Source organism: Oncorhynchus masou, chromosome 2 (genome assembly GCF_036934945.1).
Source record: "Oncorhynchus masou masou isolate Uvic2021 chromosome 2, UVic_Omas_1.1, whole genome shotgun sequence".
NCBI lineage: Eukaryota > Metazoa > Chordata > Actinopteri > Salmoniformes > Salmonidae > Oncorhynchus > Oncorhynchus masou.
Genome location: NC_088213.1, coordinates 16,499,759 through 16,563,573, shown reverse-complemented (window position 1 = coordinate 16,563,573; position 63,815 = coordinate 16,499,759). Strand labels below are relative to the sequence as shown.

At 48.3% G+C, this 63,815-nt stretch overlaps 1 protein-coding gene across 1 annotated transcript; it reads right to left on the bottom strand.

Moving 5' to 3' along the window:
* Window positions 1-3,167: 3,167 nt before the first annotated feature.
* Window positions 3,168-45,195, bottom strand: LOC135556031 (uveal autoantigen with coiled-coil domains and ankyrin repeats protein-like). The gene is given in 23 exon segments (XM_064988905.1): window positions 3,168-3,330; window positions 5,330-5,395; window positions 7,778-7,933; window positions 8,414-10,356; window positions 10,359-10,730; window positions 10,733-10,891; window positions 10,894-11,161; window positions 11,615-11,664; window positions 11,774-11,804; window positions 11,952-12,044; window positions 12,289-12,321; window positions 12,664-12,771; window positions 14,877-14,918; window positions 16,023-16,060; window positions 20,434-20,451; window positions 20,453-20,619; window positions 22,279-22,385; window positions 22,531-22,601; window positions 28,971-29,028; window positions 31,610-31,674; window positions 33,025-33,113; window positions 44,908-45,038; window positions 45,122-45,195. Coding segments are annotated over 23 exon segments (4,146 nt in total). The 5' UTR covers window positions 45,131-45,195; the 3' UTR covers window positions 3,168-3,258.
* Between the last annotated feature and the right edge of the window lie 18,620 nt (window positions 45,196-63,815).

The following is a 63,815-nucleotide window of genomic DNA, read 5'->3' as shown; positions in this document are numbered from 1 at the left end:
CCCGTACTGTGCTGACTGATTCCCACTATAGGGCCGACCCAAACCCGTACTGTGCTGACTGATTCCCACTATAGGGCCGACCCAAACCCGTACTGTGCTGACTGATTCCCACTATAGAGCCGACCCAAACCCGTACTGTGCTGACTGATTCCCACTATAGGGCCGACCCAAAACCAGTACTGTGCTGGCTGATTCCCACTGAGCCGACCCAAACCGTACTGTGCTGACTGATTCCCACTATAGCCGACCCAAACCCGTACTGTGCTGACTGATTCCCACTATAGGGCCGACCCAAACCCGTACTGTGCTGACTGATTCCCACTATAGGGCCGATCAAACCCGTACTGTGCTGACTAGTTCCCACTATAGGGCCGACCCAAACCCGTACTGTGCTGACTGATTCCCACTATAGGGCCGATTAAACCCGTACTGTGCTGACTGATTCCCACTATAGGGCCGACCCAAACCCGTACTGTGCTGACTGATTCCCACTATAGGGCCGACCCAAACCCGTTCTGTGCTGGCTGCTTCCCACTATAGAGCCGACCCAAACCGTACTGTGCTGGCTGATTCCCACTATAGCTGGCTGCTTCCCACTATAGAGCCGACCCAAACCCGTTCTGTGCTGGCTGATTCCTACTATAGAGCCGACCCAAACCCCGTACTGTGCTGACTGCTTCCCACTATAGAGCCGACCCAAACCCGTCTGTGCTGGCTGCTTCCCACTATAGAGCCGACCCAAACCCGTTCTGTGCTGGCTGATTCCCACTATAGAGCCGACCCAAACCCGTACTGTGCTGACTGATTCCCACCATAGAGCCGACCCAAACCGTACTGTGCTGACTGATTCCCACTATAGAGCGACCCAAACCAGTACTGTGCTGACTGATTCCCACTATAGGGCCGACCCAAACCCGTACTGTGCTGACTGATTCCCACTATAAGGCCGACCCAAACCCGTACTGTGCTGACTGATTCCCACTATAGGGCCGACCCAAACCGTACTGGGCTGACTGGCTACTTCCCACTACAGGGCCGACCCAAACCCGTACTGTGCTGGCTACTTCCCACTACAGGGCCGACCCAAACCCGTACTGTGCACCAGGTATATTGAAGCATCGTATTGTGTCTTCATATTGTGTAAGTAAGGAAATCAACAGGACATCTCTCTAAGTTACTTTTATTTATGTTTTAACACTAATTCACAAACAAAAATACATCCTTGCAAGAAGAAAAAAGAAAAACAACCAATTTCAACATATTGGTCTAGATTTAAAATAACTGTATTCAACTTGTAAATTCTGTTATTGGAGATTAATTTTAAATTAATCTGTTTTAATGTTAATTTCAAAATGACATTTCAGAAATCACATTTTAGATCATTGAGTTACAGCAGTAGTATATAGAGGATTTAGTATGAAACTGATTAATATACATTTCTATATGCTTTGCAAAGCATGTTAGACAAAAGACAAAAGCATCACTGAGCTTCTTCATATTGTTACGCTGAGCAACACGTGTGTTCCAAACGGAACCCTATACCCTACTACACAGTGGACTACTGTAGACCTCCTGGTCAAAAGCAGTGCACTATATAGTGAATAACGTGCCATTTCAGACGCAACCGTAGACTTCTCAATCCATATAAATAGAGGGATTCGTAGTATCCCTACAGAATGACATCCTAACTGTTCCCCTAAAGGGTGTCCTGTCTTTCTACTCCAGACCTGCTGAATTTCATTGTTACACCAACGTTGTTTATTAATCAAAGTAGTACAAAGCCATGAAAAAGATATCAGTTTAAAGGCACAAGAGACTTGCTCCACTCTCAGAGACCACTAAAATGAACCACGACAAGACAACAACAAAAAAACACTAGTCAAATGAATACATCAGTCAACTTGGCCTGCCAAGTCTCCCCACTAGAGGGCGCGCTCGCTCCAGCAACAGGGGACGCTGCACCGCAAACACGAGGACACAGCCAAGGCCCTTTTCTAGAACCCCTGTCCAAAACTCCCAGCCTCTAACTCTCTGGTGTGTTTTTGCCGATCTGAAGGGGGACTGGATAGGTGTAAGCAATATGCAGATTGATCCAAGTCATCAACATGTAGGCTGCTCTGATAGGTTTAAGACTGACTCTATCAGGGCAGCCTACATGTTGATGACTTGAGCAATCTGCATATTGCTAAACCTATCCTGTTCCTTCAGATCTGTGACCACCATAATGGTAGGGGTTAAGGTTCATGGTAGGGGTTCGTCTTAAGATTGGGCTACAGTGTTGTTTGCAAACACTCCTCAGTCAAATCCAGAATGTGCAGAGCCCCACATTCACGTTGTTTGTGTGGGGTCAATGGCTTAAAGAGACTGCTTGAGGAGTTTACGATTCAGTGAAAAGAATCAAGATAAAGTTTGGACCTTTAGGGAAACAGTCACTGTGGCCAATGCCCCAAAATGGAGGAGTCCTGCTCCCAAACTGAATGAGTAGGTAACTTCAGGGGGTTCCTGTTTGAAATGACCAGGGCACGGTTCTAGAATTCACCGTAGAACCTCAAAAGATGAAGACGAAAGACGGGAGGGAGTCGATCGCCACGGGGGAATGTGAGTTATAACAGCGGACTTTGCTGCTTGTGTTTTCAGATCCGTTTCACTGCTGCGACGACAGGAGGATAATCTAAGCAGAGGCCAATCACCCCACCACACCTCCCACACAAGACCCAGCATCATGATAAACCCATACAGTCCTAGAGGAGATACATTCCACCTAAGAGGAGCTTCCTTTCAGAGACTTGCCATTGAATATGCTGTTTCATGGAGCCTTAACAGAGTAGTCAGGAAGAGAAAGGCCTGCATAGGCAGTTCATCATGCTCATGTTTTCAAAGGACATTAGTACATTCTATTGGTCAGCAGCTACAGTATCCCACTGAGTCATCACCTATGCTGAGGTTTATCCACCTAGCTAAGGTACAACCCATCGTCTACCCTTACCCTCTCTATCTACCGTATATCTACTGTACATCTATGTCCACCCACAACACTTGGTCTTAGTTCTGTTGAAACACACAAACCAATCTAGACATATAGGGAGGATTATGTTTGACTACTAACATGGATCCCACACAGACACACACAATCCCAACACACACTCGCACACGCCAGGCGCCCACAGGGGCCACAGCGGGGGGGTGCTCTGTAGCTGGGGCTGTGTGAACGGTGGATTTGAGTCAGCGGGTTGTGTTCTGTTGTTGCTGAATGGACTTTTAGCAGACAAACTCCTGTCTCATGCGGATGATCTGCAGCAGGGCGGCTTGGACGTCCTCATCCATGTGGCCCTGGGAGAAACAACAACGGGTTGAGATCATCCACTGGTCCCCAATTTCAGTTATGTCAGCAGTGTGGGCTATGGGCCAGTCGACTGGTGTCGTCAGCAGTGTGGGCTATGGGCCAGTCTTACTGGGGTCGTCAGCAGTGTTGGCTATGGGACAGTCTTACTGGGGTCGTCAGCAGTGTGTGCTATGGGACAGTCTACTGGTGTCGTCAGCAGTGTGTGTTATGGGCCAGTCTTACTGGGGTCGTCAGCAGTGTTGGCTATGGGCCAGTCTTACTGGTGTCGTCAGCAGTGTGGGCTATGGGACAGTCTTACTGGGGTCGTCAGCAGTGTGGGCTATGGGCCAGTCGACTGGTGTCGTCAGCAGTGTGGGCTATGGGCCAGTCTTACTGGGGTCGTCAGCAGTGTGTGTTATGGGCCAGTCTTACTGGTGTCGTCAGCAGTGTTGGCTATGGGACAGTCTTACTGGGGTCGTCAGCAGTGTGTGCTAATGGGACAGTCTACTGGGGTTCAGCAGTGTGTGTTACGGGCCAGTCTTACTGGGGTCGAAGTGTTGGCTGGGACAGTCTTACTGGTGTCGTCAGCAGTGTGGGCTATGGGCCAGTCTTACTGGGGTCGTCAGCAGTGGGGGCTATGGGCCAGTCTACTGGTGTCGTCAGCAGTGTGGGCTATGGGACAGTCTTACTGGGGTCGTCAGCAGTGTGGGCTATGGGACAGTCTCCTGGTGTCGTCAGCAGTGTGGGCTATGGGACAGTCTTACTGGGGTCGTCAGCAGTGTGGGCTATGGGACAGTCTCCTGGTGTCGTCAGCAGTGTGGGCTATGGGACAGTCTTACTGGTGTCGTCAGCAGTGTGGGCTATGGGACAGTCTTACTGGGGTCGTCAGCAGTGTGGGCTATGGGAGAGTCTTACTGGGGTCGTCAGCAGTGTGGGCTATGGGCCAGTCTTACTGGGGTCGTCAGCAGTATGGGCTATGGGACAGTCTTACTGGTGTCGTCAGCAGTGTGGGCTATGGGAGAGTCTTACTGGGGTCGTCAGCAGTGGGGCTATGGGCCAGTCTTACTGGGGTGTTGGTGTGGGCTATGGGCCAGTCTTACTGGGGTCGTCAGCAGTGGGGGCTATGGGACAGTCTACTGGTGTCGTCAGCAGTGGGGCTAGGGCCAGTCTTACTGGGGTCGTCAGCAGTGGGGTTATGTTGGACCGTCTTACTGGGGTCGTCAGCAGTGTTGGCTATGGGACAGTCTTACTGGGGAAGTCAGCAGTGTGGGTTATGGACCAGTCTTACTGGGGTCGTCAGCAGTGTGGGCTATGGGCCAGTCTTACTGGGGTCGTCAGCAGTGTGGGCTATGGGACAGTCTTACTGGGGTCGTCAGCAGTGTGGGTTATGGACCAGTCTTACTGGGGTCGTCAGCAGTATGGGCTATGGGCCAGTCTTACTGGTGTCGTCAGCAGTGTGGGCTATGGGACAGTCTTACTGAGAGTCGTCAGCAGTGTGGGCTAGGGACAGTCTTACTGGTGTCAGCAGTGGGGCTATGGGACAGTCTTACTGGGGTCGTCAGCAGTGTGGGCTATGTTGGAGAGTCTTACTGGGGTTGTCAGCAGTGTGGGGAATGGGCCAGTCTTACTGGGGTCGTCAGCAGTATGGGCTAGGGACAGTCTTACTGGTGTAGAAGCAGTGTGGGCTATGGGCCAGTCTTAGCAGAGAGAGCCGTCAGCAGTATGGGCTATGGGCCAGTCTTACTGGTGTCGTCAGCAGTGTGGGCTATGGGACAGTCTTACTGGTGTCGTCAGAAGTGGGGGTTATGGGCCAGTCTACTAGTGTCGTCAGCCTCTGACATTTAGGACACTATCGTATCAACAATCACATATATTTTCAGATATATTATTTGTCTTCAGGAATTTGCTGGGCAACAAAAATACAAGAGATGCCAGGGAGGCTTGAGTGTTATATTTTACTTTAACTAGAAACAAAAATCACTAACTAAAAGAAACACACACACTGACCTGTGCTGCACTGAGGAGATGAGTTCTATAAATTGAAACCACCTCTCTGTGTTGACTCTCAGCATCCTGTGAAGAGAGAGGGAGAGAGAGAGGAGAGAGGAGGGAGAGGGGAAGAGAGAGAGGGGGATGTTGGAGGAGAGAGAGGGGAGAGAGAGGGAAGAGGGGAAGAGAAGAGGGGAGTAGAGAGGAGAGAGAGGAGAGAGAGGGGAGAGAGGGAAGAGGGAAAGAGAGGGGTATGAGGAGAGAGAGGGTAGAGGGGAGAGGAGGGGAAAGAGAGAGGATGGGAGAGGAGGAGAGAGAGGGGTAGAAGGGGGAAGAGAGGGGGTAGAAAGAGAGAGGGAGAGTTGGAGAGAGAGAAGAGAGGGGGGATGAAAGAGAGAGAGGAGAGAGGGAGAGAGAGAGGAGGGAGAGGGGAGAGAGAGAGAGGGGTAGAAAGAGAGAGAGGGGGATGTTGAGAGAGGAGAGGGAGGAGAGGGGAAGAGAGAGGAGGAGAGAGGAGAGAGGAGGGAGAGGGGAAGAGAGAGAGAGGGGTAGAGAGAGATGTTGGAGAGAGAGAGAGGGGTAGAGAGAGAGAGAGAGGAGAGGAGGGAGAGAGGGGGAAGAGAGAGAGGGGGTAGAAAGAGAGAGGGGGATGTTGGAGAGAGAGGGGTAGAGAGGGAGAGAGAGGAGGGAGAGGGGAGAGAGAGGGGGTAGAGAGAGAGGGAGGGAGAGGGAGAAGAGAGAGAGAGGGGGTAGAGGAGGAGAGAGAGGGAAGGAGAGAGGGAGAGAGGAGAGAGAGGAGGGAGAGGGGGGGAAGGAGAGAGGGGGAGAGGGGGAGAAAGAGAGGGGGATGTTGGGAGGGAGAAGAGAGAGGGGTAGAGAGGAGATGAGGAGAGGAGGGGGGGAAGGAGAGAGAGGGGGTAGAGAGAGGGGGATGTTGGAGAGAGAGAGAGGGGGATAGAGAGGAAGAGAGAGGAAGAGGGTAGAGAAAGAGAGGGGGGTAAGAGAGGGGATGTTGGAGAGAGAGAGAGGGGGAGAGAGAGAGAGAGGAGAGAGGGGGAGAGAGAGGGGTAGAGAGAGAGAGAGAGAGGAGAGAGAGGGGGTAGAGAGAGAGGAGGAAGAGAGAGGAGGAGGGGAAGAGAGAGGGGGTAGAAAGAGAGGGGGATGTTGGAGAGAGAGAGAGGGGGTAGGGTAGAGAGAGAGTAGAGAGAGAGAGAGAGGGGAGGGAGAGGGGAGAGAGAGAGGGGGATGTTGGAGAGAGGGGGAAGAGAGAGGGGAGATGTTGGAAGAGAGGGGATGTTGGAGAGAGAGGGAGAGAGAGGAGAGAGGAAGAGAGAGACAACAAGAGACGTGATGAGTACAGGCCCACTATGGGCTGACCTGGCAGACATTACAAAGGGACTCCGCCTGCCTGGCTCCACCTTACCATGCACCTCTGAAATACGCCTGTCTTTCACAGCAAAATAGATGGCATCTATATATTCCCTGAAGACTGCCAGCATCGAATGAAAGAGCCAAGAGAGCGAACTCCAAATCAAAACGTGGCCCCAACCGTGGGTTCACATCAGAGCATGAGTAATGACGTTCTCAGGATTCTAATATGGACCTCATTTTCTTTTCATCTGGGTTCTGGCGAGCCGCTAGACCCGACTTCAACAAAAAAAGCACTCCCAGTTCATTCTCTGCCTCCATCATTTCAAAGGCTCCGAGTGAGCTGACAGAGAGGAAGGCAGAGGTCGTCCTTGAAAATCAGGTGCACAGACAAATGTTTTGTTGAGTCTCGCATCGTTTCCAGCTCAGTGGTAAATCGGCTGTAATACCCACACAGCGAGAGTGTTACTGTAATTATACGACAAATAGCCTTTGGTTTGCACTGTAAGAGCACTGACACAGATGTTCTTTCTGATGTACTGATGTATCCACAGGGAAATGGTTCATTACCAGTAACTCACGGTGGGTGGAGGATCAATCACGTCTGGACCAAACCTCTATGTCATCAAGGTAATTAACGAAGATAATAACATCCCATTATCGGTAACTAACGCTGGACTGAAAAAATGCTTTGGTTCCTACTAACGAGGCTCATTATGTTTGGAGCCAGAGAGTACTGAGTGACTGATTATGGTGTTAGTGCAGCGTATTGACATGACACCATGTTATAGGTCATCGTCTTGTCATGAGTATAACATGTCAATACAATCAAGTATGTACACTATGTAGGCAAGTCAATTGTTACAGCTTCACACAATGAAAGGGACCACAACATAAATAAGTCATTTACTTTGTGTCGTCCCTGACAAGTTTTAAAATGTACAGGTATGTTCTGTGTGTATGTATTTTTTTTAAACTGTCAAATAGGGGCAATGTCACAGAAATGCTAGGTTAGCTACAACTAGCTGCCATCCACTACATCTGCAGTGTGTGTGTGTGTGTGTGTGTGTGTGCATGTATATATATATACACACTCACAGCCAGCTGCTGCTGCAGGCTCTTGATCTGGGCCTGGAGTGTGTCTATGTGCTGCATCTGTCTCTTATTGGGTGCAGCGTTGCCAGCGTACGCCAGCTGGGACAGACCATTGAGGGCCTGTTTCAGTCTCTCCACATCCGTCAGCAACTCGCTGATCTGAAACACACAAAGCTGTTAGCACCAGAACATACATAACCATCTACATATTTAGAAAACCTCATATCAACGGACCAAAGTATTGCCAGAAAAACTGCCAAACTTCATAACAGAACTAAAAACTGAGAAATTGAGATCTTGCCAAATGTAAATACTACCATATATAGTACCAGTCAAAAGTTTAGACACCAACTCATTCCAGAGTTTTTATTTTTTTTCATATTTTCTACATTGTAGAATAATAGTGAAAACATCAAAACTATGAAATATCACACATGGAATCATATAGTAACCAAAAAAGTGTTAAACAAATCAAAATGTATTTTGATTCTTCAAAGTAGCCACCCTTGATGACCGCTTTTTTTCAATGTAGAAAATTGAATGAGTAGGTGTGTCACCTTTTGGCTGGAACTGCACATTTATGTTGATTTTATTCATATTAAAAATGGCCGACAATTCAATGCAGAATATTTCTCCTACCTTTTTGTCTTTGACCTCGGTCTGCTCCGCCGACATCTGGATCCTCCTCTGAAACTCCCCGATGGTGCTGAGCGACTCCTCGTACCTCTCTTTCAGCTCCCGGATCTCCTTATCCATGGTGTTGCTCTTCTCCTGCAGGGCCTCAGTTTCCACCCTGGCCCTGGACTTGTCCTCTCTGGCCCTGCCCTCATCCTCCCTGGCCTGGGCCACCTCATGGTGGAGCACCTCGCACTGCTCCGCCAGCCCAGATAGCCTCTCCCCCAACGCCGCTGTCTCTTCCTGCAGACGCTGCTTCTCGGCCTTCAGCTGGCTCAACTGGTCCTCTCTTCCTCCGAGTTCGTCCAGGGCCTGGGTGGCCCGGAGCAGCTCTGACTGCAGGGCTGCCACGTTCTGGGCCCTCTGGGCGCTGGTCTCCTGCTCCTGGCGAAGGGAAGCAAGTAGCTGGGCCACCTGCCCCTCCAGGGCCTCCTTGGCCTGAGCATGCTGCTGCAGGAGGACGGCCTGGTCCCCGGAGCATCCCTGGAGCTCCTTCTCCAAGGCGCAGGCTCTCTGGGCCTCCCCACGCTGGGCCTCCCTGGCTTTCTGGCACTCGTCCTGGGCTTGGTGGATGGTGCCCCTCAGGGCTTGGTGCTCGGCCTCATAGTGTTCCAGCCGGGTTGACTCGGATTCCAGGCGCTGCTGCAGGCTCTGGATGTCAGTGTTACACAGGGCGTTCTGCTCCTCCAGCTCGGCCCTCTGCACAGTCACGTCTTTGTACTGCTGCTCCAGGTCTACCAACCTCAGCGTCAGCTCCTCCATTTTACCCCTGTACTCATCTTCCACCTCCTTGTGCTTTTTACTGGCGACAAAGCCTGTCTCCATTCTCTGCTGCACAGACTCCATCTGCACTTTCAGTTTCTCTTTCTCCTGCTTGTGACGTTCCCCCTCCAACTTCTCCTTGTTGTACTTCTCTTGCATCTCCGAGAGCTTTCCTGTCAAGTCTTTCAGCTTGGTGTTGTAGGAGTTCTCCCTCTCCTCTATGGCAGTCAACGGGACAAACTTGGCCTGGATAGCTTCCTGGATGGTGTCGAGTTCTTTCTTCTGCGCCTCCATTTCTTGGTGAAGCTTTACTGTCCCATCTTGGGCAGACTGGTAGCTTGCCAACGCCTCTTTGGCACGATGCTCCGCCTCAACAACAGCATTGCTCAACTTAACCCTTACAGCTTCATGGTCTATAAGGCACACATAGTCATTTTCTATCATCACCTGAACATTATCCAGCTTCTCTTTCAACTCTGCACTACCCTCTTTCACCTTCTGCAACTCTTCCTCACTTTCTTTGCTCTCCTTCTCCACTTTGGAGAGCTCAGCCTTGGCCTTCTCCAAAGCAGCACTCAGCTCCGAATTCACTTGCTCATGTTTCTCTCTGGACACGTACTCTCCATTTAGGCTCTGTTTCAGAGACTGGTTCTTGGCAGTGACCTGGGCGAGCTCCTTCTCTCTCTCTTCAAACCTCTTCTGGAGCACTTCCAGTTCCTTCACCAGTTCAGCGTTGCGAGCATTCAGGGCACCCACTTCGCTCCGGAACTTCTCAGAGGGCACGGTAGCGCTCTGTAGGCTGGTGACACTCTCACACAGGGTGACCCTCTCCGTTTGTAGCCTCTGGATCTGCACCTCGGCCTGGCCGTTCCTTTCTGCGGCCTCCACCAGCCTCTCCTCCAGCTTCTCCACAGCTCTCTCCAGGGCGCTCTTGGCCTCTTCATGGGCCTTGAGGGGGATGAAGTTGGCCTCCACCCTGCTGTTGAGCTCCTCCAGCTGCTCCTGGAGCATCTCCCGCTCCTCCTCGCTCTCCTCTACCTGGCGGATCAGTGCCTGGCTCTTGGCAGTTATGTCCGCCAGCCTCCTCTTCATGGAGGAACTCTGTTCCTCCAGGGTCGTCCTCATCCTCTCATGCTCCTGCAGGGGACCGCCCCTGTCCCGGCCTGGGTTTGCTGGCTGTCCATTTCCCTGTGTAGCTCAGCCACCTCCTCCAGCACACGGTCATAGTCCTCCCGCAGCTCTGCCAGCTGACGCTCCTTCTCATCCACCGCATTGCTCAGCAGGTTCTTCATGTTGTCGAACTTCTCTGCCGGCACAACCTTCTCTCCCTGCCGTGCCCGGGACTCCTTAATGAGGGCCTCCATGTCCAGCACAGCCTCTGCCAGCTCATCCCGCTCCTCCCGCAAGGCGGTCAGCTCCAGGCCCAGCCGCTCTGCCTCCACCGCCAGTTGGCCCTCGCTGCTCTTGTACTCCTCCAGGGCCTTCTCACTCTGCTTCAGGTGGTTACGCACACGCCCACCTCGGCCGAGGCGCCCTCGTACTTGGCCTTGACATCGTGGAGCTGGGCACGGAGCTCGTCGGCCGCCTGGCCTCCTAGGTGCTCCTTGACCGCCACCACGTGGGCCTGGAGCTGCTTGACCTTGGCTTCAGAGTCCAGCATCCTCTTCTGGACGTCCCCAGTGCCTCCTCCAGCTCCTGGACCTGCCGGTCTGCCTGCCGTTGGATGGTCTCCCGGCTCTGGACCAGCTCTTGGCACTCCTGGCTTTTGCGGGCCAGTGCCGCCTGCAGGCGAAGAGCCTCTTCCTCGGCAGTCTGCTGCCGCCTCCTCACCGTCTCCAGCTCGCGCCGCAGGGCCTCCACCTCCTCGACTGGGTCCCAGCCCACACCAGGACGTCCCGCAAGCTCCAGGGGACGGGACAGTGAGTGTGAAAGACCGGACGACTGCAGCACCTACAGCAGGAACAAAAGTTTCATGTGTGTGGAATGATTGTGCAATTTACATACACTTCGCACACCTATTTCTCACTCACAGCAGTGTCAGTCCAATATTGGTTTTGCAATGAGAGCTGACTTAGTCAGTTCCACTATAGCGACACGAGAATACTGAGAAGATGTGAAGGCTACAATAGGATAAAAAAATATCAATTTAAAAGTTGAGCCCAAAATCTAAAAAATACCTGCAGTGGTTTAAGAGAATAAATCTCTCATTTGCTGGGGGGCAAACAGCTGATAGGACGAAATGAGAATTCAGCCGTTTATTTGGCTGTCAGAGAGCTGATAAGCTCATGGTTGCTGACTGGACTAGAATACACAGCAGATATGGTCTGCGTGTTTCTCATACTCCATGACAGTTTCCTTGTCATTGCGGTCCATAATGCTCTAGAAAAACGAAGTCAGGTTTACCTGCGCTGAATCCAGGCTGTGAGATTGTTTGACGAGGACATTGTCTTTTCCTGCCAGAACAAATACAGAGATGATTCAGAAGAGGTCTTTTTTCATTCAGATCCTCTGATTGGATCTCTTATTCTCTGATATCTCACATTAAAAAGAGAGCTCCCTCACCTTTGATAACAGACTGGCCAGAGTAGTCCCCCTGAAAACACATAGAACATACAGTATGTTCACATTCACGCATAACCTTGGACAACCTCAGCAAGAGCTCTTAGTGTTATTATTATGTAAAACCCCGTGATGATTTCATATGCTGCAGCAGGGTTGGCATTTGGCTGTGGTCCCTCACCATGTGGCTCCTGAGCTGAACCTTGACAGTCTCTGGGGCCCGAGCCCCCTCCTCCCTGTCTTTGGCACTCAGTAGGAGCTTCAGCTGTTCCCTCTAATTCAGCACAAACACAACGTGGAGCTTTAGAGCAGATCAACAGCCTAGCAACTTTAGTTGCATTTGAGGACAGTAACTTTCAGATGAACACAGCTATGGCCTGGTATCCAATCAAATCTTTCAAAATTCTCACAAACAGCCACAAACAAACAGACATGCTAATTCAACGCTCTAATCTATCGGTAAAATGTTCAATTTTTTCTTCCCACCCCAAACAATTGAGTTATGTGGCTGTCCTTACCTCTTTATGGATGCATTCCACTGTATGTTTTTCCTGCACAGGATATAGAGGATTACAAGTTAAGTATCAGAGTGTTTGACAAACAACTCATTACCATATATAGTGCCTGTCACCGTCCAAGTTCTTATGTTTCTCTTGAAGCACAAACTGTGTTTGATTCCCCTCTCAGTGACTTTCCATGTGAGTCAAGAAGTTGTCGACACTACTTTCTGTCTGTGTGCCTGTGTGCGTGTGTCTGTGTGTGTGTGTGTGTGTGTGTGTGTGTGTCTGTGTGTGTGTGTGTGTGTGTGTGTGTGTGTGTGTGTGTGTGTGTGTGTGTGTGTGTGTGTGTGTGTGTGCGTGTGTGCGTGTGTGTGTGTGTGTGTGTGTGTGTACCTGGCTGAGCTGCTGCTGCAGTAGTTTGACCTTGTCCATCAGAGTCCTCTGCTCCAGGTGAAACTTCCTCAGAGTCTCCTGCTGGCTCTCGTTCTGTCTCTCCAGGTCCTGACAAACATTAGAAGTCACAATCCATTTACAAGTCAAATCACCCAAATCTCTAAGTAACCCTTCTCCAAGCCAGACCAACCCATAGGGCAGGATCCTATCAAATGTTTCTGTAGCATGAGTCAGCTTGAAGTACATGTACATCCCCTGGGCAGGATGCTCGTCTGTCACAGGGCCTTAACGCGTCAGCATCCCTCTGTTCGGCTGGCTCCTAGCTGAACTCGGCAACCCGAACCGAACGAAAGTTGCTTGCATACTCCCTTAAAACCTCTTGATACTCCCCATCCCGGATCCGGGATCGTGAATAAAGCCTTAGGCTCATTAGCATAACGCAACGTTAACGATTTCTGAAAATCGCAAATAAAATGAAAATAATGCATCTGCTCTCAAGCTTAGCCTTTCTTAACAACACTGTCATCTCAGATTTTCAAAATATGCTTTTGAACCATAGCAAATCAATAATTTGTGTAAGAGTATTGCAAACTAGCTTAGCATTTTGCGTAGCATTTAGTCGCAACATTTTCACAAAAACCAGATAACCAAATAAATAAAATCATTTACCTTTGAAGAGCTTCGGATGTTTTCAATGAGGAGACTCTCAGTTACATAGCAAATGTTCAGTTTTTCCTGAAAGAATCTTTGTGTAGGAGAAATCGCTCCGTTTTGTACATCACATTTGGCTACCGAAACTAACCGAAAATTCAGTCACCAAAACGTCAAACTTTTTCCGAATTAACTCCATAATATCGACCGAAACATGGCAAACGTTGTTTAGAATCAATCCTCAAGGTGTTTTTTCACATATCTCTTCATTGATATGCAGTTCGTGGAAGCCTGCTTTCCCCTCAGAATCGCATGGAAAAATACCAGCAGCTGAAAATGACGCACCAATTTCGACGGAGGACACCGGGCGGACACCTGGAAAATGTAGTCTCTTATGGTCAATCTTCCAATGATATGCCTACAAATACGTCACAATGCTGCAGACACCTTGGGGAAACGATAGATAGGGCAGGCTCATTCCTCTCGCATTCACAGCCATATAAGGAGACAATGGAAAACGGAGCCTCAAAAATCCTGCTGATTTCCTGGTTGCCGTTTCATCTTGGTTTTGCCTGTAGCTCCCGTTCTAGGGCACCCACAGACAATATCTTTGCAGTTCTGGAAAATTCTGTGTTTTCTTTCCAAAGCTATCAATTATATGCATAGTCGAGCAAAATATCTTGTTTAAAACGGGAACGTTTTTCATCCAAAAATGAAATAGCGCCCCCAGAGTTTCAAGAGGTTAAAAGACATTTGCTTTAAAAAATGAGACAAACGCAGCAATAGTACTGTTTGTTCATTTTGAGATGCCGTAGCCAGTATACACTTACTGAAGATACCTAAAGAAATTCATTTTGACGTTTTTACCGAAGATCATAGTTATGTAACATCTAACTAAGATGTTTGGTGCAATATTTCTCAATGAAATATTGGGCATGAAAACGAATCGTCTCTCATTGAAGTACCCCTACTGTTGACCAATCACCGACGAAGGGGCATAGACCTTGGCTTGCCTCTAGAAAACATTGTGTGCCTGAACAGCTGAAAAAACCCTCACCGAAGTCCAAAACTAACAAAAATGGCACAAAATATAACATATGCACAAACTCTTCCCAAATTGGTTCAGTTGGGAAGCATACAGTCGCCTTCACCCCCAATCCATCTTCTTAATGCTGAGTGCCAAGCACAGCGGCATCAGGTCCCTTTTTAGAGTCTTTGGTATGACTTGACCTGGGATCAAAGCCCCAACATTCCAATCTCAGGGCGGACAGTAACGGCTGAGTTGAAAACATCTGTAGATCTGTTTAATTAGATCCAACAGTAAATATAAATTCACTAGTACCTTCAATTATCCTGGACATTGTAGAATCATGTCACTCTGATGCTCAGGCCAGCCTATATATTCCCCTATATACCGCTGGGTACATCTTGCTTAATGTCCTCATACATTCAGACCGGGTAATTACATCCCTGTCCATCACAAAGGACTGAGATCAAACTCAATGTAGCTGGCCTATCAAATTCAATATTGAACGTATGCAGAGAAAAACAATTGTACTCACCCTCACGTTGGCTTCGGCCTGTTCAGTCATCTCCACTGAGTGCTGTGGACACACAGGTTATCATTTAGCCATGACTGACCGCCGGGAGGGGGGGGGCTGATGGCTAGTGGTAGCAGGGTAAGAGATTTCCTTTATATACAGTTTCTCTGGTGGCAGTGACATTAGGGAATGAACTGCGATTATCCATCTCGTCACTAGGTGGCAGTAATGTCCAACTGAATGTCGGAGTGTGAGTCACTTGGCCTCCACAGGAATCAGTGTAAAACATGACAACTCACTGTTTACCGCATGGTAATACACCATTAAGCAAACCGCTTCAACACAACAGTGATTCTATTCAAGATTAAATCAATGAGTAGTGAATGTGGTCAGATTCAATATTAAATCAATGAGTGGCGAACGTGGTCAGATTCAATATTAAATCAATGAGTGGCGAACGTGATCAGATTCAATATTAAATCAATGAGTGGCGAATGTGGTCAGATTCAATATTAAATCAATGAGTGGCGAATGTGGTCAGATTCAATATTAAATCAATGAGTGGCGAACGTGGTCAGATTCAATATTAAATCAATGAGTGGCGAATGTGGTCAGATTCAATATGATGAGTGGTGAATGTGGTCATTAAATCAATGAGTGGTGAATGTGGTCAGATTCAATATTAAATCAATGAGTGGTGAATGTGGTCAGATTCAATAGAGCAGAAACTGAACTTAAGTGGTATTGTTGGGATCGGCTTGTTCAGACCTCACAGATACCGTCTATTGCTCCATGTATACAGAACACATGACCCAGGAAGTGCCTTGACGAGGAAGCGGTAACAGAATCGATAATAAAAACCCATCCTATTGGCTTGATGGGGCTCACGTCAAACCTTTGGTAAGCCTATGAGCCAGCTCACCTTCTCAACAATGGATTCACCCAGAGGAAATAACAGTAGACATGTCAGGTGATTACCATACAGCTCAACAATAACAACTACAGTCTAATCAACAGCTCAAAGGGCAACATAGCAGGAGAGGCATTGCCCTGGGATCTAGGAGACGTTGTCTGTGGGGATGTGTGTTGTTTTAAATCTGATAGTGCATCTCCGTGCACAGAAATCAGTATGAAGGTTGGCAATTAAAGTGAGCGATGCGATGTTACCTGTCGCTTTTTCTGCTCCATCTTGGCAGCTTCTTTTGCTGTGGATACAATGAGAAACAATTAAAGGGTCCGTTTACACACGTCAGAGCAGCCCGTCACTCATGTCGTTGATGATTTAAATCTATACAATGTGTTTTCTCATCGCCAAGTCTTCAGGAGACTGAAGAGAGAAGTTGAAATGAAGTGATACAAGGACAGTACTTTCACATGGGCACAAAGATTTTATGCAAAAAAAAAAGAAAAGCAATTATGCCACAGTAATGATGATTAAAGGCTTGATGAGAAACCAATCTCAAATGAGCACTGAGCGTGAAAACAAACAACAGGTGTGGGAGAAATCCGATGAAGCCATCTAAAGCCGCCTCCCACAAACCAAGGACATCAATTTGCCACAACAAGATAATTGTTAAGTAGGGTAAATGACTGATGGTGCACCAGATACTAGGAGAAAAGGCAATTCTACTTTCTGACAAATGTAGACTAAAGTGCTAAAGAGTGGAATTTGATGAGATGCAATTTACCTAGGGTTCTAGTGGAGTGGTGCCCTTTACCTAGGGTTCTAGTGGAGTGGTGCCCCTTTACCTAGGGTTCTAGTGGAGTGGTGCCCCTTTACCTAGGGTTCTAGTGGAGTGGGCCCTTTACCTAGGGTTCTAGTGGAGTGGTGCCCCTTTACCTAGGGTTGCTAGTTCTAGTGGAGTGGTGCCCCTTTACCTAGGGTTCTAGCGGAGTGGTGCCCCTTTACCTAGGGTTCTAGTGGAGTGGGCCCTTTACCTAGGGTTCTAGTGGAGTGGTGCCCCTTTACCTAGGGTTCTAGTGGAGTGGTGCCCCTTTACCTAGGGTTCTAGTGGAGTGGTGCCCCTTTACCTAGGGTTCTAGTGGAGTGGTGCCCCTTTACCTAGGGTTCTAGTGGAGTGGTGCCCCTTTACCTAGGGTTCTAGTGGAGTGGGGCCCCTTTACCTAGGGTTCTAGTTGAGTGGTGGTGCCCTTTTACCTAGGGTTCCCCTTTACCTAGGGTTCTAGTTGGAGTGGGCCCCTTTACCTAGGGTTCTAGTTGAGTGGGGCCCCTTTACCTAGGGTTCTAGTTGAGTGGGGCCCCTTTACCTAGGGTTCTAGTTGAGTGGGCCCCTTTACCTAGGGTTCTAGTGGAGTGGGCCCCTTTACCTAGGGTTCTAGTGGAGTGGGCCCCTTTACCTAGGGTTCTAGTGGAGTGGGGCCCCTTTCCCTAGGGTTCTTAGTGAGTGGGGTTCCCCTTTACCTAGGGTTCTAGTGGAGTGGGCCCCTTTACCTAGGGTTCTAGTGGAGTGGGCCCCTTTACCTAGGGTTCTAGTGGAGTGGGCCCCTTTACCTAGGGTTTTAGTGGAGTGGGCCCCTTTACCTAGGGTTCTAGTGGAGTGGGGCCCCTTTACCTAGGGTTCTAGTGGAGTGGGCTCTTTACCTAGGGTTCTAGTGGAGTGGGCCTTTGATAAAGGGTTCTAGTGCATGGCTCTATACACAAAGTTCTCATGACGGGGATATGTTAGGGACATTATATGTACTCTATTTCACATAGCCTTGAGAAAAACCCACATTAAAACACTCTGCAAAGCCACATGCCGCGCTGAATGAACAACCTTAAATTCCCTCTGAAAGAAGAAAGCTGACACACTTGAACTCCGGTTACCTTCCTTAAAAGCACAATCCTTTTTTTCACCTTTACTGCAAATTTCCCCCAGTCCATTTCATTCTGTTAATAACTTTACTTTCTCTGCAGCGTGACTTTTTAACCCAGTGTTTTCAATAGACATGTTATTTTTACTTTTTCCTTGCTCTCATTTTGATCTTCTGGTTGAATGGGTGTTTTCAGCAGTCTCCTGTGGGTTCTGTATTTCTGAGGCACCGGGTGAGTTACAGCTTACACTGCAGATAGAAACATCTCAGAACCTCTTCATTCTGGGCTAGCTGCTCCGCTGAGTTACAGCTTACACTGCAGATAGAAACATCTCAGAACCTCTTCATTCTGGGCTAGCTGCTCCTGCTGAGTTACAGCTTAACACTGCAGATAGAAACATCTCAGAACCTCTTCATTCTGGGCTAGCTGCTCCTGCTGAGTTACAGCTTACACTGCAGATAGAAACATCTCAGAACCTCTTCATTCTGGGCTAGCTGCTCCGGCTGAGTTACAGCTTACACTGCAGATAGAAACATCTCAGAACCTCTTCATTCTGGGCTAGCTGCTCCTGCTGAGTTACAGCTTAACACTGCAGATAGAAACATCTCAGAACCTCTTCATTCTGGGCTAGCTGCTCCGGCTGAGTTACAGCTTACACTGCAGATAGAAACATCTCAGAACCTCTTCATTCTGGGCTAGCTGCTCCGGATGAGTTACAGCTTTTACTGCAGATAGAAACATCTCAGAACCTCTTCATTCTGGGCTAGCTGCTCCGGCTGAGTTACAGCTTACACTGCAGATAGAAACATCTCAGAACCTCTTCATTCTGGGCTAGCTGCTCCGGCTGAGTTACAGCTTACACTGCAGGTTTAAACAGGAAAAAAATGTGGCCTCTTCCACAGGGCAGGGGTAGAAACATCTCAGAACCTCTTCATTCTGGGCTAGCTGCTCCGGCTGAGTTACAGCTTAACACTGCAGATAGAAACATCTCAGAACCTCTTCATTCTGGGCTAGCTGCTCCTGCTGAGTTACAGCTTTTAAAAGATACAGAAAAACACTGCAGATAGAAACATCTCAGAACCTCTTCATTCTGGGCTAGCTGCTCCGGCTGAGTTACAGCTTTACACTGCAGATAGAAACATCTCAGAACCTCTTCATTCTGGGCTAGCTGCTCCGGATGAGTTACAGCTTACACTGCAGATAGAAACATCTCAGAACCTCTTCATTCTGGGCTAGCTGCTCCGGCTGAGTTACAGCTTAACACTGCAGATAGAAACATCTCAGAACCTCTTCATTCTGGGCTAGCTGCTCCGGCTGAGTTACAGCTTACACTGCAGATAGAAACATCTCAGAACCTCTTCATTCTGGGCTAGCTGCTCCGGCTGAGTTACAGCTTAACACTGCAGATAGAAACATCTCAGAACCTCTTCATTCTGGGCTAGCTGCTCCTGCTGAGTTACAGCTTACACTGCAGATAGAAACATCTCAGAACCTCTTCATTCTGGGCTAGCTGCTCCGACTGAGTTACAGCTTACACTGCAGATAGAAACATCTCAGAACCTCTTCATTCTGGGCTAGCTGCTCCGGAGTTACAGCTACACTGAGATAGAAACATCTCAGAACCTCTATTCTGGGTTACTGCAGATAGAAACATCTCAGAACCTCTTCATTCTGGGCTAGCTGCTCCTGCTGAGTTACAGCTTACACTGCAGATAGAAACATCTCAGAACCTCTTCATTCTGGGTTACAGCTTACACTGCAGATAGCATCTCAGAACCTCTTCATTCTGGGTTACAGATAGAAACATCTCAGAACCTCTTCATTCTGGGTTACAGCTTACACTGCAGATAGAAACATCTCAGAACCTCTTCATTCTGGGCTAGCTGCTCCTGCTGAGTTACAGCTTACACTGCAGATAGAAACATCTCAGAACCTCTTCATTCTGGGCTAGCTGCTCCTGCTGAGTTAACAGCTTAACACTGCAGATAGAAACATCTCAGAACCTCTTCATTCTGGGCTGCAGATAGCTCCATTCTGGGTTACAGCTTACACTGCAGATAGAAACATCTCAGAACCTCTTCATTCTGGGCTAGCTGCTCCTGCTGAGTTACAGCTTACACTGCAGATAGAAACATCTCAGAACCTCTTCATTCTGGGCTAGCTGCTCCGGATGAGTTACAGCTTACACTGCAGATAGAAACATCTCAGAACCTCTTCATTCTGGGCTAGCTGCTCCGGCTGAGTTACAGCTTACACTGCAGATAGAAACATCTCAGAACCTCTTCATTCTGGGCTAGCTGCTCCTGTCTCCCCCCGACTGAGGCTAAGAAAACATCAAGTTCTCATTTAAAAGATACAGAAAAACATCAAAACCTCCCTCTCCCTGCCAGGCATGGACGATGATTATAGTATTTGAAGTCGATGAAACACGTTTTGAACATCGCTGAAGGTTTAAACAGGAAAATGAAATGTGGCCTCTTGTCCACAGGGCAGCCCTCACACAGGGTGAAAAACACATCTTTTATTTATTTTATCTTTATTTAACCAGGCTAGTAAGTTTAGAACAAATTCTTATTTACAATGACGGCCTAGGAACAGTGGGTTAACTGACTGTTCAGGGGCAGAACGACAGATTTTGTACCTTGTCAGCTCGGGGATTTGAACTTGCAACCTTCCGGATACTAGTCCAACGCTCTAACCACTAGGCTACCCTACAGGAGTACCTAGGGCATGGGTCAAGCCGGGACACAGCCGTGCTCTGACCTTTGGTGACGTTCAATACACAGGTAGGTCTTGAAAAGGCTGACCAGCTCCTGGTTCTTGCTGAGGCGGGCGTAGTGGAAACAGTCGTGGCCAAAGCTGTCCACGGCAGTCACATCGGCGCCGCTCTTCAGAAGGACCTCCACCGCGTCCTTACAGCCATACTCACAGCCCAGGGTCAGAGCGGTCCTGGACACACACACACAGAGATATGAATCATTTAATTGCCTCCATTATGAAATGTATTGAAGAGTAGGCTACAAAGCAAAGTCCCCATCAATATAGAGGCCAGACAGATGCATCACTGAACCCAATACATCAATACACACCGCAAGTGAACCCCATCAATACACACTAACTGAACCCCATCAATACACACAACTGAACCCCATCAATACACACTAACTGAACCCCATCAATACACTAACTGAACCCCATCAATACACACTAACTGAACCCCATCAATACACACCGTAACTGAACCCCATCAATACACACCGTAACTGAACCCCATCAATACAACTACTGAACCCCATCAATACACACTAACTGAACCCCATCAATACACACTGACTGAACCCCAATCACACTAACAACCCCATCAATACACACTAACTGAACCCCATCAATACACACTAACTGAACCCCATCAATACACACTAACTGAACCCCATCAATACACACCGTCAATACACACCGTAAACCCCATCAATACACACCGTAACCGAACCCCATCAATACACACCGTAACTGAACCCCATCAATACACACCGTCAATACACACCGCTGAACCCCATCAATACACACTACTGAACCCCATAATACACACCGCTGAACCCCATCAATACACACCGTAACTGAACCCCATCAATACACACCGTAACTGAACCCCATCAATACTAACTGAACCCCATCAATACACACTAACTGAACCCCATCAATACACACCTGAACCCCATCAATACACACCGTAACTGAACCCCATCAATACAATAATACACACCGTAACTGAACCCCATCAATACACACCGTAACTGAACCCCATCAATACACACCGTAAGAGAATACCCCATCCCCATAATACACACACGTAACTGAACCCCATAACTGAACCCCATCAATACACACCGTAACTGAACCCCATCAATACACACTGTAAGTGAACCCCATCAATACACACTAACTGAACCCCATGAACCCCATCAATACACACTGTAAGTGAACCCCATCAATACACACCGTAACCCCATCAATACACACCGTAAGTGAACCCCATCAATACACACCGTAACTGAACCCCATCAATACACACCGTAACTGAACCCCATCAATACACACCGTAAGTGAACCCCATCAATACACACCGTAAGTGAACCCCATCAATACACACCGTAACTGAACCCCATCAATACACACTGTAAGTGAACCCCATCAATACACACTAACTGAACCCCATCAATACACACTAACTGAACCCCATCAATACACACCGTAAGTGAACCCCATCAATACACACCGTAAGTGAACCCCATCAATACACACCGTAAGTGAACCCCATCAATACACACCGTAACCCCATCAATACACACCGAAGTGAACCCCATCAATACACACACTAACTGAACCCCATAAGTAAGTGAATAACATTTACATTACATTTACATTTACATTTAAGTCATTTAGCAGACGCTCTTATCCAGAGCGACTTACAAATTGGTGAATTCACCTTCTGACATCAGTGGAACAGCCACTTTACAATAGTGCATCTAAATAACAAGTGAAACGTTGAATACATTTCATTTAGTAGCTAGCTGTGATGCTTTGTGGACCCTGGGTGGACCAGCTTACTTGTTCTGTTTGTCACGGATGGCGATGTCGGCCCCTCGCTCCAACAGCAGCCGGCAGATGTGTGGATGGCACATCTGGGTAGCCAGCACCAGAGGAGTCCGTCCATCCTGCAGCACACACACACACACACACACAGAACAGAGAACAGAGCTAGTGATTCACGGCTGTGATGATTCTCTCATTACTACAGTATTCCATTAAGGATCAATGTAGAGCAGCATAGGTGTGAATGAATTGGACAACAATACTCACAAAATCACTTGCGTTTACAGAGGCCCCGCTGTCACACAGGAGTTTGACGCTAGAGGAGCAGCCTGCCATCACTTGGACACACGAAAATAAACCATTATTTCACGTCATCAAGCAAACGGACAGCAGTGCCTTAATCATTCCAGGTTCTTGCCATCAAAATGATGAACACAGAGCTCAGTACGGGACTGGTATAGTAATGAACACAGAGCTCAGTACGGGACTGGTATAGTAATGAACACAGAGCTCAGTACGGGACTGGCATAGTAATGAACACAGAGCTCAGTCAGGTATAGTAATGAACACAGAGCTCAGACTGACTGTATAGTAATGAACACAGAGCTCAGTACGGGACTGGTATAGTAATGAACACAGAGCTCAGTACGGGACTGGCATAGTAATGAACACAGAGCTCAGTACGGGACTGGTATAGTAATGAACACAGAGCTCAGTACGGGACTGGTATAGTAATGAACACAGAGCTCAGTACGGGACTGGCATAGTAATGAACACAGAGCTCAGTACGGGACTGGCATAGTAATGAACACAGAGCTCAGTACGGGACTGGCATAGTAATGAACACAGAGCTCAGTACGGGACTGGCATAGTAATGAACACAGAGCTCAGTACGGGACTGGCATAGTAATGAACACAGAGCTCAGTACGGGACTGGCATAGTAATGAACACAGAGCTCAGTACGGGACTGGTATAGTAATGAACACAGAGCTCAGTACGGGACTGGCATAGTAATGAGCACAGAGCACAGAGCTCAGTACGGGACTGGCATAGTAATGAGCTCACACAGAGCTCAGTACGGGACTGGCATAGTAATGAACACAGAGCTCAGTACGGGACTGGCATAGTAATGAACACAGAGCTCAGTACGGGACTGGCATAGTAATGAACACAGAGCTCAGTACGGGACTGGCATAGTAATGAACACAGAGCTCAGTACGGACTGGCATAGTAATGAACACAGAGCTCAGTACGGGACTGGCATAGTAATGAACACAGAGCTCAGTACGGGACTGGCATAGTAATGAACACAGAGCTCAGTACGGGACTGGCATAGTAATGAACACAGAGCTCAGTACGGGACTGGCATATAGTAATAGTAATGAACACAGAGCTCAGTACGGGACTGGCATAGTAATGAACACAGAGCTCAGTACGGGACTGGCATAGTAATGAGCACAGAGCTCAGTATGGGACTGGTATAGTAAAATAGCACAGAGCTCAGTAATGGACTGGTATAGTAATGAGCACAGAGGTCAGTACGGGACTGGTATAGTAATGAGCACAGAGCTCAGTACGGGACTGGTATAGTAATGAACACAGAGCTCAGTACGGGACTGGTATAGTAAAATAGCACAGAGCTCAGTACGGGACTGGTATAGTAATGAGCACAGAGCTCAGTACGGGACTGGTATAGTAATGAACACAGAGCTCAGTACGGGACTGGTATAGTAATGAACACAGAGCTCAGTTATGGGACTGGTATAGTAATGAACCGAGAGCTCAGTACGGACTGGTATAGTAATGAGCACAGAGCTCATTACGGGACTGGTATAGTAATGAGCACAGAGCTCAGTACGGGACTGGTATAGTAAAATAGCACAGAGCTCAGTACGGGACTGGCATAGTAATGAGCACAGAGCTCAGTACGGGACTGGTATAGTAATGAGCACAGAGCTCAGTACGGGACTGGTATAGTAATGAGCACAGAGCTCAGTACGGACTGGTATAGTAAAATAGCACAGAGCTCAGTGTGGGACTGGTATAGTAAAATAGCACAGAGCTCATTACGGGACTGGTATAGTAAAATAGCACAGAGCTCATTACGGGACTGGTATAGTAATGAGCACAGAGCTCAGTATGGGACTGGTATAGTAAAATAGCACAGAGCTCAGTACGGGACTGGTATAGTAATGAGCACAGAGCTCAGTACGGGACTGGTATAGTAAAATAGCACAGAGCTCAGTACGGGACTGGTATAGTAATGAACACAGAGCTCAGTACGGGACTGGTATAGTAATGAGCACAGAGCTCATTACGGGACTGGTATAGTAAAATAGCACAGAGCTCAGTACGGGACTGGTATAGTAATGAGCACAGAGCTCAGTACGGGACTGGTATAGTAATGAGCACAGAGCTCAGTACGGGACTGGTATAGTAATGAGCACAGAGCTCAGTACGGGACTGGTATAGTAATGAGCACAGAGCTCAGTACGGGACTGGTATAGTAATGAGCACAGAGCTCATTACGGGACTGGTATAGTAATGAGCACAGAACTCATTACGGGACTGGTATAGTAATGAGCACAGAGCTCAGTACGGGACTGGTATAGTAATGAACACAGAGCTCAGTACGGGACTGGTATAGTAAAATAGCACAGAGCTCAGTACGGGACTGGTATAGTAAAATAGCACAGAGCTCAGTACGGGACTGGTATAGTAAAATAGCACAGAGCTCAGTACGGGACTGGTATAGTAATGAGCACAGAGCTCAGTACGGGACTGGTATAGTAAAATAGCACAGAGCTCAGTACGGGACTGGTATAGTAATGAGCACAGAGCTCAGTACGGGACTGGTATAGTAATGAACACAGAGCTCAGTACGGGACTGGTATAGTAATGAACACAGAGCTCAGTACGGGACTGGTATAGTAATGAGCACAGAGCTCAGTACGGGACTGGTATAGTAATGAGCACAGAGCTCAGTACGGGACTGGTATAGTAATGAGCACAGAGCTCAGTACGGGACTGGTATAGTAATGAGCACAGAGCTCAGTACGGGACTGGTATAGTAATGAGCACAGAGCTCAGTACGGGACTGGTATAGTAATGAGCACAGAGCTCATTACGGGACTGGTATAGTAATGAGCACAGAACTCATTACGGGACTGGTATAGTAATGAGCACAGAGCTCAGTACGGGACTGGTATAGTAATGAGCACAGAGCTCAGTACGGGACTGGTATAGTAATGAGCACAGAGCTCAGTACGGGACTGGTATAGTAATGAACACAGAGCTCAGTACGGGACTGGTATAGTAATGAGCACAGAGCTCAGTACGGGACTGGTATAGTAATGAGCACAGAGCTCAGTACGGGACTGGTATAGTAAAATAGCACAGAGCTCAGTACGGGACTGGTATAGTAAAATAGCACAGAGCTCAGTACGGGACTGGTATAGTAATGAGCACAGAGCTCAGTACGGGACTGGTATAGTAATGAGCACAGAGCTCAGTACGGGACTGGTATAGTAATGAACACAGAGCTCAGTACGGGACTGGTATAGTAATGAGCACAGAGCTCAGTACGGGACTGGTATAGTAATGAACACAGAGCTCAGTACGGGACTGGTATAGTAATGAGCACAGAGCTCAGTACGGGACTGGTATAGTAATGAGCACAGAGCTCAGTACGGGACTGGTATAGTAATGAACACAGAGCTCAGTACGGGACTGGTATAGTAATGAGCACAGAGCTCAGTACGGGACTGGTATAGTAATGAGCACAGAGCTCAGTACGGGACTGGTATAGTAATGAGCACAGAGCTCAGTACGGGACTGGTATAGTAATGAGCACAGAGCTCAGTACGGGACTGGTATAGTAATGAGCACAGAGCTCAGTACGGGACTGGTATAGTAATGAGCACAGAGCTCAGTACGGGACTGGTATAGTAATGAGCACAGAGCTCAGTACGGGACTGGTATAGTAATGAGCACAGAGCTCAGTACGGGACTTTTATAGTAATGAGCACAGAGCTCAGTACGGGACTTTTATAGTAATGAGCACAGAGCTCATTACGGGACTGGTATAGTAATGAGCACAGAGCTCAGTACGGGACTGGTATAGTAATGAGCACAGAGCTCAGTATGGGACTGGTATAGTAATGAGCACAGAGCTCAGTACGGGACTGGTATAGTAATGAGCACAGAGCTCAGTATGGGACTGGTATAGTAATGAGCAATCAGAGCTCAGTACGGGACTGGTATAGTAATGAGCACAGAGCTCATTATGGGACTGGTATAGTAATGAGCACAGAGCTCATTACGGGACTGGTATAGTAATGAGAAATGAATCCTGTGCAGCAGGCATTCACCCTGGCACGTTTACATCTCACATGCAGAGGTACGGTAAGGATAAATGTGTGCAACAGGTGAATCTATATGTGATTCCAATGTACTGGAGGTTGTTGTTGTACAGCACTACAAAGAGACAGAATGGGGTGTTGGTGTTCATATTTGCCTTAAAGGACTTTGTCCAGCTCATATTAAGCTCCTGTAGTATTGACAGGCCACTTCTATATCAGAGTAAATAATCTCTTCAAGCATCGGAAGTGGAGAACATTCAAGAAAATCTGATCATATTACTGAAGAGCAGACGTGTCAATCCACCAGGAACCTGTCAATCCATCAGAAACCTGTCAATCTACCAGGAACCTGTCAATCCACCAGGAACCTGTCAATCTACCAGGAACCTGTCAATCCACCAGGAACCTGTCAATCTACCAGGAACCTGTCAATCCACCAGGAACCTACCAGGAACCTGTCAATCCACCAGGAACCTACCAGGAACCTGTCAATCCACCAGGAACCTACCAGGAACCTGTCAATCTACCAGGAACCTGTCAATCCACCAGGAACCTGTCAATCCATCAGGAACCTGTCAATCCATCAGGAACCTGTCAATCTACCAGGAACCTGTCAATCTACCAGGAACCTGTCAATCTACCAGGAACCTGTCAATCTACCAGGAACCTGTCAATCTACCAGGAACCTGTCAATCCATCAGGAACCTGTCAATCTACCAGGAACCTGTCAATCTACCAGGAACCTGTCAATCTACCAGGAACCTGTCAATCCATCAGGAACCTGTCAATCTACCAGGAACCTGTCAATCCAGGAACCAATCCACCAGGAACCTGTCAATCTACCAGGAACCTGTCAATCTACCAGGAACCTGTCAATCTACCAGGAACCTGTCAATCTACCAGGAACCTGTCAATCTACCAGGAACCTGTCAATCTACCAGGAACCTGTCAATCTACCAGGAACCTGTCAATCTACCAGGAACCTGTCAATCTACCAGGAACCTGTCAATCCACCAGGAACCTGTCAATCTACCAGGAACCTGTCAATCTACCAGGAACCTGTCAATCTACCAGGAACCTGTCAATCCACCAGGAACCTACCAGGAACCTGTCAATCCACCAGGAACCTACCAGGAACCTGTCAATCCACCAGGAACCTACCAGGAACCTGTCAATCTACCAGGAACCTGTCAATCCACCAGGAACCTGTCAATCCATCAGGAACCTGTCAATCCATCAGGAACCTGTCAATCTACCAGGAACCTGTCAATCTACCAGGAACCTGTCAATCCATCAGGAACCTGTCAATCTACCAGGAACTCTACCAGGAACCTGTCAATCCAGGAACCTGTCAATCCACCAGGAACCTGTCAATCTACCAGGAACCTGTCAATCTACCAGGAACCTGTCAATCTACCAGGAACCTGTCAATCCAGGAACCAATCTACCAGGAACCTGTCAATCTACCAGGAACCTGTCAATCTACCAGGAACCTGTCAATCTACCAGGAACCTGTCAATCTACCAGGAACCTGTCAATCTACCAGGAACCTGTCAATCTACCAGGAACCTGTCAATCTACCAGGAACCTGTCAATCTACCAGGAACCTGTCAATCTACCAGGAACCTGTCAATCCACCAGGAACCTGTCAATCCACCAGGAACCTGTCAATCTACCAGGAACCTGTCAATCTACCAGGAACCTGTCAATCTACCAGGAACCTGTCAATCTACCAGGAACCTGTCAATCTACCAGGAACCTGTCAATCTACCAGGAACCTGTCAATCTACCAGGAACCTGTCAATCTACCAGGAATCCCAATCTACCAGGAACCTGTCAATCTACCAGGAACCTGTCAATCTACCAGGAACCTGTCAATCTACCAGGAACCTGTCAATCTACCAGGAACCTGTCAATCTACCAGGAACCTGTCAATCTACCAGGAACCTGTCAATCTACCAGGAACCTGTCAATCTACCAGGAATCTACCAGGAACCTGTCAATCTACCAGGAACCTGTCAATCTACCAGGAACCTGTCAATCCATCAGGAACCTGTCAATCTACCAGGAACCTGTCAATCTACCAGGAACCTGTCAATCTACCAGGAACCTGTCAATCTACCAGGAACCTGTCATGATAGTATGTGAAGTGAATGTCATGCAGTGTAATACTGCATTGGGTCATCAATCGTCAATTCAAAGCACATCTATGTACCGACTCTGGTGTGTACATCTGTCTGCCAGTGATCTCTTGGGCAGCTCATTCCACCAGATTAGAGAAAGTAGAGAAGTAAAAGGCATCTAGTGTAATGACAGAGGAGAGGAGGATCCAAAGTGTTTCTCACCAGCGTCGTGTAGAGCGGTCCTCCCCTGCAAGTCCACATTCCCCACAGGACAGTTGTGCTGCAAAGCCACACAAATAATCCTAAAATGTAATAATGCCTCTTACAAACCTGAGCCACTCACCCTGACAAAACTCTTCTTACATTTCTGCTATGCATCTCTCAAAAGAACACTCTGTGGGAGCAATCCATTAGGTCCAATTTGTAAGTCGCTCTGGATAAGAGCGTCTCTTAAATGGCTTAAATGTCTATTAATATACTACAGGATGGCAACATTCAGGGGAGAAATGTTTTGGTATAGCTTTGCTATACAACGAGTCGTTTCAATCCCGTCCGAGTCGCGACTTTGAGGATGGCATCAAAGTGACAGAATCTTCCTGGCATCTGCATCTCCAATTGGATGAGTCTCTGCAGCAGGGTCACTCACGTAACGCTATCAACGTAGTGTTCACTGTGATATCATCTCACACAGACAGAGACAGTCAGTCAGACAGAGGCTGATAATAATACTGTAGCATTGACAGCCAAGAGAGCTGTTTAAGGCTCAATGCCAACAGCAGGCCTTTAAGGTCTCCTAGCTCGGGCCTTCGCAGGGCCCACTAGAAAAACCCTGCTCTCTCTAGCAACAAGGTCCCAAAAGGAGTAGCCAGGTCAGATAACAGCTACGGGAGGGGTTGGGGGGCATGGAATTCTACACCTCTAGTGGGGGTCGGGGGGCAAGTAGGATTTTCCCCTCGGATCGGGAGTTGGGTTGCTATGTCAAGCGCGATGACGGCATGGTTTGCGAGAGGGCAGCCTTGTCAACACGACCAACACCCCCGCTGGTAAGCTGCCATTCCTTTCAGGGGGGGCGGCAGTTAATGTGGCCGGTGGCTGGCTTGAACACGGGGCCTTATTGTAAACACATAAATTAATAGCAACTCAACAGACTGCTACTGTTGCCCTATCAGGGGCTACTGTTGCCCTATCAGGGGCTACTGTTGCCCTATCAGGGGCTACTGTTGCCCTATCAGGGGCTACTGTTGCCCTATCAGGGGCTATGCCAAACAAAAACAACGTTCTTCAACAACCATTCAGCCTACAATTGCACAATTTAGACATTGTAAACATATCAAATATATTTCAAACATGTTTCAATATCACTGCAGCTGGTTGAGTAAAACCAACAAAATGTTATTCCTCAAAGAACTGAGAGAGAAGTATTGGTAATGCACCTTGAACATTATGGACCTGTTTCCAAGACATGTACAGTAAACATGGCCAAAAGTATGTGGACACCTGCTCATCAAACATCTCATTCCAAATCATGGGCATTAATATGGTGTCCACTCTTAGCCTCCACTCTTCTGGGAAGGCTTTCCACTAGATGTTGGAACATTGCTGTGGGCATTGGTTCCATTCAGCCACAAGAGCATTAGTGAGGTCGAGCACAGATTTTGGGCGACAAGGCCTGGCTCGCAGTCAGCATTCCAATTCATCCCAAAGGTGTTTGATGGGGTTGAGGTCAGGGCTCTGTGCAGGCCAGTAAAGTTATTCCACACCGATCGACTAAACATTTCTGTATGGACCTTACTTGTACACAGGGTCATTATCATGCTGAAACTTCCCAAACTGTTGCCACAAAGTTGGAAGCACAGAATTATCGAGAATGTCATTGTATGCTGTAGCGTTAAGATTTCCCTTCACTGGAACTAAGGGGACAAGCCCAAACCATGAATAACAGTCCCAGACCATTATTTCTCATCCACCAAACTTTACAGTTGTCACTATGCATTCGGGCAGGTAGCGTTCTCTCTTGGCATCCACCAAACCTAGATTTGTCCGCCGGACTGGCAGATGGTGAAGCGTGATTCATCACTCCAGAGAACGTGTTTCCACTCCTCCAGAGTCCAATGGAGGCGAGCTTTACACCACTCCAGCTGACGCTTGGCATTGCGCACGGTGATCTTAGGCTTGTGTGTGTGCGGCTCCTCGGCCATGGAAACCCATTTCATGAAGTTCCCGAAAAACAGTTATTGTGCTGACATTGCTTCCAGAGACAGCTTGGAACTTGGTAGGGAGTGTTGCAATCCGAGGACAGGTGATTTTTAGGCGATGTGTGCTTCAGCACTCGACAGTCCTTCTGTGAGCTTGTGTTGCCTACCACTTCGTAGCTGAGCCGTTGTTGATCTTAGATTTTTCCACTTCACAATGACAGCACTTACAGTTGACCAAGGCAGCTCTAGCAGAGCAGAAATGATAAACTAACTTGTGGAAAGGTGGCATCCTATGATGATACCACGATGAAATTCAAAGAGCTCAAAGAGCTCTTCAAATACGGGAAACTCTTTTGCCAATGTTTGTCTATGGTGATTGCATGACTACGCACTCTATTTTATACACCTGTCAGCAATGGTGTGGCCGAAATAGCTGAATCCACTCATTTGAAAGGGTGTCCACATACTTTTGGTAATGTTGGTGTTTTTGGTAATTTTGGTATTTTAGTCCCGGACTAGATTTAATCTGAAACCACCTTGACACCTGGCAACTAAGCCCCAAAAGTACATGTTGCGGCACATTTCGGGTCAGATATCCGTTTGACGATGCACAGATAACACAGGTAAGTTAATGTGAATGGAGGCCGTTGTTTTAAGTGACTGTACCTGCAATAGCTTCTGCACACAAAGCGACTGGCCATTTCTGGAAGCTAGATGAAGGGCGTTTTTACCTGCAAGAAAACAACTCAGGAGATCAGCGATACACAAAATCAATATCTTCCATAATCTACACTGAACAAAAATATAAACGCAACATGTCATGTGTTGGTCCCATGTTTCATGAGCTGAAATAAAACATCCCAGAAATGTTCCATACGCACAAAAATCTTATTTCTCTCAAATGATTTGTACAAATTTGGTTACATCCCTCTGTGAGCATTTCTCCTTTGCCAAGATAATCCATCCACCTGGCAGATGTGGCATATCAAGAAGCTGATTAAACAGCATTATCATTACACAGGTGTACCTTGTGCTGGGGGCAATAAAGGGCCACTAACATGTGCAGTTTTGTCACACAATGCCACAGATATCTCATGTTTTGAGGGAGTGTACAATTAGCATGCTGACTGCAGGAATGTCCACCAGAACGGTTGCCAGATAATTGACATTGTTTTAGAGGATTATGCAGTATGTCCAACCGGCCTCACAACCGCAGACCACGTGTATGGCATTGTGCGGGCCAGCGACTTGCTGATATCAACATTGTGAACAGAGTGCCCCATGGGGGCAGTGGGGTTATGGTATGGACAGGCATAAACTACAGACAACGAACATAATTGCATTTTATCAATGGCAATTTGAAAGGACAAAAATACCATGATGAGATCCTGAGGCCCATTCTATTGTCAGATATCTGTCACTAACAGATGCATATCTGTATTCCCAGTCAAGTGAAATCCATAGATTAGGGCCTAATTTATTTATTGAAATTGACCGATTTCCTCATATGAGCTGTAACTCAGTAAAATCAATGAAATTGTTGCATGTTGCCTTTATATTTTTGTTCAATATATCTGTGTTCTGGAAGAGGCTGCCTTAAATCGACATCCGCGTCCCTTAGAAAGATTTCACCAACGATGGGCTTGGTGGAAACGCTCTCCTATGGACTGTTCTGTAGAGCACCATGCATAGGTGCTTTCAATGTCAGGGTTATGGGGGACCAGTACAAAAATGTATTCACTCACTACTGTAAGTCTCTCTGGATAAGAGTCTGCTAAATGACTAACATGTAAGTCTCTCTGGATAAGAGCATCTGTTAAATGACTAACATGCAAGTCTCTCTGGATAAGAGTGTCTGCTAAATGACTAACATGTAAGTCTCTCTGGATAAGAGTGTCTGTTAAATGACTAACATGTAAGTCTCTCTGGATAAGAGTGTCTGCTAAATGACTAACATGTAAGTCTCTCTGGATAAGAGTGTCTGCTAAATGACTAACATGTAAGTCTCTCTGGATAAGAGCATCTGCTAAATGACTAACATGTAAATGTATAACCATAAACTTCATCTGTCTTTCTCTCACCGGTGGCATCGGTGGCTGTGAGGTCAACGCTGTGGCCCAGGATGAGATTGAGACAGTCCAGGTGGCCCCTGGTTGCAGAGAGGTGGAACCTGCGTTGAGAGATGGAGAGAGCGTGTAAAGGGAGGGAAAGCGCAGTAGGTCGGGTACGAGCAGGTTTGGAGAGACCCGTTTAATCCCTGGCCCTCTATTCCCCCGTTTAATCCCTGGCCCTCTATTCTTTCGGCCCTTTAATCCCTGGCCCTCTATTCTCCCGTTTAATCCCTGGCCCTCTATTCTCCCGTTTAATCCCTGGCCCTCTATTCTCCCGTTTAATCCCTGGCCCTCTATTCTCCCGTTTAATCCCTGGCCCTCTATTCTCCCGTTTAATCCCTGGCCCTCTATTCTCCCGTTTAATCCCTGGCCCTCTATTCTCCCGTTTAATCCCTGGCCCTCTATTCTCCCATTTAATCCCTGGCCCTCTATTCTCCCGTTTAATCCCTGGCCCTCTATTCTCCCGTTTAATCCCTGGCCCTCTATTCTCCCATTTAATCCCTGGCCCTCTATTCTCCCATTTAATCCCTGGCCCTCTATTCTCCCCGTTTAATCCCTGGCCCTCTATTCTCCCGTTTAATCCCTGATCCTCTTTTCTCAAGTTTCCCCTCCCCTTTCTTTTACGGTCCTCCATCTTTGTCACTTAAATCTTCAACAAATATGCCCCTTAACATCCCTGGGTTTGTTTGAACAACCTAAACCCTGGATGAGTTGGTCACTTGTTAGCCACTCTTCACACATCGACCGTGTCCCTCTTCCTGACCCACATCCGTCAGTTTCCCCAGCCATGCCCCGGCCCCACACATACGGGAAAAACATCTGTTTGTAAACCAACACGCCTCACAGCCCGCAACTTGTTTATGCATTAACCTTGATAGATCCTCCAAGGAGACAGGCGTCCTGACACCTCGTCTCAGGCGCCGTTATTAAAAGCTGCGTTGACGGTGCTTGAGAAACTCAGTCTGCAGCCGGAGACCTTGACCCTGGGGCCTGTAAGCCATATATATGCCTGCAGCGCTGTGGATAACCGTGACACGCCAACTAAGCACAACATTAGTCTTGTTGGACAAATGGATGCCATGTCACAACAATGCTATTGGGATCTAGAAGGGATGCTTTGGGAGGGCGAAGAGGTTTGGTCTTTGAGAATCAGAAGCTTCAGTATGTACTGCATGGCGAGGAGAGGTTTCAGTATGTACTGCATGGCAAGGAGAGGTTTCAGTATGTACTGCATGGCGAGAAGAGGTTTCAGTATGTACTGCATGGCGAGGAGAGGTTTCAGTATGTACTGCATGGCGAGGAGAGGTTTCAGTATGTACTGCATGGCGAGGAGAGGTTTCAGTATGTACAGCATGGCGAGGAGAGGTTTCAGTATGTACTGCATGGCGAGGAGAGGTTTCAGTATGTACTGCATGGCGAGGTTTCAGTATGTACTGCATGGCGAGGATTTCAGTATGTACTGCATGGCGAGGTTTCAGTATGTACTGCATGGCGAGGAGAGGTTTCAGTATGTACTGCATGGCGAGGAGAGGTTTCAGTATGTACTGCATGGCGAGGAGGTTTCAGTATGTACTGCATGGCGAGGAGAGGTTTCAGTATGTACTGCATGGCGAGGAGAGGTTTCAGTATGTACTGCATGGCGAGAAGAGGTTTCAGTATGTACTGCATGGCGAGGAGAGGTTTCAGTATGTACTGCATGGCGAGAAGAGGCTTCAGTATGTACTGCATGGCGATAAGAGGCTTCAGTATGTACTGCATGGTGAGAAGAGTCTTCAGTATGTACTGCATGGCGAGAAGAGGCTTCAGTATGTACTGCATGGCGAGAAGAGGCTTCAGTATGTACTGCATGGCGAGAAGAGTCTTCAGTATGTACTGCATGGCGAGAAGAGGCTTCAGTATGTACTGCATGGCGAGAAGAGGCTTCAGTATGTACTGCATGGCGAGAAGAGGCTTCAGTATGTACTGCATGGCGAGAAGAGGCTTCAGTATGTACTGCATGGTGGTTTTGCATTAGGTGGACGTGTGAGATGTGATAAATGCCAAAAGTAACTTTATATAAACATTATACTTGTTTGAATTGGCAAAAGTAGATGATAGAATAGCTGTAACAGTTCCACATGGTCATAGCCTCTATTGCCTACTGTATACACCGACTTGCACTTTGACTTGCACGACCACTGCTTGTGTAACTGGCCTTCAAGAACTCTCCTCTGAGTGCTGCTCAAGTAAAACAGGGCTTCAATTGTATCGATCCTCCTCACATTAAGCAGTGAGTATAATGACCTATTCAAACCCATCTGGGATCCTGGGATTGTTCAAAGTATAACTGACAGGCTGACATTTTCTGTATGCGGACTGGAGGAGGAGGGTGAAGGGGGTCAAGACGAAGATAACTGCAGACTTAAACATAATGACATGAAAGGTGCCAAGTGCCAAACCAGTCTGACGGGAGAAATGGCACAGGAAATCAAATAATAGAAACTCACAAAAACACAGAAGAAGAAGATGTCGTTTTAAATGGAGGCTCTGAGCTTTAATTTGACCTGCGGTGGAAATGTGACATCACAAGGTGCGGATAGCTTTTTGTTTGGATTGATAGAATGACAGGTCTCTCTTTCTACCGCTCCTTTTAGCTGTCCCTCTCTCGCTCTTTCACGATCCCTTTGTCCAGAGTAATTACGCGGATTTAGACTTGATCTGAGAGAAAACGGCCCGTGTCTCTGTGTGTGTGTGTGTGTGTGTGTCTCTGTGTGTGTGTGTGTGTGTGTGTGTCTCTGTGTGTGTGTGTGTGTGTGTGTGTGTGTGTGTGTGTGTGTGTGTGTGTGTGTGTGTGTGTGTGTGTGTGTGTGTGTGTGTGTGTGTGTGTGTCTCTGTGTGTGTGTGTCCAGACACTGGGTCATTCAGGAGAGCACAGACATGTCATTTCATCTTGGCACCAGATGGCTCCTTAAGTGTCTTTCAGCTCCGTCCGTCCAGTCTACACAGGATATGGAGGCTGTGTTTATCCCGAGACGGACAGAGTAGAGAGGATCATGTGGGCTGGTATAGGACCTGTTTCTATATCCATTCCTGCACATTTTAGTTTTAGCCCAGCTGATTTAATGAGGCCTAATCAAGGTGTAGGTGATTAGGTGACTAGTTGAAATCAGTTGTGTTAGCGCTGGGCTAGAACAAACGCACACACCATGAGACCGTTCAGGAATGGATTGAGAAACACTGCCCAATGGTATATAAAACTACGGAAATCAATATCCCCAGCTCCATACAATCAAGGAACCACCGCCCACTGAACTCCAGCTGGAGCTGATGCCCTTCCCTCTGCGCTAACACTTAATCAGCTATCACAAGTGCAAATGACTGGGAGCAGTAGTTAACTCTAGGCTAGCCCGCCTCATCAGGGGCAGTAGATAAGGCTAGGCTAGCCCGCCTCATCAGGGGCAGTAGTTAACTCTAGGCTAGCCCGCCTCATCAAGGGCAGTAGCTAAGGCTAGGTTAGCCCGCCTCATCAAGGGCAGTAGCTAAGGCTAGGTTAGCCCGCCTCATCAAGGGCAGTAGCTAAGGCTAGGTTAGCCCGCCTCATCAAGGGCAGTAGCTAAGGCTAGGTTAGCCAGCCTCATCAAGGGCAGTAGCTAAGGCTAGGTTAGCCAGCCTCATCAAGGGCAGTAGCTAAGGCTAGGTTAGCCAGCCTCATCAGGGGCAGTAGTTAAGGCTAGGCTAGCCCACTTCATCAAGGGCAGTAGCTAAGGCTAGGTTAGCCAGCCTCATCTCATCAGGGGCAGTAGTTAAGGCTAGGTTAGCCAGCCTCATCAAGGGCAGTAGTTAAGGCTAGGCTAGCCCGCCTCATCAAGGGCAGTAGTTAAGGCTAGGTTAGCCCGCCTCATCAAGGGCAGTAGCTAAGGCTAGGTTAGCCAGCCTCATCTCATCAGGGGCAGTAGTTAAGGCTAGGTTAGCCAGCCTCATCAAGGGCAGTAGTTAAGGCTAGGCTAGCCCGCCTCATCAAGGGCAGTAGTTAAGGCTAGGTTAGCCCGCCTCATCAAGGGCAGTAGTTAAGGCTAGGCTAGCCCGCCTCATCAGGGGCAGTAGTTAAGGCTAGGTTAGACAGCCTCATCAGGGGCAGTAGTTAAGACTAGGTTAGCCAGCCTCATCAAGGGCAGTAGTTAAGACTAGGTTAGCCAGCCTCATCAAGGGCAGTAGTTAAGACTTGCCGAGCCAACATCATGAGCGTGTGCAATGTGGAGATACAGCCACACTATTTGTTCAGCTGTGGATCTCTGCACTCGTTCCAGGTGATATCATTAGATCAACACTGGGGAGCCTAATCCAGGAAACTAAATTACACATCAGGGATTATAAAACACACTAAATTAAAGATGAGGGATTATACCCAGTAATTAAACCTCCCCATGGGGCAGAACAGGCAGACCATGATTACTGTCCATCATCGTCCTCCAGTGGCTTTGAGGTCTGTCTGGAGACAGAAGTGACCACACACGAGGATGGTATGTTGTGTGGCCCAGGTCATATCTTATGACGTTACTAGGGTTAAGAGTGTTAGGCCAGTAACCGAAAGGTTGCTGGTTCGAACCCCCGAGCTGTGTGGTGAAAAAAAAAAACTGTCAATATGCCCTTGAGCAAGGCACTTAACCCTCTGGATAAGAGTGTCTGTTAAATGACTAAAGTGTAAATGTTATGTATGGCCCAGGTTATATATGAGGATGTTATGTATGGCCCAGGTTATATATTAGGATGCTATGCATGGCCCAGGTTATATATTAGGATGCTATGCATGGCCCAGGTTATATATTAGGATGTTATGTATGGCCCAGGTTATATATTAGGATGTTATGTATGGCCCAGGTTATATATTAGGATGCTATGTATGGCCCAGGTTATATATTAGGATGCTATGTATGGCCCAGGTTATATATTAGGATGTTATGTATGGCCCAGGTTATATATTAGGATGTTATGTATGGCCCAGGTTATACATTAGAATGTTATGTATGGCCCAGGTTATATATTAGAATGTTATGTATGGGCCAGGTTATACATTAGAATGCTATGTATGGCCCAGGTTATATATTAGAATGTTATGTATGGCCCAGGTTATATATTAGGATGCTATGTATGGCCCAGGTTATATATTAGGATGCTATGTATGGCCCAGGTTATATATTAGGATGTTATGCATGGCCCAGGTTATATATTAGGATGCTATGTATGGCCCAGGTTATATATTAGGATGTTATGTATGGCCCAGGTTATATATTAGGATGTTATGTATGGCCCAGGTTATATATTAGGATGTTATGTATGGCCCAGGTTATATATTAGGATGTTATGTATGGCCCAGGTTATATATTAGGATGTTATGTATGGCCCAGGTTATATATTAGGATGCTATGTATGGCCCAGGTTATATATTAGGATGTTATGCATGGCCCAGGTTATATATTAGAATGTTATGCATGGCCCAGGTTATATATTAGGATGTTATGCATGGCCCAGGTTATATATTAGGATGTTATGTATGGCCCAGGTTATATATTAGGATGTTATGTATGGCCCAGGTTATATATTAGGATGTTATGTATGGCCCAGGTTATATATTAGGATGTTATGTATGGCCCAGGTTATATATTAGGATGTTATGTATGGCCCAGGTTATATATTAGGATGTTATGCATGGCCCAGGTTATATATTAGGATGCTATGTATGGCCCAGGTTATATATTAGGATGTTATGTATGGCCCAGGTTATATATTAGGATGCTATGTATGGCCCAGGTTATATATTAGGATGTTATGTATGGCCCAGGTTATATATTAGGATGTTATGTATGGCCCAGGTTATATATTAGGATGTTATGTATGGCCCAGGTTATATATTAGGATGCTATGTATGGCCCAGGTTATATATTAGGATGTTATGTATGGCCCAGGTTATATATTAGGATGTTATGCATGGCCCAGGTTATATATTAGGATGCTATGTATGGCCCAGGTTATATATTAGGATGTTATGTATGGCCCAGGTTATATATTAGGATGTTATGCATGGCCCAGGTTATATATTAGGATGTTATGTATGGCCCAGGTTATATATTAGGATGTTATGCATGGCCCAGGTTATATATTAGGATGTTATGTATGGCCCAGGTTATACATTAGGATGTTATGCATGGCCCAGGTTATATATTAGGATGTTATGTATGGCCCAGGTTATATATTAGGATGTTATGCATGGCCCAGGTTATATATGAGGATGTTATGCATGGCCCAAGTTATATATTAGGATGCTATGTATGGCCCAGGTTATATATTAGAATGTTATGTATGGCCCTGGTTATATATTAGGATGCTATGTATGGCCCAGGTTATATATTAGGATGTTATGTATGGCCCAGGTTATATATTAGGATGTTATGCATGGCCCAGGTTATATATTAGGATGCTATGTATGGCCCAGGTTATATATTAGGATGTTATGCATGGCCCAGGTTATATATTAGGATGCTATGTATGGCCCAGGTTATATATTAGGATGTTATGTATGGCCCAGGTTATATATTAGGATGTTATGTATGGCCCAGGTTATATATTAGGATGTTATGTATGGCCCAGGTTATATATTAGGATGCTATGTATGGCCCAGGTTATATATTAGGATGTTATGTATGGCCCAGGTTATATATTAGGATGTTATGTATGGCCCAGGTTATATATTAGGATGCTATGTATGGCCCAGGTTATATATTAGGATGTTATGTATGGCACAGGTTATATATTAGGATGTTATGTATGGCCCAGGTTATATATTAGGATGTTATGTATGGCCCAGGTTATACATTAGAATGTTATGTATGGCCCAGGTTATACATTAGGATGTTATGTATGGCCCAGGTTATATATTAGGATGTTATGTATGGCCCAGGTTATATATTAGGATGTTATGTATGGCCCAGGTTATATATTAGGATGCTATGTATGGCCCAGGTTATATATTAGGATGTTATGTATGGCACAGGTTATATATTAGGATGTTATGTATGGCCCAGGTTATATATTAGGATGCTATGTATGGCCCAGGTTATAACATTAGAACTAAGGCTAAGCTGAATCAACAGATGGTTGTGACCAGTGAGCTGGGGTTCCTTATGCTCCAGTTTATGTGATGGACGCAGTTTGACACAGAACTGGTTCTGTTCTCGCCACGGTGGTCTTTAAGCCAACAACACTGAAGGTGACCAGTGAGCATCGTGTGTCAGGACAGTGCTTAGTACAACAAGCTCCAGTTCCTCGCTGTAATGCAGGGTGGCGTCTTCCACGCCAGCCAGACGCACTTGATTTAGCCCGGAGAAATTCCAGCACCTCATTATGAGACAAGCCCTTCTCTCCTTGGTGTGTGTGTGTGTGTGTGTGTGTGTGTGTGTGTGTGTGTGTGTGTGTGTGTGCGCGTGCGCAAGTGAATGTGTGTACGTGTGCAAGTGTGTGTGCGCGCGAGTGAGTGTGTATGTGTGTGTGCACGAGTGTGTCACGGACACTGGTGTGGGAGAATTTCATACACTACTGAAAATACTCAGCCCCACAGCTTCTGAAATGTCCAGTTCTCTCCATCGAGGTCGCAACAAAGCCGGGGCTCAAAACGAACCTGAAGCATGGATCAGAGACAGGCGACTACTTCACATAGCTGGAATTAAGCCGAGGGGGACTAGCTAAAACACCAGCGTTGGAATCTGGCTACATTTATGTCAGGCAGGAAAACAAGTCTGACTTCACAGCTTTTATATCGACCTTCCAGTGGTGGATGGGTGACATTCTTAGAGGACACATAACCGATCCAATATTGCCGGTGGTGAGCCATCCAAAATGAACTATTCTAAAAAAGGTCCCGGCGTTTTAAATCCTAAAATACTGGCCATCCCGTGTTCATCCACCCACCATTCTAGATAAAATACTAGTTTACTCTTGACAACCTGACCCTTGAATTACAGCATGTTCCCCAACTGTCATGGTGTATCATAAACATCAACTGTGGCTCCAATCTGTTTGCTCTGAGCCACTCCAGGCCAGTAAGATCAAGCAGTGTGTGACATACAGTTTACCACAGAGTTCTCTGAACTCTCTACTGGCACAGTCGACTGGATGTGTGTGTATCCAGCTATACAGAGGGGAGACCTGGTGTTTTAATGTGGCTTCACAAGCCTCCCAAACTGACATGGAGGACAACTGATATCTATTATCTCAGAACAGGGTGGGAGAGGGGTGAAGGGAGACGTGACAGGGGGGGGCGAAGAGAGGAGTGCGGGGAGAGGCGAGCGAAGAGAGAAGAGAGGTGAGCGGCGAGAGAAGAGAGGTGAGCGGAGAGAGGGGAGCGGAGAGAGGGGAGCGGAGAGAGAAGAGAGGGGAGCGGAGAGAGAAGAGAGGGGAGCGGAGAGAGAAGAGAAGTGAGCGGAGAGAGAAGAGAGGGGAGCGGAGAGAGAAGAGAGGGGAGCGGAGAGAGAAGAGAGGGGAGCGGAGAGAGGGGAGCGGAGAGAGAAGAGAGGGGAGCGGAGAGAGAAGAGAGGTGAGCGGAGAGAGGGGAGGGAGAGAGGGGGAACGGAGAGAGGGGAGCGGAGAGAGGGGAGCGGAGAGAGGGGAGCGGAGAGAGAAGAGAGGGGAGCGGAGAGAGAAGAGAGGGGAGCGGAGAGAGGGGAGCGGAGAGAGAAGAGAGGGGAGCGGAGAGAGAAGAGAGGTGAGCGGAGAGAGGGGAGCGGAGAGAGAAGAGAGGGGAGCGGGAGAGAAGAGAGGTGGAGCGGAGAGAGGGGAGCGGAGAGGGTGAGCGGAGAGAGGGGAGCGGAGAGAGAGAGAGAGGGGAGCGGAGAGAGGGGAGCGGAGAGAGGGGAGCGGAGAGAGGGGAAGCGGAGAGAGGGAGCGGAGAGGGGAGCGGAGAGAGGGGAGCGGAGAGAGGGGAGCGGAGAGAGAAGAGAGGGGAGGGGGAGAGAGAAGAGAGTAGGAGCGGAGAGAGAAGAGAGGGGAGCGGAGAAAGGGGAGAGCGGAGAGAGGGGAGCGGAGAGAGGGGAGCGGAGAGTGTGTAGAGGGGAGCGGAGAGAGGGGAGCGGAGAGAGAAGAGAGGGGAGCGGAGAGAGAAGAGAGGGGAGCGGAGAGAGGGGAGCGGAGAGAGAAGAGAGGGGAGCGGAGAGAGGGGAGCGGAGAGAGGGAGCGGAGAGAGGGGAGCGGAGAGAGGGGAGCGGAGAGAGGGGAGCGGAGAGAGGGGAGCGGAGAGAGGGGAGCGGAGGAGAGGGGGAGCGGAGAGGGGGGAGCGGAGAGAGGGGAGCGGAGAGTGGGGAGCGGAGAGAGGGGAGCGGAGAGAGGGGAGCGGAGAGAGGGGAGCGGAGAGAGGGGAGCGGAGAGAGAAGAGAGGGGAGCGGAGAGAGAGAGCGGAGAGAGGTGAGCGGAGAGAGGGGAGCGGAGAGGGGAGCGGAGAGAGGGGCGGAGAGAGGGGAGCGGAGAGAGGGGAGCGGAGAGAGGGAGCGGAGAGAGAAGAGAGGGGAGCGGAGAGAGAAGAGAGGTGGCGGAGAGAGGGGGAGCGGAGAGAGGGGGAGCGGAGAGAGGGGAGCGGAGAGAGGGGAGGGAGAGAGGAGGGGAGCGGAGAGAAAATAGCGGAGAGAGGAGAGAGAGGGAGCGGAGAGAGGGGAGCGGAGAGAGGGGAGCGGAGAGAGGAGCGGAGGAGGGAGCGGAGAGAGGGGGAGCGGAGAGAGGGAGCGGAGAGAGGGAGCGGAGAGGAGAGGAGCGGAGAGAGGTGGCGGAGAGAGGTGAGCGGAGAGGTGAGCGGGAGAGAGGGAGCGGAGAGAGGGGAGCGGAGAGAGAAGAGAGGGGAGCGGAGAGAGGGGGGAGCGGAGAGAGAAGAGAGGGGAGCGGAGAGAGAAGAGAGGGGAGCGGAGAGAGGGGAGCGGAGAGAGAAGAGAGGGGAGCGGAGAGAGGGGAGCGGAGAGAGAAGAGAGGGGAGCGGAGAGAGAAGAGAGGGGAGCGGAGAGAGGGGAGCGGAGAGAGGGGAGCGGAGAGAGGGGAGCGGAGAGAGGGGAGCGGAGAGAGGGGAGCGGAGAGAGGGGAGCGGAGAGAGGGGAGCGGAGAGAGGGAGAGGGGAGAGGAGAGAGGGGAGCGGAGAGAGGGAGCGGAGAGAGGGGAGCGGAGAGAGGGAGGAGAGAGAGGGGAGCGGAGAGAGAAGAGAGGGGAGCGGAGAGAGGGGAGCGGAGAGAGGGGAGCGGAGAGAGGGAGCGGAGAGAGGAGCGGGAGAGAGGGGAGGGGAGAGAGAAGAGAGGTGAGCGGAGAGAGGAGAGAGGGGAGCGGAGAGAGGGGAGCGGAGAGAGGGGAGCGGAGAGAGGAGCGGAGAGAGGGGCGGAGAGAGGGGAGCGGAGAGAGGGGAGCGGAGAGAGAAGAGAGGTGAGCGGAGAGAGGGGAGGGAGAGAGAAGAGAGGTGAGCGGAGAGAGAAGAGAGGGAGAGAAGAGAGGGGAGCGGAGAGAGAAGAGAGGTGAGCGGAGAGAGAAGAGAGGTGAGCGGAGAGAGAAGAGAGGGGAGCGGAGAGAGGGGAGCGGAGAGAGGGGAGCGGAGAGAGGGGAGCGGAGAGAGAAGAGAGGGGAGCGGAGAGAGAAGAGAGGGGAGCGGAGAGAGAAGAGAGGGGAGCGGAGAGAGGGGAGCGGAGAGAGGGGAGCGGAGAGAGAAGAGAGGTGAGCGGAGAGAGGGGAGCTGAGAGAGAAGAGAGGTGAGCGGAGAGAGAAGAGAGGGGAGAGAAGAGAGGGGAGCGGAGAGAGAAGAGAGGTGAGCGGAGAGAGAAGAGAGGGTGAGCGGAGAGAGAAGAGAGGGGAGCGGAGAGAGGGGAGCGGAGAGAGGGGAGCGGAGAGAGGGGAGCGGAGAGAGGGGAGCGGAGAGAGGGGAGCGGAGAGAGGGGAGCGGAGAGAGAAGAGAGGGGAGCGGAGAGAGAAGAGAGGGGAGCGGAGAGAGGGGAGCGGAGAGAGGGGAGCGGAGAGAGGGGAGCGGAGAGAGAAGAGAGGTGAGCGGAGAGAGGGGAGCTGAGAGAGAAGAGAGGTGAGCGGAGAGAGAAGAGAGGGGAGAGAAGAGAGGGGAGCGGAGAGAGAAGAGAGGGGAGCGGAGAGAGAAGAGAGGTGAGCGGAGAGAGAAGAGAGGGGAGCGGAGAGAGGGGAGCGGAGAGAGGGGAGCGGAGAGAGGGGAGCGGAGAGAGAAGAGAGGTGAGCGGAGAGAGAAGAGAGGTGAGCGGAGAGAGAAGAGAGGTGAGCGGAGAGAGAAGAGAGGTGAGCGGAGAGAGGGGAGGGGAGAGAGAAGAGAGGGGAGGGGAGAGAGAAGAGAGGGGAGCGGAGAGAGAAGAGAGGTGAGCGGAGAGAGAAGAGAGGTGAGCGGAGAGAGAAGAGAGGTGAGCGGAGAGAGGGGAGGGGAGAGAGAAGAGAGGGGAGGGGAGAGAGAAGAGAGGGGAGCGGAGAGAGAAGAGAGGGGAGCGGAGAGAGAAGAGAGGGGAGCGGCCAGCATCTGACCATATGCTGAATAACATTATCTAGTACTACAACAGTTCTCAGCTCTGTTTTCAACTGTTAGAAGTTAATAATTGAACCAGACAAGTATGTTGGCATTCCTAGCAGTTTGAAGGAGACTAGTGCTATTTACTATGCTTGGAATGAGAGACAGTTTGCATTGCCAGACATTTCACGCTATTGGTTGAGACAACTTATTGTGCGGGATAGTGTAGTGCTTACTGGTCCATATGTTCCTGTGGGACTGTGTGTGTCTGTAGACTTCTGTATACACGTGTATGCATGTGTTCATGCCTGGATGCAGTGTTTGTGTGAGCACACGTTACTCACGCGGATCGTCCCTCCATGTCCAGCTTAGTGGGGATGATGCCCTTCTTGCTGAGCACGGCCGCCACCTTGTCCACCTCGCCCCGTTCCACCGCCTTCATCAGCCGGTCGTCATACTTGTTCCAGTCTGTGTTCTGGGAGAGAGAAAAGGCACAACGTCAACACAACACAGATACCTCGCCTTGGCAACATAAGGGTCAGGGAAACTCATTCTCACCACGGTCATCACTTTGTCATAATTCAAGGAGTCTGGACAGATCAACATTTCAAACATAACTTTTAGAATTCTCAGAGGGACTATAGACTGGATTGAGGTTAGCCTCAATGATTTATGCCAAGACAGTGCGGTTCCATTCTGAAGCAAAGCATTTCTGAGAGTGCCTGGACACAGAGCATGGGAACGGCTCGTTCTTCTGCAAGAAAGGACCCCTCTTGGACAGAATACAGGCACTGGAGTAGAGGGATCCAAGAAAACAGAAAGCTGTGGCTAAAGCCTGCATAGAGACCGAGAAAGGACAGTTCTCTGCCTGTTCCTGGATACAACAACACGTAAACACGCGTCACAAAGGAATTTGTAAAAATAAATAAACCCACCAAACTGCAACAGGACGCTCTGTCTGTCCGCTCACTCAACTCACACTGGCTGGCAGAAATATATATATTGCACATAGATAATAGGCCTGTTTTGCATACAATTTGTCTCCCTCCAACATTAAGCGTCAACATGTACCTAATACATATTAGCATTATCAGAATGCAAGTTCAAAACTAAAAACGTAAAGAATGGAACTTGATAACGAGTTAAAACAGGCCACTGTGCCTCTGGGTTGATGAACGAATTCTCCTGGGGAATGTAGGGCAGATTCAGAGTTCCTTCAGGTTAGTGAGAGAAGAAGAAGCTGTAAGTCACAGCTCACTCCTTCCTGCTGTTTCAACACCATGTTTACCCAGTATTCAGGAACCACAGTGGCTAGGTCCTAACCCAACACCCGTAGCTAGGTCCTAACCCAACCCCAGAAGCTAGGTCCTAACCCAGCCCCAGTAGCTAGGTCCTAACCCAACCACAGTAGCTAGGTCCTAACCCAGCCCCAGTAGCTAGGTCCTAACCCAACCCCAGAAGCTAGGTCCTAACCCAACCACAGTAGCTAGGTCCTAACCCAACCACAGTAGTTAGGTCCTAACCCAACCACAGTAGCTAGGTCCTAACCCAACCACAGTAGCTAGGTCCTAACCCAACCACAGTAGCTCGGTCCTAACCCAACCACAGTAGCTAGGTCCCAACCCAACCACAGTAGCTAGGTCCCAACCCAACCACAGTAGTTAGGTCCCAACCCAACCACAGTAGTTAGGTCCCAACCCAACCACAGTAGTTAGGTCCCAACCCAACCACAGTAGTTAGGTCCCAACCCAACCACAGTAGCTAGGTCCTAACCCAACCACAGTAGCTAGGTCCCAACCCAACCACAGTAGCTAGGTCCCAACCCAACCACAGTAGCTAGGTCCCAACCCAACCACAGTAGCTAGGTCCCAACCCAACCACAGTAGTTAGGTCCCAACCCAACCACAGTAGTTAGGTCCCAACCCAACCACAGTAGTTAGGTCCCAACCCAACCACAGTAGTTAGGTCCCAACCCAACCACAGTAGTTAGGTCCCAACCCAACCACAGTAGTTAGGTCCCAACCCAACCACAGTAGCTAGGTCCTAACCCAACCACAGTAGCTAGGTCCTAACCCAACCACAGTAGCTAGGTCCTAACCCAACCACAGTAGTTAGGTCCTAACCCAACCACAGTAGCTAGGTCCCAACCCAACCACAGTAGTTAGGTCCCAACCCAACCACAGTAGTTAGGTCCCAACCCAACCACAGTAGTTAGGTCCCAACCCAACCACAGTAGCTTGGTCCTAACCCAACCACAGTAGCTAGGTCCTAACGCAACCCCAGTAGCTAGGTCCTAACGCAACCCCAGTAGCTAGGTCCTAACCCAACACCCGTAGCTAGGTTCTAACCCAACCCCAGTAGCTTGGTCCTAACCCACCCATAGTAGCTAGGTCCTGACCCAACCACAGTAGCTAGGTCCTAACCCAACCCCCGTAGCTAGGTCCTAACCCAACCACAGTAGCTAGGTCCTAACCCAACCACAGTAGCTAGGTCCTAACCCAACCACAGTAGCTAGGTCCTAACCCAACCACAGTAGCTAGGTCCTAACCCAACCACAGTAGCTAGGTCCCAACCCAACCACAGTAGCTAGGTCCTAACCCAACCACAGTAGCTAGGTCCTAACCCAACCACAGTAGCTAGGTTCTAACCCAACCACAGTAGCTAGGTCCTAACCCAACCACAGTAGCTAGGTCCTAACCCAACCACAGTAGCTAGGTCCTAACCCAACCACAGTAGCTAGGTCCTAACCCAACCACAGTAGCTAGGTCCTAACCCAACCACAGTAGCTAGGTCCTAACCCAACCACAGTAGCTAGGTTCTAACCCAACCACAGTAGCTAGGTCCCAATGGCCTCAGGATACTTTTAACAAGTGTCACTAGAAATGCCCTTACTCTCTAAAAGAACAAGCAGAATACCTACAAAGTACATGGAGGTGCATTTCAGCCAGCGACTCATGTTGAGAGAGGGGGACTGGTCCTTGCAGAGTGCCGCTGCAAACGCCGCCACTGTTCCGGTAGAACGACAAACAAACAAAAACAAAAGTTTTCCCCTTCTGGGAAGTGCTGTTAAGGCACTGTGCCAGCCAGTGTGAGTTGAGTGAGTGGACAGACGGAGCGTCCCGTTGCAGCTCGCTAGGTCGTCGTTCAGAGCTCTCCAACGACGTCGCCTGCTGTTGCTGCCAGAGCCTCTCGGTCTCGAAGCGTTACGGAGAAGTTCCTAAAAGTTTTTCTGGCACTCCCAGGCTCTGTCTGTGAATTCATCACCCCACTGTGCACAGCACAGGGTAGGAGGAGAAGAAATAGAAAAAGGGGGTGGGGATGGAGGAGGAGGTGTGGAGGAGCAGTAGGACCAGCCCTGCCAGCCCTGGGACCAGCCCCGGCCAGCTACTGCAGCTCCTCCTCTGGGGAACAGCCTCTCGGCTACAGCCTGGATCTCTTCAATCTCTCTTTAACTACTCTCTTTCACTTTGTATTCTGCTTCTCTCTCTTAGTTGTTCTTCTTGTCCCCTCTCCCATCCAGTCCCCTCTCCCTTTCTATACAGTCTTCTCTTAGCAGACTGTCAGCTAGTTTTTGTGCAGTAGGAGTTCCTCTCTTGGTCTCTCTTTCAGTCTGGGGTGTACAGCGTCTTCTACCCAGCCAAATGGCAAGGTCAGCCAGCCCCCAAGGTGTAAATATGGGATCTCTCTCTCTCTCCCCCTCTCCCCCTCTCTCTCCCTCTCTCTCCCTCTCTCTCCCTCTCCCTCCCTCTCTCCCTCTCTCTCCCTCTCCCTCCCTCTCCCTCCCTCTCTCCCTCCCTCTCCCTCTCTCTCCCTCTCTCTCCCTCTCCCTCCCTCTCTCTCCCTCCCCCCCTCCCTCCCTCTCCCCCCCCTGTGGTAAACAACGTCTAGTGCAGACAGCACCAGCAGACAGGTTACCTCTTTATTTGTTACCCTCCAACCTTTCTCCAATGACTGATAGGAAGACAGGGGCTAAGAATACATTGAGCATGCCTGCTCTGAGAGCAGTACCGTCGGTGTCCTGTCCATCCTGCATAGCAGCACCCCGACTGAAACATGGCCAGCCAAGGAGGAGCCTTGCTGCTAAGCATCCCCACCGTTATCCCACATCCCCAAATATTAACCTGATGTGGAGAAGGGGATTATTGTTGCACGTTGGAGCTGGCCCTGGCACGGACCCCTGAGGTTCCCCGACGTTCAGGGACCTTGTTAAACAGTCTATATACTCATTCTGTATGTGTGTCTGTGTGCACAGAGGTGCTGATCCCACCACACGGTAGCAGGATTAGGTGTCACAGTCTTTTACAAATCAGCTGTCTGGGATTGCAGGCTCCCCTTAAACCCTCCACCCAACTGTCATTACTACCTTGGTGGTAAACATCGCACTGGGCCGTCTATTAACAATGGAATACGTCAACTTGTATTATTTGTGAGGTGAAAAAGAACGAGAGGTCAGAAGAGCGAGAGAGAGAAAGGAGGGGGACGTGTTTAATTTACACACACTGCGTCAGCTCGGTCGGGGGCTCGGGTTACGACCCGCTGCCAGACTGGCGTTAGCAGAGTGGCCGTGATATTCCGCAAACATGCGAAAAGGCCCGTCCGCATGACACGTCATATGAAGGACCGGGTGTCTTCTTTCTAAAACTGCTGGGGCCTGCATGGAGACAAAGGCACCAAAATGGAACCTGGGTTGACAAACTGAGTGCAGTGGCCCTCACGCCTAAATATCTATATGGGTGTGTCTGGGTTGTTTTGTTTGGACTGGATACATGAGTCGGGTTTAGAACACCACGTATAGTGTTGAACATGACTTCATGGGGTAGCGAATAAATCTGCTCTCAATATAGTGCCTGTAAGACAAGAGCTGGAGAATCATTTTTATGCTTTAGGGAGTGAATTGTAAAATATCAATGCAATTTTCAAGTAAATGTTGATCATTGATTGATGGATGTAATTGTTTTTTAATTAAATGGAGCTTTAATGTTAATTAATCTAAGAACATGCACCAACTTGAGGCACTATTAGGCTCTGTGCAGGCTACGAAGGAGCCGGTGGACGTTCTAGTCCACTGTGATTCTCCATCACATCTTCCCGAGGTCCTGGACTGTCCGTATCGGCAGGCCGTAGCTCATCCCAACACCCTCATCATATCCATGTTCCTCTTAGCTAATGGCCTGTGATGTCCTGTCAGAGAAATGGCCAGCAGTAAATACCCAGCCTTTCTCCCCCTCTCTCTCCCCCTCCCTCCCCCTGTCACCATGTGTGAGTGAGAGGAGCCAAGAGGAGGAGGTCAGGGCCTCAGGCAATGAAGTGGAGCCAGGACTTTACAGCTGGGTGTCCTCGGGCCAAGCCACAGACAGGTTGACAACACTAAGGCCACAGCACCCCCTGGCAGTGATGGGATAACAGACATCTTTAATGAGACAGGAGGGAGAGGGAGAGAGATAAAGCGAGGGTGACGGAGCGTAAGAGGGAGAGAGAAGGAGAGATCCAAGATCCTGACACCTAGTACCGACCAATATCCCTCAACACAGAAATGAAAACAGGCGCCATGGTAACAGACACCGCCCTGTTACCTCCCAGTGTCTTATAGATATTCCATTCATCATTACAGACACAAACAGAACCTACAACATGCCATCTGAATGTCTCACCAGGGCTGATACAGGGAGGCAGTATCCACTGACAGAAGAAGCCCCAGACTACAGCTAGGAGAGCTGCTGATAGTCCTAACTTACTGAAGACAAGCTCAGATAGCAGTTAGAGTTCCTAGCTACAGTGCAATACAGGCAGAGAGACTGACTCATGCTGTAGTGGACGAGAGAGACGGGGACTCAGGGAGGAAACTAAGACTAACACTGAACAAAACTAAGTGCCAGCCACTTTGCCAACCAGACTGTTTACCCAGGTCGTGAGTTGCCCAAGAAAACAATCACAGTCCGAGCCAGTGGTGGAGGGATATCCTGCCAATGAGTGGACATCAAAAAGCATCCTGCTCGGTCACATAGCTCTGAAACAGAAACACTCTGGTCAGACTGGTGTAAATTAAAAATGGCTGCCATAAACTGACTGACAACCACTGATTGAAAAACGGATGTTGTTGATTCAAGGAGAGACATTGTTGAGTTCTTGGAACGTGCACACGAACACACACACACAGTTAATCCGGGGGTCTGAGGGAGAGAAACGTAGAGCCTCTGTTAGCAGTAGCAGCTGAGGCCTCTTAACCCCCTTCCTCACCATTGTGGGGTCGTCAGTGTTAGCCATTAACGCGGTGAACAGCCATTATATTTTAGAGACACGGGGCAACAGACTGGCTGGTGATTAGGGGGGAGCTGGGCGGTGGTGTAATGGTCAGATTATTTACAGGCTGACTGACACCATGGGGAGGGTCAGAGAGAAAGGGAGGAAAACAGAGAGGCCAGAGGGGAATATTAGGTGTCTGTCGTTACGGAAAATTGATGCTTTAATTAGCAAGGATGATGTACCACTGACGACCTGAGCTAAAAGTAGGAGGGTGAACATTAAAAAGTGTAAACAAAAATTGAACCGAAAAACTGTACATTTTTTCACATAGATGCAAAAAATAACAACTAAGAGCTTTGAAGTGACTCAACTGTTGGTGCCCTGGTTACCACGCTGTGACCAGCATGAAGCCAACCCATACACATGGCAAGATACTGTGTGTGACTGTGTGAAAGACGAGTGTTGCATCTCCCTTATCTCAATATCCTAGCCTATTCATTGATAGTTCTTTCTTTACTGAAGTTGTGACACATTGCAAGCCAAGAAATTGCGAGACACAGCATGCCATTGAGAGATACAGCATTAAATTGCTGATAGATAGTGCTAGCGCACTATTCTGACGGTCTGCCTGGTGGCCAACCTGCCTGGTCATGTCTAGGTGGGATACAGCATTAGATTGCTGATAGATAGTGCTAGCGCACTATTCTGACTGTCTGCCTGGTGACCAACCTGCCTGGTCATGTCTAGGTGGGATACAGCATTAGATTGCTGATAGATAGGGCTAGCGCACTATTCTGACTGTCTGCCTGGTGGCCAACCTGCCTGGTCATGTCTAGGTGGGATACAGCATTAGATTGCTGATAGATAGGGCTAGCGCACTATTCTGACTGTCTGCCTGGTGGCCAACCTGCCTATACTATGTCCCTCCGCTCAGTCCCTCGATAGCTCGCTATGAAAGATGTGAGTGTTTGTGTTCTCAGACAGGACACTCGCTGGGCAGAGAGGTGACTGTCTCAGACAGGACACTCGCTGGGCAGAGAGGTGACTGTCTCTGACAGGACACTCGCTGGGCAGAGAGGTGACTGTCTCTGACAGGACACTCGCTGGGCAGAGAGGTGACTGTCTCAGACAGGACACTCGCTGGGCAGAGAGGTGACCGTCTCAGACAGGACACTCGCTGGGCAGAGAGGTGACCGTCTCAGACAGGACACTCGCTGGGCAGAGAGGTGACCGTCTCAGACAGGACACTCGCTGGGCAGAGAGGTGACTGTCTCAGACAGGACACTCGCTGGGCAGAGAGGTGACCGTCTGAGACAGGACACTCGCTGGGCAGAGAGGTGACTGTCTCAGACAGGACACTCGCTGGGCAGAGAGGTGACCGTCTCAGACAGGACACTCGCTGGGCAGAGAGGTGACCGTCTCAGACAGACAGGAAACACCCCCCTGTGGTGAGTGACAGCTCTCACCCCGTAACATAAGGGGGGGGGTGTCCTAGATTAGCCTACATCCAAGTAGCTTAACCCCTTCAACAACCAGAGATGAGCCTACATCCAAGTAGCTTAACCCCTTCAACAACCAGAGATGAGCCTACATCCAAGCAGCTTAACCCCTTAAACAACCAGAGATTAGCCTACATCCAAGCAGTTTAACCCCTTCAACAATCATAGATTAGCCTACATCCAAGTAGCTTAACACCTTCAACAACCAGAGATGAGCCTACATCCAAGCAGCTTAACCCCTTAAACAACCAGAGATTAGCCTACATCCAAGCAGTTTAACCCCTTCAACAATCATAGATTAGCCTACATCCAAGTAGCTTAACACCTTCAACAACCAGAGATGAGCCTACATCCAAGCAGTTTAACCCCTTCAACAACCATAGATTAGCCTACATCCAAGCAGCTTAACCCCTTAAACAACCAGAGATTAGCCTACATCCAAGCAGTTTAACCCCTTCAACAACCATAGATTAGCCTACATCCAAGCAGCTTAACCCCTTCAACAACCATAGATTAGCCTACATCCAAGCAGCTTAACCCCTTCAACAACCAGAGATGAGCCGACATCCAAATGTTCCCATCTTGCAGGCTCCAAGGGAACCACCACTGTCTTTCTTCTGTAGAGCTACCGAGGGGACAGACCATGGAATACATTCTTTGTCACACAAGTCACAGTTTCACAGTTCGGCAGCTAGTCTGTACAAAAGAAATACCTCGCCGGATGGCTGATGACCTCATAAAGACGTGTTTTAACTTTGGCGATATTGAACAGGAGCTGGAGAGCCCATTAGTGACTGAGTGTTGGGGCGTCCCACAGGTAAAGAGGAGACGCCACAGTTCCCTGCTGGCCACTGACACCCCTTCCCATCTACGGAGCCCAAATGGAGCTCCGTCTGAAGCTGCCAGCTGCTGGCTGGGTCACAGTCCTGGATGTGACGTGTGACCCACAGGCAATGGCTTCCCCTGGCTATTTTCCCCCACTTCCGACAGCAGGGCCCTGGGCAAGAGATCAGGGATCAGCTTTCTGCACTGACCCCCTCCATCTTACACCACGCCCTCTACAACGTATTACCACTGTCCAATGGAGGACTTGTTCACTGAATCACGTGATCACCAACAGGGGGATGGTTCCTACTTGGCCAGGAAAGATAGGCAATGACAGTGCCTAGCAAATTTACATGAAATAGTGAAAACTATCATTTAGAGAAATGGTTCAGGAGGGAGGTGATGTACAATCTATACCTTGAAGAGATGACAGTCAGACACAGGACAGAGGGACTGTATGTATACACACAATGTTATAAGAAGGCCTGGGTATGTTACATCAAAGGGTTTTCAAATCTTTAGATGAGCTGTGATCAAATTCAAAGATGAACTTCAGCAGACTGTAAATGAAGCACAGCACTTCCAATGTTACGGCTCTGAACACGTCTTTAAGGACTTGTAGGGATACTGGATCTCTAAGGACTTGTAGGGATACTGGGTCTCTAAGGACTTGTTTTTGTAAGTCGCTCTGGATAAGAGCGTCTGCTAAATGACTTAAATGTAATGTAATGATACTGGGTCTCTAAGGACTTGTACTGATACTGGGTCTCTAAGGGCCTGTACTGATACTGGGTCTCTAAGGACTTGTAGTGATACTGGGTCTCTAAGGACTTGTACTGATACTGGGTCTCTAAGGACTTGTAGTGATACTGGGTCTCTAAGGACTTGTACTGATACTGGGTCTCTAAGGACTTGTACTGATACTGGGTCTCTAAGGACTTGTACTGATACTGGGTCTCTAAGGACTTGTACTGATACTGGGTCTCTAAGGACTTGTACTGATACCTGTTACAGCTCTGAACACGTCTCTAAGGACTTGTACTGATACTGGGTCTCTAAGGACTTGTACTGATACTGGGTCTCTAAGGACTTGTACTGATACTGGGTCTCTAAGGACTTGTAGTGATACTGGGTCTCTAAGGACTTGTAGTGATACTGGGTCTCTAAGGACTTGTAGTGATACTGGGTCTCTAAGGACTTGTACTGATACTGGGTCTCTAAGGACTTGTACTGATACTGGGTCTCTAAGGACTTGCACTGATACTGGGTCTCTAAGGACTTGTACTGATACTGGGTCTCTAAGGACTTGTAGTGATACTGGGTCTCTAAGGACTTGTACTGATACTGGGTCTCTAAGGACTTGTACTGATACTGGGTCTCTAAGGACTTGTAGTGATACTGGGTCTCTAAGGACTTGTAGTGATACTGGGTCTCTAAGGACTTGTAGTGATACTGGGTCTCTAAGGACTTGTAGTGATACTGGGTCTCTAAGGACTTGTACTGATACTGGGTCTCTAAGGACTTGTACTGATACTGGGTCTCTAAGGACTTGTACTGATACTGGGTCTCTAAGGACTTGTACTGATACTGGGTCTCTAAGGACTTGTACTGATACTGGGTCTCTAAGGACTTGTACTGATACTGGGTCTCTAAGGACTTGTAGTGATACTGGGTCTCTAAGGACTTGTAGTGATACTGGGTCTCTAAGGACTTGTAGTGATACTGGGTCTCTAAGGACTTGTAGTGATACTGGGTCTCTAAGGACTTGTACTGATACTGGGTCTCTAAGGACTTGTACTGATACTGGGTCTCTAAGGACTTGTACTGATACTGGGTCTCTAAGGACTTGTACTGATACTGGGTCTCTAAGGACTTGTACTGATACCTGTTACAGCTCTGAACACGTCTCTAAGGACTTGTACTGATACTGGGTCTCTAAGGACTTGTACTGATACTGGGTCTCTAAGGACTTGTACTGATACTGGGTCTCTAAGGACTTGTACTGATACTGGATCTCTAAGGACTTGTAGGGATACTGGGTCTCTAAGGACTTGTTTTTGTAAGTCGCTCTGGATAAGAGCGTCTGCTAAATGACTTAAATGTAATGTAATGATACTGGGTCTCTAAGGACTTGTACTGATACTGGGTCTCTAAGGGCCTGTACTGATACTGGGTCTCTAAGGACTTGTAGTGATACTGGGTCTCTAAGGACTTGTACTGATACTGGGTCTCTAAGGACTTGTAGTGATACTGGGTCTCTAAGGACTTGTACTGATACTGGGTCTCTAAGGACTTGTACTGATACTGGGTCTCTAAGGACTTGTACTGATACTGGGTCTCTAAGGACTTGTACTGATACTGGGTCTCTAAGGACTTGTACTGATACCTGTTACAGCTCTGAACACGTCTCTAAGGACTTGTACTGATACTGGGTCTCTAAGGACTTGTACTGATACTGGGTCTCTAAGGACTTGTACTGATACTGGGTCTCTAAGGACTTGTACTGATACTGGGTCTCTAAGGACTTGTACTGATACTGGGTCTCTAAGGACTTGTACTGATACTGGGTCTCTAAGGACTTGTACTGATACTGGGTCTCTAAGGACTTGTACTGATACTGGGTCTCTAAGGACTTGTACTGATACTGGGTCTCTAAGGACTTGTACTGATACTGGGTCTCTAAGGACTTGTAGTGATACTGGGTCTCTAAGGACTTGTAGTGATACTGGGTCTCTAAGGACTTGTAGTGATACTGGGTCTCTAAGGACTTGTAGTGATACTGGGTCTCTAAGGACTTGTAGTGATACTGGGTCTCTAAGGACTTGTACTGATACTGGGTCTCTAAGGACTTGTACTGATACTGGGTCTCTAAGGACTTGTACTGATACTGGGTCTCTAAGGACTTGTACTGATACTGGGTCTCTAAGGACTTGTACTGATACCTGTTACAGCTCTGAACACGTCTCTAAGGACTTGTACTGATACTGGGTCTCTAAGGACTTGTACTGATACTGGGTCTCTAAGGACTTGTACTGATACTGGGTCTCTAAGGACTTGTACTGATACTGGGTCTCTAAGGACTTGTACTGATACTGGGTCTCTAAGGACTTGTACTGATACTGGGTCTCTAAGGACTTGTACTGATACTGGGTCTCTAAGGACTTGTACTGATACTGGGTCTCTAAGGACTTGTACTGATACTGGGTCTCTAAGGACTTGTACTGATACCTGTTACAGCTCTGAACACGTCTCTAAGGACTTGTACTGATACTGGGTCTCTAAGGACTTGTACTGATACTGGGTCTCTAAGGACTTGTACTGATACTGGGTCTCTAAGGACTTGTAGTGATACTGGGTCTCTAAGGACTTGTAGTGATACTGGGTCTCTAAGGACTTGTAGTGATACTGGGTCTCTAAGGACTTGTACTGATACTGGGTCTCTAAGGACTTGTACTGATACTGGGTCTCTAAGGACTTGTACTGATACTGGGTCTCTAAGGACTTGCACTGATACTGGGTCTCTAAGGACTTGTACTGATACTGGGTCTCTAAGGACTTGTAGTGATACTGGGTCTCTAAGGACTTGTACTGATACTGGGTCTCTAAGGACTTGTACTGATACTGGGTCTCTAAGGACTTGTAGTGATACTGGGTCTCTAAGGACTTGTAGTGATACTGGGTCTCTAAGGACTTGTAGTGATACTGGGTCTCTAAGGACTTGTAGTGATACTGGGTCTCTAAGGACTTGTACTGATACTGGGTCTCTAAGGACTTGTACTGATACTGGGTCTCTAAGGACTTGTACTGATACTGGGTCTCTAAGGACTTGTACTGATACTGGGTCTCTAAGGACTTGTACTGATACTGGGTCTCTAAGGACTTGTACTGATACTGGGTCTCTAAGGACTTGTAGTGATACTGGGTCTCTAAGGACTTGTACTGATACTGGGTCTCTAAGGACTTGTACTGATACTGGGTCTCTAAGGACTTGTACTGATACTGGGTCTCTAAGGACTTGTACTGATACTGGGTCTCTAAGGACTTGTAGTGATACTGGGTCTCTAAGGACTTGTAGTGATACTGGGTCTCTAAGGACTTGTAGTGATACTGGGTCTCTAAGGACTTGTACTGATACTGGGTCTCTAAGGACTTGTAGTGATACTGGGTCTCTAAGGACTTGTAGTGATACTGGGTCTCTAAGGACTTGTAGTGATACTGGGTCTCTAAGGACTTGTACTGATACTGGGTCTCTAAGGACTTGTACTGATACTGGGTCTCTAAGGACTTGTACTGATACTGGGTCTCTAAGGACTTGTAGTGATACTGGGTCTCTAAGGACTTGTAGTGATACTGGGTCTCTAAGGACTTGTACTGATACTGGGTCTCTAAGGACTTGTAGTGATACTGGGTCTCTAAGGACTTGTAGTGATACTGGGTCTCTAAGGACTTGTAGTGATACTGGGTCTCTAAGGACTTGTAGTGATACTGGGTCTCTAAGGACTTGTAGTGATACTGGGTCTCTAAGGACTGAGGAATGGGAGCTGAGGAATGTTTTCACCAAAACACTGATGGACGATGACAGTTGATAAGACGGGGAATATTATACAGATAAAATATGATAAATATCTTTTGTTTCATCTAACTGCAAACACTCAATTTAATTTAACACAGAAAAATGACTAGTGGCAATTTAGTAAGATAACAGTAAGCAGAAAGGCAAATTCCAATTAATTTCATCCAGAATAAAAAGAGAGAGAACGTGATTTGGGTCATAACAGAGACAAGAACATGGAAGTATCACTCTGTCCTCCTGAGACATTGGGTCATAACAGAGACAAGAACATGGAACTATCACTCTGTCCTCCTGAGACATTGGGTCATAACAGAGACAAGAACATGGAACTATCACTCTGTCCTCCTGAGACATTGGGTCATAACAGACAAGAACATGGAACTAACACTCTGTCCTCCTGAGACATTGGGTCATAACAGAGACAAGAACATGGAACTATCACTCTGTCCTCCTGAGACATTGGGTCATAACAGAGACAAGAACATGGAACTATCACTCTGTCCTCCTGAGACATTGGGTCATAACAGAGACAAGAACATGGAACTATCACTCTGTCCTCCTGAGACATTGGGTCATAACAGACAAGAACATGGAACTATCACTCTGTCCTCCTCCTGGTCAATCTGTCTGAAAGGCACCAAAGACACAGGTCAGTATCTGGACAACAGAGGCGAAACTCTCCCCTTACTCCCAAATCTAAAACTGGCAGACAAGGGGGGCAGAAAGTAGTGCCAAATCAAATCTCTCATTTCAAAACAATTCCGGTTGTCGAAATTCCTGGTCTGTTTGAGAAAGCATTGCGGTGACCTCGGCTTGTTCTCTTTTTCCTTCATATGGACCTGAAAGGGGAGGGAAAAATAACAGCAGCGCCTGACAGCGACATCACTCGCACATTGCAATTCTATTCGCTGCAAAAACAGGGTCCCTGGCGGAGGTATTAAAAAACTGTCTGGCTTATTGGTATTGGCTGGCGGGGGCCCCTGGGGCTGTATTGTCCCAGCTGGGCCTGATGACATGGAGATAGAGGGCGTTTAGACTCGCTCTGCTGCTGCCTGGTTGCTGATTTAGCTGCTATAAATGTGGAACAGTGGTCACTGACTCAGCAGACATGTTTTTATTATTATTAGTAACATAAACATTGTACTGGAGTGTTAGGTCCTCGTAACAAAAACATTGTCCTGGATTGTTAGGTCCTAGTAACAAACATTGTTCTGGATTGTTAGGTCCTAGTAACATAAACATTGTACTGGAGTGTTAGGTCCTAGTAACATAAACACTGTATTGGATTGTTAGGCCCTCGTAACATAAACACTGTACTGGATTGTTAGGCCCTAGTAACATAAACACTGTACTGGATTGTTAGGCCCTAGTAACAAAAACACTGTACTGGATTGTTAGGTCCTAGTAACATAAACACTGTACTGGATTGTTAGGCCCTAGTAACAAAAACACTGTACTGGATTGTTAGGCCCTAGTAACAAAAACACTGTACTGGATTGTTAGGTCCTAGTAACATAAACACTGTACTGGATTGTTAGGCCCTAGTAACAAAAACACTGTACTGGATTGTTAGGCCCTAGTAACAAAAACACTGTACTGGATTGTTAGGTCCTAGTAACATAAGCATTGTACTGTATTGTTTAGCCCTAGTAACAAAAGCATTGTCTTGGATTGTTAGGCCCTAGTAACATAAACATTGTACTGGAGTGTTAGGTCCTAGTAACATAAACACTGTACTGTATTGTTAGGTCCTAGTAACATAAACATTGTGCTGGAGTGTTAGGTCCTAGTAACATAAACACTTTACTGTATTGTTAGGTCCTAGTAACATAAACATTGTGCTGGAGTGTTAGGTCCTAGTAACAAACATTGTGCTGGAGTGTTAGGTCCTAGTAACATAAACACTGTACTGGATTGTTAGGCCCTAGTAACAAAAACACTGTACTGGATTGTTAGGCCCTAGTAACAAAAACACTGTACTGGATTGTTAGGTCCTAGTAACATAAGCATTGTACTGTATTGTTTAGCCCTAGTAACAAAAGCATTGTCTTGGATTGTTAGGCCCTAGTAACAAAAGCATTGTCCTGGATTGTTTAGCCCTAGTAACAAAAGCATTGTCTTGGAGTGTTAGGTCCTAGTAACAAAAACATTGTCCTGGATTGTTAGGCCCTAGTAACAAAAACATTGTCGTGGATTGTTAGGCCCTAGTAACGAAAACATTGTACTGGACCCGCTGTAACAGCTGGCCATTGTAATTGTTTGTAAACTTGTGTAGTTAAATTAATCTATGATCGTATGCTGTCCATTTGTTGTTTGTATGCAGTTCTTTGTATGACATTTTAATATTTGATTATTAACCAATGATATTAGGCCACTCTTGGCCATGATTACAGACACCTGTGTCTTTTGACACTATATAAACGAGTCATCCCGCAGTGTTTGTGATTATACCCTGATGAAGACAGCTTGGCTGTTGAAAAGTTGGTATTACATTTTTGCATCTGAGCTCCTCGAGTGTGCGGCTCTTTTATTTTCAAGTTTCTATTCCGCTAGCCAGCACCTCGTCTTTATAGGTGTGCGTTTCTTTTTCTTCTTTGAGAGCAGAGTGACACCACACTCACTGGAGCGATCAGTCCATATGAGGCTGAGAGCAGCGTGGCTGAGGGCAGCGTGACACCACACTCACTGGAGAGATCAGTCCATATGAGGCTGAGGGCAGCGTGACACCACACTCACTGGAGAGATCAGTCCATATGAGGCTGAGAGCAGCGTGGCTGAGGGCAGCGTGACACCACACTCACTGGAGAGATCAGTCTATATGAGGCTGAGAGCAGCGTGACACCACACTCACTGGAGAGATCAGTCCATATGAGGCTGAGAGCAGCGTGGCTGAGAGCAGCGTGACACCACACTCACTGGAGAGATCAGTCTATATGAGGCTGAGAGCAGCGTGACACCACACTCACTGGAGAGATCAGTCCATATGAGGCTGAGAGCAGCGTGGCTGAGGGCAGCGTGGCTGAGGGCAGCGTGGCTGAGGGCAGCGTGACACCACACTCACTGGAGAGATCAGTCTATATGAGGCTGAGAGCAGCGTGACACCACACTCACTGGAGGGATCAGTCCATATGAGGCTGACGGCAGCGTGGCTGAGGGCAGCGTGGCTGAGGGCAGCGTGGCTGAGGGCAGCGTGACACCACACTCACTGGAGAGAACAGTCCATATGAGGCTGAGAGCAGCGTGGCTGAGGGCAGCGTGACACCACACTCACTGGAGAGATCAGTCTATATGAGGCTGAGAGCAGCGTGACACCACACTCACTGGAGAGAACAGTCCATATGAGGCTGAGAGCAGCGTGGCTGAGGGCAGCGTGACACCACACTCACTGGAGAGATCAGTCCATATGAGGCTGAGAGCAGCGTGGCTGAGGGCAGCGTGACACCACACTCACTGGAGAGATCAGTCCATATGAGGCTGAGGGCAGCGTGACACCACACTCACTGGAGAGATCAGTCCATATGAGGCTGAGAGCAGCGTGGCTGAGGGCAGCGTGACACCACACTCACTGGAGAGGACAGTCCATATGAGGCTGAGAGCAGCGTGGCTGAGGGCAGCGTGACACCACACTCACTGGAGAGGACAGTCCATATGAGGCTGAGAGCAGCGTGGCTGAGGGCAGCGTGACACCACACTCACTGGAGGGATCAGTCCATATGAGGCTGAGGGCAGCGTGACACCACACTCACTGGAGAGATCAGTCCATATGAGGCTGAGAGCAGTGTGGCTGAGGGCAGCATGACACCACACTCACTGGAGAGATCAGTCCATATGAGGCTGAGGGCAGCGTGGCTGAGGGCAGCGTGGCTGAGGGCAGCGTGGCTGAGGGCAGCGTGACACCACACTCACTGGAGAGATCAGTCTATATGAGGCTGAGAGCAGCGTGACACCACACTCACTGGAGAGAACAGTCCATATGAGGCTGAGAGCAGCGTGGCTGAGGGCAGCGTGACACCACACTCACTGGAGAGATCAGTCCATATGAGGCTGAGAGCAGCGTGGCTGAGGGCAGCGTGACACCACACTCACTGGAGAGATCAGTCCATATGAGGCTGAGGGCAGCGTGACACCACACTCACTGGAGAGATCAGTCCATATGAGGCTGAGGGCAGCGTGACACCACACTCACTGGAGAGATCAGTCTATATGAGGCTGAGGGCAGCGTGACACCACACTCACTGGAGAGATCAGTCTATATGAGGCTGAGGGCAGCGTGACACCACACTCACTGGAGAGATCAGTCCATATGAGGCTGAGAGCAGCGTGGCTGAGGGCAGCGTGACACCACACTCACTGGAGAGATCAGTCCATATGAGGCTGAGAGCAGTGTGGCTGAGGGCAGCATGACACCACACTCACTGGAGAGATCAGTCTATATGAGGCTGAGGGCAGCGTGACACCACACTCACTGGAGAGATCAGTCCATATGAGGCTTAGAGCAGCGTGGCTGAGGGCAGCGTGACACCACACTCACTGGAGAGATCAGTCTATATGAGGCTGAGAGCAGCGTGACACCACACTCACTAGAGAGATCAGTCCATATGAGGCTGAGGGCAGCGTGACACCACACTCACTGGAGAGATCAGTCCAGTTAGTCAGAGTGATGAAATAAAATGTACAACAAAATTAATAGAGGTGAATTGAAACTAAACAACAGCAGTGACTCCCTGAAAGTAACCTGGTGGTGAAGGTGGCTAACACCACCAGTAGCTACAAGTCACAGCGCACACACACACACACACACACACACACACACACACACACACACACACACACACACACACAGTATACAAAGGGCAAGGCATGAGGCTCAATAGAAACATGCTGACAGAATAGTGTATTTAAAGCCCCTTTGTATTCTGTCAAGACAAAGTTGCATAAAGACATAATATGTTGCAATTAAAAGTTGATAAAACAGTGATCTCTCATCTTACAGTGCCAACAGAAGCAGCCATTTACTGGAATGACTTATGCAATACACTGGATGATTTATGACAAATATGGCGTAACACTGTTCACATAGACATTACTGTCAGGGACCATTGTTGATAAGAGTCCCATAAAAAGCCATCCATTATGGTAAATGTCACAGCTAGATAAACGTCTGTAGTGGACAGTTCGTCTACGTGAGGAAAATGCCAGTTTTGGCATAGCAACATTCCAATCTGGGAAGAGGCTCAGCTTGCAGGTGTGGACTTGTCTGTAATCAGCACTCCTCTTCCTCCTCCTCCTCTTTCTTTAGCGGTTATACGACCAGTTCAGTCAATAGGCCCCACTAGGAAAACCCCTCAAAACTACACACTCTTCTCTGTGAACCCATTGTCCCCGGCCCTCAAATGTTTGTTTCAGAGATTTTTTGTTTATTTAATGGGGGCGTAATGACATCAAGATGAATTTGGGAAAAACTTTTTTATTTTTTTTTATTCCTCTAGTTTGAGCAACGTGGAGCTCCAGTACATGGTTTCAACCAATGACAATTCAATACTCCATATCTGACCAACAGAGGGCAGCATTGGGTGAATGTGCAAGCATATCAACACCACCAAAATGGATTCCCACATGATGAAACTGCAGGAACACAAGAATCCACTTAGAGCTTTAAATCCATGCTGGAGTGAAACCCTCCCTCAACTCGGCAGTAGAGTGAAACCTGACCGAAGACGTGGATGTCGATTAAGGCAGCCCCCGACTGGGTTAAATGTGGAAGACACATTTCAGTTGAATACATTCAGTTGTACAACTGACTAGGTCTCCACCAAGGTCCCTTAACTAGGCAGTAGAGTGAAACCTGCCTTAACTAGGCAGTAGAGTGAAACCTGCCTTAACTAGGCAGTAGAGTGAACGTTTACCTTTCTCCCCACCAGATTCCACTGTCGCGCCATTCTGGGCCCTCTCCGCAGAGCGCCAGTCTGGGCCCTCTCCGCAGAGCGCCAGTCTGGGCCCTCTCCGCAGAGCGCCAGTCTGGGCCCTCTCCGCAGAGCGCCTGTCTGGGCCCTCTCCGCAGAGCGCCTGTCTGGGCCCTCTCCGCAGAGCGCCTGTCTGGGCCCTCTCCGCA